We start from the raw sequence: 72,089 nt of genomic DNA, 5'->3' as shown, positions 1-72,089 counted from the left end.
CCATACTTGGACAATTTGTCATTGAAGCCAGAAGTCCTCAAAGTTGGTGGTTGAGGGCTGATCATCATGGTTGCTTGGGTTTAAGGGCTGACTCATCTCTCCAGCCTGATGTATTATTGAAAAGTTGCACGTTTTTCACTAGGCTACTCTTTCAGTCTGTTGGCCACCAAACTCTTCAAGAGTACTCTTCAGCTGATTTGAAATCACTTTTAAATACTCTGGGTTTTCTAGTACCACCTATTTTGGCTACATTCACCTAAGCCTTACTTCAAATTCTTTTTCTCTAAGGGAGTTTTGAGTACAACAGCAAAATTGAAGGTACTGGACTTCTAATTTTATCAAGGATGTATTCATAGAGACAATGTCACCACTAGTGTCAAGCCATGAAAACTAACACTTACCTGGAACTTGAAATAGTTCAAGGAAACTTACCTAGGTATGTTTTCTGCTTGATCTTTGTTTTAAATTTTGTTTGGGCTCCATAATGCTCCTAGAGCCCCAAGGGATCTTGCTATGTAAACAAAGCTGGCTTCCAATTTATGATGGTCCCACCTCTGCCTCCTAACTGCTAAGCTTTACAAATGTGCACAACTGAGTCATTTCTTTCAGATGGCATTCCCAAAATGTTTTACAAAATTGTCAAGTTTGTAATTATTTGTTCTACTAATAAAAAGTAGTCTATGCTGTGATTTCATCTGCAGTACTCTAGAGCTGAGACTCAAACTGAGTCAAAATCCCCCAAGTAAGTATGGGGGTTACAAACAAGATCAACAGTAAACATTTACAAAAATACAGCAACCAAAAGCAAGCAATCCAGAGCCAGTCTGCAAATCTGGGTGTTTTGGGCAGTGCTCTCCCAAGTCACTTTGTACTTCACACTGGTTCTGTGTAACATGCACTGCACATAGAAGCAGGCCACACAACCAGCAAATACTTGTTTTATAAACTTTGATCTACTGTTGAGTTTTCTACTCTTACAGGTTACCCTAGACCACTTCTCAAACAGCATCATAGAAAAACAGTAACTCGTAATTTTCCTACCACTACTTAGCAAGTAATCATCAGTTTGTGTTATAAAGTTTGATTTTTTTTTTTTAAAAAAATTGGCTTTACTTGCCAACTTATTTAAAAACTGCTGAGGAAATTCGGCTCGACATTAGGGCAAACTTTCCAAAAAGTTGTGAAATGAATCTAAATATACTTATGCTGTTATTTATCTTGTATTTATGGGGGGCATCTCACAATGATCTGAAATTAAAAGCTTCAAGTCTAAGAAACACTGAAGATGCTTTATATCTTGTAACAATACCCAAGCAACACTCATGCAAAATAAAGACAACCACCCACTTCAATGTTTTATCTTCCAAGAACATTTAAAACGAAGTTATGTTTGGTTTGCACACATATATACTCAGAATAAAAAAACTTGGGATGAGAATAAGCCCTGTGGTAGACAGTAAAGGTTAGAGGTTATCTTCTACATTGTAGTGTAGAAATTAAAAGATTCTAACCACAAACTGTCATCTGTGTATAAAACTACCTAAAAATATCCAAAGCATTCAATACAAGGGTAAGACAAAACCTGCCCTCACAGTTTACATTCCAGGATGGATCCAAACCAACATCAAGTATGCATTACACACAGGGCAGTAACCCCAATGCATTCTACAGTTGATAAAATGCTCAAGAAATGCCACTCTGACATTAGATATACCATAAGGGAAAAAAAGCCACATAGCATGTAGTGCAAAACTATCTTCTGTCTACACATAGAGGAAGCCAATTATGTGTCTTGCAGGCACCAAGGTGAACTCAACCAGAATAGTGATGGAGGTGGGACAGAGAAATACCCGTTACAATCTGAGATATCATAGATGCTACTGAGAAACCACAACTAGAATGAGCACGGTGTATACTTTTAAGCACAGGAAGAGGCAGGTACGTCACAGAGTTTGAGGTCAGACTGGTCTACATTAAGTGAGCTCTAGGCTGTCTCAAATCAACAAAAACCACGGCATGGCACACCATTAGTCAAAACTATGCATGTGAGACAACTCAAAATTTTAAAATGGCACTTTATGTCACATTGTTAGAATGGTTTATGACAGAACTTAGATTAGAAAGTCAGTCAAGATGGCCGTTTCGGTTGAGGTCTAAGAGGCAGTTTTGACTCCAGAGAATTTAAGATAGCCAGGTGTAAGAAAATAGGAAGCCAAGTGATAGACTAGCCCTTTGTTTGACCAAAGCAGCAAGGGCATAGAAAGTACTTGTTTTTATGTAACACAGTCCAATTTGGTTGTGGTAAAAAATAAATTATAACAAAAAAATGAATTAAAACCTGGCAGAAAGTGTCTGAGTTAATCATTAAAGAATGCCCTTAAAAAGAAAGCTAAAGTCCAAGTAGCAAGAAACAGGACATGTGGTGGCCAGACTCCCATTTTCCTTGTCTAAGAAACACTGCACTTTAGAACATTTGCTGCTGCCAAAAGCCATTTCCAAATGTTTACCATTGATTTTTCTCACTATACTGGGCAAACTATTTTACTATCTGCTTTACATATAACTCAGAACACTAGCATTCTTCAAACCACAACTTAAACACTGTGAGAAGTCAGATAATTGGTCTAAGAATTAGACCTCTACAGTTGCCAGTCACAAACTTTTCAATCATTTGTTGGTCTTTACAAGCTACTAGGCTCCACATTCCAGTTGTTCAGATGTTGGGGCAGGACCTACCAGCTTGTATTCTAAACGATCAAAAATGACCATTGCTCTGAGTAACTTTGAAAACCACCATACTTAATTCTCCCTACACCAGTTTATGACACCTGCCTCAATGCAATATTCACATACAGTATTAAATTCAAGTGCAGACTTCATGGTAGCTGGAATTACTGAATAAGACCAAAGTGTGTTTAAACACAGACTTTAATGGTAACAATTCCTTTAAGCTTAATTAACTTTAGCTATTACAAGTCTTATGCAGATGTCACTATTAAGACAACATTTAGTGACTTGCACTGGGTTCCTCATAAAATAGAAGACAAATTCACTTAAAAGTGTAACCAACAGTCATTGAACAGTTTTGTTATGTGAACACAAAGCATGACTAATTTTATTGCCCACCCCCCAAATCACGAACACAGCATGATCAGCGTCTGAGGAATACTTCAACTAACCCAGTAAATAAAAAGTGAGTGTTTCACTACCCCTGAGACCACTAGTTAACCGTGGTTCATACTTTTAAATGTGAGTACACCCACACAAGGAAATAAAATCAGTTAAAAAAAAATCTGATTATCACATTGCAAACCTGCCCAATAAAAAAGTCAAAAGGAAATTCACCATTGACAGGCCAACTGGACTCTAAAGACATATTTAAAGAATTTATGCATTAAGAGGTATAGGACACACAAATACTCTACATCAATATTCAACCTAATACTCACTTTAGTCCTATACCCAGCACTAGTGATGCCACACACTACTGGGAAGGGTAGAGAGCAAATTCTTGGATTCTTTTGCAAACCTCATCATGGGTGACCTCAAGTCCAGTCCAGTGTCTATACATTCAGAATGTTGGTTTTCCAGGTACTCTGTTCTCTTAAACCTGGAGAAGCCTCTATGGCTTATTCCCTTAGAAGCGACATATGAAATGTTGTATAAAGCATCAAGTCAAAGATAAAGAGAACTGGACATACCCATTAATTCTGACAATGGTTTAAGGACGTCATTTCTGTAAATACCAAAGGTGGTGGATGGGAGGAATTTGAAAGCCAATTAGAGATCCACTGCTTTGTAAAAAATGTTTGTCATATCTGGCTTTCAAGACACAGGCCTAATAAAGCTGTTTTGAGTACAAGTCTCAGAAAGGATTTTTTTTTTTTAAAGAGTCAAAGAATACTGTTCTTACCCTTGTGGGAACACTTGATTTGAACCCAAAAGTTTTATTAGCGTGACATTAACCCTGAAGAACCCACAATTTAAGCAAAAGGTAGAATGGGTGTGTGGAGAAAAATTGTATAGCGAAATTGGTATTTTTCAATGTAAATACTTATTACAGAATAAAGCCAGAACATCTTCAGAAGGCATGCACTTCACTTCCAGTTTAAAGAACCTTAAGTAACAAATCGTGTCCAAATTACATATTTAAATGTTTATAAAAAAATTAAGCTTTTACATTTATTTCTAGCTTTCCACATCTGTGTGCAGACAAGGAATAAGATTGCACGTAAATATAAGCAGTGCAAAATATGGAAGTGAACATCGTATGTGCTAGAAATCAAATACAAGACTAAGAAAGCAATGGATAAATCAAAGCTAGAAAAAGGTGAAACTACAGGTTCAGAACTTGGGTGAAAAATGGTAATGCCCTTATTACTACAGAAGATTTAGTGGCACAGATAGCACTTGTCAAACAAACAATCCAATAGCATTGACTTTATTCATTCATGTTAAGTCACCCGAAATGATCTGTTGCATTTAAATGCTCATTAATGTAAATGGCTGAACAAATCCATCTCAATGGATAGTCAATATCCCACAGTTAAGTCACTTCAACACAGCCTCATGACAACTCCCACACCAAAACAGTACTTTATTTTGTAAATTTTGACCCATTATTACTCCCAAGTTATATATATATATATATCTTTTTCAGCTGTTAAGTGTACAAGATGAAAATTTTAGTTAGAAGGGGATGCACCTGGAAAATAAATTTCTTAAACTCCATATACACGTTTCAAAACTGCTGAGTCCCAAGTCCATTTATGAACTCTAGGGCTGCCAGAATTATGTGCAGCGTATTAAAGCTACACTATTTGAATAGCTTATTAATTCTGCATAAATCAGGTCAAGCAATGTGTCAACCTGTAACAGACTGTGCATTTTAACTGAACATGGCAATATATTCACTCTTTTGAACTTTACATCATCATTTGATGTCAAACAATGAAGCAAATCCCAACAGTATATACAAAAACAGCTTTGCATTTACAAAGGATTGTTTCCCATACTGATTAATCCAGGCAGCTAACTCATTGGTTTATGCAACTTTATTGAAGAAAAATAAATCAATTACTAGGAGAGCTATTAGTTGATCACTCATCCATTGACAACTCGCATCATTTATTCAGTGCTACATTAAACAGTATTGGAAGATAGATTAACTAATAGCTCCAAGCCTCCTAACAATTTAAATGAAAATTACAAAATGTTTTGAGACCCTATTTTGGAATACAAAGGGTGTTTGACTTCCAATTTCCATTCTCTGTAGAACAAGAACAGGTCATTCCTTTATTGACATGCATAAAATACATCACATTTTCTGTTCTGCTGATGCTATAATTCAATACCAATTCTCCAGCCACATCAGTTATGAGCATAAAGTATATCATGTAACCTCAAATCTCTAACAGTGGAAGGTTTAAACAAGAACGGATGCTGCTAGAATAATGCTGCTTCCTTTGATGTGACAGCTGAGCATCCATCTCCCTCCCCCTCAGATGGCTTCTTCAGCATGTTAGAGCAGTGAGGATTGGTTTAGTCTCATAACCAAGTTAGAGTGAAGACATTGGCCACATAATACACATGCTCCAGTTTTTAAAAAAATTTCTGAATCTTGGGCAACTGTTCTCGTGTAACTACTTTACAGTTTCTAAAAGCAGTTATTGTCCAAAGCTGGAAGAACTTAAGTCTTCTCAGATGAGCATGTGAATGAATGGAGGGAGGTAAACAAAAAATAAAATTAAAAAAGATGAGGTCTGATAGGGGAGCAGCCGGATAAGAAAAATCAAAAAAGGAACAGTAATTTAAAGTTTATTCCAGCTATAATGCAGGTTATTCTGACTTTAAGGTAGCATCACATGGCATACTTCTGAGTCCATTCCCGAGATATTCTGTTGTACCTGTAAATAAACAAATAAGCTATTTAAAAAATAAAATTAAAGAATTATTAATATCATAAAGGCAAGGAAAATATTTCTATTTTACCTGTGGATTCATCTTACATCACCTGTAATGGCTATGGTTAGAAAAAAAGTTAACAATTGACAGAAATAGCAACATTGGCATTCAAAGCAATGGGGGAAATGAGAGCCATGGAAGTGTTATCTTAGTAAACACAAGTGGTGCCTAGATTGGGAGGCTTAACAAAGACCTCTCCACCATCACTAAGGTAGTATTCTATCAAGCTTTCAAGTGGGTTGTACCATGCTGACACAGTTTTTACATTAAAAAAAACCCTATTGTACAGTTTAATGATGGTCAGAATAATATATATATGCATGTTAAATATCAATAGAAATTCTGGTCAATGAATGCTAGAACTATGCAACTGAAAAATTAGTTGGGTATTGAGAAAAAATGCCTTTGAAACCCAGGCAGAAGAATACATTATAAAAGATGATAAAAAATCATTAATTTTTAAATAAAAGTTTAGTAGCAGTGATTGCCACTAATCCTCACTGAGACCTGCTGAAGAACAGGAGTCTCTAGGAGTGCAACCACATTTTTGTTAAAAAAAAAGATTAATAGATAACTCACCCGTGACCCAGGTGATTACTGAGGAAGACCCAGTACTGACCTCACCATTCCCCCCACCTCATTATAGTGTGCTGTCACACAGGCTACTTTACCCCAACCAAAAAAGTGACAATATCTTAAGAAATGAATACATAATAAAGAACAGGGGAAAACTTTTAGAAGAAATAATATCACTAAGTTTCATCTCAAACCAAGTAATGGACTTCAACTATTTGAAACAGCTCAACATATAAAAAACTCTCTACCAATTCAGAATTATGGCATTTAGAAAATTCTCTTCAAACAGCCAGCATTTTAAAACAAACTTGTTTCGGTTTAGCATACAAAGAGCCACAAAGTATAGCTAACATTAATGCATGCTTGTCAGTCAGTAATGAACATTTAGTCTGTGAGGTTTAAGTGTTTCCCTTAATATTAACTACCTTCCTGGTACCCCCTCCCCCCCCAGTAAAGCCACCACATTCCATATAGTATTGACACAAAATGTTTACATTAAACACCATGGTAATTTAATGAAGGATAAAGATACTCTTACACTTCTATTTCTTACTAAAGCTATATAACTGCTTTGCCATGCAAGAATCCCAAGCAGTAGTGAAGACAGAGTATAACTTTCAAAAAAACAGATCAAGCAGTTAAGTAGTTTTCAGAAAACTGCCATATCTGTTACCTTCGGTTAGTTAATACAGTGCTTTAAAGCATGCAGCACTCAAGTGCTGGCAGTACCATAAATAAGCGCACCATAGAGTACAGATCCTCTTACCCTACAACATAGCGTATTTCTCTGTCCACTCTCTTGCTAACCTATTGTACCTAATTGAATAAGCACACTTAGCATTAATTATAACATATGAAAGTTAAATGGTTAAGCTGAACATAAAGATAAATATTTGATAAATTTAGACCAAAGTTTATTTAAAGATTTATTTTATATGTATGAGTGCACTGTAGCTGTCTTCAGATTCACTAGAAGAAGGCATCAGATCCCATTACAGATGGTTGTAAGCCAGCATGTGGCTGCTGGGAATTGAACTCAGGACCTCTGGAAGAGCAGCCAGTGCTCTTAACCACTGAGTCATCTCTCCAGTCCTAGACCAAAATTCTTACACTAGTCTTTCTTTGTTCTTTATGTTTGGAAAACAAACTCAGATTTCCCTAAACTGAATAATTAATCAAGAGTTTAACACATTAGAAAACAAACATCTCAAGGGAGCTACTCATTTTCATAAATGCTATGAGCATTTATTTGGCAGGGTGGGTCTCACTAGGCAGCCTAGACTAGCTTCAACCTTCTAATGCTGCAGCCTCAGCCATTATGCTGGTCCTTACTGCTTTTAATTGTGTTTTAGTAACTAGCTTACCAGAAACTAACATAAAAAGGTACTGTCACAAATTTCAGCAGAAATAAGCTCAACTCACTGAATAAAACTCTTTAGTCATTCATTAAACAACTGCATACTTACTTATCTCTGTCTGTTTTATAGATCCGTGCAATCTCTGGCACTAGGCGGGTCATCTGAGTTTGGGTCACACAGCAGTGAACAAATGGATAAAAGAACTACAAGGAAAAAAATCCAATTTCAGGTATTTGGACATGCAAATGATCAAACTTAAAAATGTACTCTAGACCACAGTAATGATTAGGCCAAATGTAAGACTTTAAAGGTAGTCATCACATGACATCCTACTAGTCTGGTTCTTAAAGGGAGGGGAAAAAAAAGCCTATGTCAGAGGCATCAGAATTTAAGGATTTTCTTGGTACTTTCAGGAGATACAAAACTCTTAGTATAATAGAATCAAAGGCTTGGAAAAGAAAACACCAATCCCAAGTAAGGGGAAAAAAAAACCCAGAGGCTCATTCTTTGTTCTACCTTAGGAAAGGTTCCTCACAAAAATTACAAGAGCTGCTTTATTTCCTTGAATCAGAAGTGGAAGTCGCCGGGCGTGGTGGCGCGCGCCTTTAATCCCAGCACTTGGGAGGCAGAGGCAGGCGGATTTCTGAGTTCGAGGCCAGCCTGGTCTACAAAGTGAGTTCCAGGACAACCAGAGCTATACAGAGAAACCCTGTCTCGAAAAGCCAAAAAAAAAAAAAAAAAAAAAAAAAAAAAGAAGTGGAAGTCACTGTCCCTAGAGACTGGTGCAAATGACAGTGTGTAAACAGCATAAAATCAAAGTAACTGTCAAAGCTGCAAACACAATGTTAAATTCAAATGAAGGGGCTAAGTAAAATTGTAGAATAATAACTCGGAGGTCAGTGTTTCTAATTCTGACTTGCAAGCTTATAAATTTGTCAAAAAAGGAAGTTAACTTTTAAGAACAAAACAAAATCCCCATCAATTCAGTCTGCATTTGTAAAAAATACAATTCAGAATTAAGAGTACATCACGCCAGGCAGTGGTGGTACATGCCTTTAATCCCAGCACTTGGGAGGCAGAGAAGGATTTCTGAGTTCAAGGCTAGCCTAGTCAAGAGAGTGAGTTCCAGGTCAAAAAGACCAAAAAAGAGTACATTCCAGCAGGGAATAGGAAAATAGAAACCTGGCATTTAGATTATGAAACATATGAAAAGAGATAAAAAAAAAAAAAAATCCAAAGAGGTTAAAAAATTAGTACCAAGACTGTAAGCTCTTAAAGAGTAAAAATTGGAAAATGCAGCCAAATCCATGTACACTGTAACAAGCATATGGAGAAATGCCTGTGTGGTGTGGTGCCTGTAAACAGAACATACTTGTTTCACTCTGTACCAAACTTATAAAACATTTTGGTAAAAAGTAACTATTTCAAGTTTTAAAAATGTTACACTTCATGATTGAGCCTGAAGATAATAGTTAACACAAATACCCCTAAGATTATAATTACTAGCATTAAAAACATGACTAATATAAAAGAAAATTAATTACTCAAGCCTATAAGTTACTAAAAGGCAACCTCATCCTTAAAATGTTTCGTGTACAATTTAATTTGCAGAGTGGAATGTCAAAAAAAACAAAAACAAAACAAACAAAAAAAAAACAAAAAACAAAAAACAAAAAACACTTGTCATTCAGAATCCAAAAGGGGACAAGGAGGAACTTTCCATCTGTGGTATACCTGGAGATCTAGAATGTGTTGGGCTTAACAGACTATAAAGTACAAGATCAGTCTTTACGTAACAATCCCCAAATTCCCTAAGTATTCCACATTTTATTAGATACAGAGTGACTATCATAGTTAAGTAATACCTGACTAAAGACAGGTTCAAAATCAGATACAGAAAATCTACACCAGATGCTTATTAGAGTCGAAAGCTGTAAATGCTGTAAACCATGCCTGGCTATATTTTCCTATTCTCACTAAAAAGATGGCCCAACAGTTACAGGCACATACTATTTGTATAGAGGACAGTTTTGGTTTCCCAATTCCCACTCTTGGTGTCCCCTCACAACTGTCCTTTAACTACAGCTCCTGGTGATCTAGCATTCTCTTCTGGACTCCAAGACATCTGCATTCATGTGCACAATACCACCCACAAACAGTTTAGCACCAAAGTAAATTTATTAAAATTAATTTGGGGGCTGGGGCAATAGTTTAGTCGGTAAGAGCTCAGGCTAAACAAAACAAAAAGACCTGAGTTCAAATCCCCACCGTTCACGAAAAGCTAGCTATGTGTGCTTGTACCCTAGCATTGGTGGGGAGACAGGCAGACACAGAGCTGTAAACTTCTGGTTTAATGACAGAACCTAGCCAAATGAAATAAAGGTATAGAAGAGGAAGACACCTCTGGTTTCTGATATAATACACTAAAAATAAACTGCCATTATGTGGAAAAAAAAACTAGGAAAATGCCCTAATTTTAACTTTAGACAAAAATCCCCTTAAAGTTTATTTTCACTGATGAAGTAACAACCCAAAACACCCAAACCCTAATTTTTTTTTTTTTAAAGATTTCAGTCTAGCCTCAGATTCACTCAGATTAACTAAGGATGATCTTGACTTTAGATCCCCCACCCTTATTCCCCAAAGTATCATTGTTTAGGCATGTGCCACACCTGATTTATAGAGCACTTGGGGGGGGGGGTTGAGTGGGAGAAGATTAAACAGTGGGCTTTGAGCATGCTAGGCAAGCATGTTAAACTGAGATACATCCCCAATCTTGCAAGCAACTTTTAATTAAAATGTTGGCATAATAAAAATATTATCCAAACAGAAGTCTAAGGTCCCTTAACTGTGAGAAAGTCACAGTAGCTGAAAACTATTGTATTGAAATTATCATTTTACCTTTAGAAATAGTTAAAGCAGGAGACCACTGTGATCTTAGAATATCAAGACAAATGCTGCCATTACTGTTAATATTTGGATGGTAAATTCTTGTTGTAAATGCAACCTAAAAAACAAACCACATGACACAACCTTTAGATGGCTTTTGCAAATGAAAACAAGTATTCTAGACTTTAAAAAGCAAGGCTTAAAATACTAAGTCTCACCAGTGGTCATAGTAATGAGAGAATATAAGGAGACAGGAAAAGGTGATCAAGCACACATAACCATATAAGGAAAAAAATATGAAAAATTTCAACAAAAATCAACTGTAGGTAATAAAAGCTAATTTTAAAAAGTTAACATCAAAAGGCCGGGTGTGGTGGCGCACGTCTTTAATCCCAGCACTCGGGAGGCAGAGACAGGCAGATTTCGGAGTTCAAGGCCAGCCTGGTCTACAAAGTGAGTTCCAGGACAGCCAGGGCTATAGAGAAACCCTGTCTCGAGGAAGGAACGAAGAAGAAGAAGGAGAAGAAAAACAAAACAAAACAAACAAACAAAAAAAAAAACCCACAAAAGGTAACATCAGCCTCAGCAGGGAAAAAGTAATTAACTTAGCTCTGAAGGTTACCTCTAATGCTATAGTTTAACTATCAAAAGGCAATCTGTGAAAGGGAACTTAGGATACTCAATTTAGGATACAGGTATATATTCAAATTGTATTTCCTCTGCTGACATAACAAATTGAGCATACCTAAAGGAACTTTGTTTTACTACACTGTACTTTTAACATGACTAAAGAGGGTTAAAAAAAAACACCATAATTTAACACAGATTATTTTCTAGTTATTCATATACCATGAATTTGAACTAATAGTTCTGATAGAAAAAAAAAATCAAGGACTATATGCTCTGAACTCATTACTGTACTGCTTTAGCCTACAGAATACCAGGATTAAAGGTGTTGTGTTATGGATCCAGCAACTTAGCTTTTATCACTATAGTCACCTAAGTGCATTAAAAGCAACTGGAACGTAAGGCAAGTTGACTCTACAGCTTACTTACTAGACTCCAACACTTCACATAAGCATAGAAATACTTGAGCCTTGCAACTTCAAAAAGGCAAATCTTTCCCACATTACAGAGTTAAAATCTTTGTCTAATTCTTAGAAGTTAGGTATCAGTAAAGTATGTGGTATACTGCTAAACTTAGCTCTTGGAAGATGAAAGTTCTTAGATGAAAAGGTCCAGAATAGTCTTTAACAGGCGTTATCTACATAAATGCAGCTCATTTCTTTATGTTTTACTTATTTTTATTCACCATACATACAGGGCTTAAGCCTCAATTATACAGAAACCTAAATTTGTATAAACATTTTATTCTTCTAAAACAATCCATAAACTAACAGATTTTGGAAGGACAATACTTGCCTTAGGTGGTTTGAAGGGGTAGTCTGTAGGAAAATGAATTGTCAAAAAGAATACACCACCTTGATATGGGCTGTCATTCTGTAAAGAGAAAAACAGGCTTAATATGTCAAGATAATTCCTTAAAAAAAGAGATGGCTAAAATGATAAATGCAATTTCCATACAAGCCTGGTAACCTAAGTTCGGCCCTTAAAACCCATATAAAAGGTGGCAGGAGAGAACCGACTTCAGGGTTGCCCTGTGACTTCTATTCACACGTCATAGCGTGCATACACCCCCAGAATGGATAGCTATTTCAAATAATAACTAAAGCACCTTCGAGAGGCAGAACATTCTTTCATAAAACCAAAAAACCTTTTCTTCTAAACTTAACACAATGTATCATACTCTTGAAAGTCAACAGTTAGAAAACAAAATTTCAAATTACTAGTGTCCTTTTCTCCTTTGATCATTACAATGTGCACATAAATATCCACCCATGCTAATATAAAGATTTGAAACTATCTTCTGAGTTTTAATAAAAACAAAAATTGAGAAATAGATACTATTTCCATTCTATGAAATAAAATGGACCAAAAGATACAGCCGATTACAGTGTCTACAGATCCATTCTCCACTTTTAATCTTCAGTACTGTGTCTACTTCTGAGTACATTTTCAAGCCTCCTAAATATACTTGTCTACTTTATGAGATGCATTCAAATCTCAAACTTCTATGTCAATCCCATTCTTCCTAAAAGCACAAGAGAAAACAAAAAATAGGTCTCATACATTATTTTTTTTTTCATTTGATTCACAGTCCTAAGGGACTCAAAGAATATCAGGTTTAGTGGCTTATTATGCCTGCCATATAAGAACTTTGAAGGCTGAGGCAAGAGGGTTGCAATGGGTTTGAAGGCAGCTTGAGGTTCAAGATCGTAATTTCTAGGTCAGCCTTGGCAACATGGTAAAGTGAAGTTCCGTCTCCAAATGAAACACACACATACCCCTTAAAATTTCTTGAACTAGCTGCTTTTAGCCATTGCTGCTATTTTTAACTTAAAGAGGAAAAGTCTCACACATCGCATTAACTGTTATAGTATGAAATGACATAAAAATGTGAAGTTGGATCAATAACTCTTATAAACAGTTTTATTTCAGATTTCTTCATTTATAGTTGATTATCCCCTGTCTATTACTGACAATACTGAAATGCCACAGACTAAGGTGGAAGTTATTATTTCCAAACCTTTCCCTGCCTTTCAAATTAAAGAAAAGTTAACCACACGAGACAGGGAACTTATTTCTAATGACATGCAGAATTAATGGGACTACTGTTAATATAAGGCAATGACCCTCTTTCCCACATTTAAATCAGATAACCAGCACTTCTTTACCAATTCTTTGGTGGTTCCAATTATTTTCAGAAATAAAAAAAACATCAGCATACCCCATAATAACTTCAAGCATTTATGTGTGAATTTTCAATTGATTCAGAGGTATTTGAGTATAATTTAATAAAATTCAAGTTCCCCTTTACTGAAATTTTAAGTAAAATTTAAAGAAAACCAGGAATCTCTACATACAATCTGACCTAAGGTAGTACTCCAAAGGAAAACTTATGTGATGTTATCACTTTCCCACTGTTTTAGTTTACAACTGCAATTTCAAAAAGACATGCTTACGCAAAGCACAAGTTCTTTTTATTATTAGTCACAACAGTGAAAAAGTATGAATGAAATGGGCACAGTACAGTATGTGACTGATATATAAGCCACTAAAGAGGAGACAGTAGCTGTTGTCTCATTCCCAAGTCATTACGTCTTGAGCATCTAGTCAGAGGGGCAAGTTTCCCAAGCATCAAATTCAAAATTGTCAAGTAGTCTCAGTAAACAACTCAATGCTTTAACTGTAAAGAATATATTCAACATTGACTAAAACAAAAGGGGACTTTTAAATCAAAAGACTGAAAACAAAGACCTGTGTGTGGCCTTTGTGGTTAAAGCCTGCTCCTATGATTTTAATTTTAGTCTACTTTTAATTTCCACATTTCACAATTACTCTTGAAATGCTGTCAGAATGAGTTTCTCCTACTATGTATTTTATTACATGAGTATCTCACACTCTGATATGTCAATTACCTGCCTTCCCATAGTAAAGTCCCTGAAGGCTAACAGAGATTGGTTTATTCATACCTTTATCCTCACCACACAACAGGTGCTTGCTCACTTTCATTGAGCTAGAAAATGAGTAAGGTTATTAAAACACATAAGGTGACTCATGCTTGTTAATTCTACCTTTCAGGGTCCTGAGGTGGGAGGGGAGCTGAAAATTTGAGAACACCCTGTATTACAGCATTATAACTCTGTCGAAAACAAAACAAACCCCAAATAAGCCAGTCATTTTTTTAATAATCAAGAAATCTAACTAGATGTGAATGTGCAATCCTGAAATTGGATCATCAGAAGGCTGAGGAAGGAATTCAAGACAAACCCAAGACTGTTGTCTCAAAAAAGGTCAATCCAGGGCGTCTGCAATGGCTCCATGAATAAGGAGGGGAAACTGCCACTAAGTCTGACACCAAGTTCAATCTCTGTGCTTATGTACAATAAAATAACTACACCCAGTAAGTTTAAAAAGTCAATTTAAGACTGGTAAGTATCCTTGATCGAACTCATCTAACTACTTACTAGTTCAAACTCTTCCAATAATATTTTCTTTTAGAATTATTAATATGTACCTAATAACTATTTTTTCCTACTCTGTACATTTACACTATTGCCCCGCCCCCAAAACTTAGTAAGATACACATGACTTAAGAGATCCTAAAATGCCCTTTAAAGTCATTTAAGAAAAAAAAAAAAAAAATCTGGGGCTGGAGAGATGGCTCAGTGGTTAAGAGCACCGGCTGCTCTTCCAAAAGTCCGAAGTTCAAATCCCAGCAACCACATGGTGGCTCACAACCATTTGTAATGAGATCTGATGCCCTCTTCTGATGCATCTGAAGACAGCTACAGTGTACTTAGATATAATAATAAATTTAAAAAAAAAACCTTAATCAAGATGTTTTAGATCAGTCTAATTCTCTGAAATTCTTAGATGGTTATTCACAAATCTGAATATTTAGTTATCTAGCATACAGTTTATCAACCTAGGATAGAAAGGAAGTTTGGTAATTCAAAATATAAAGTTCTGCCCTAAATATATTAAAATTTTGTAGAAATCTCTACGTCTATAAAAAACTAACCAAAAGAACACAATTATTATAGATTTGTATTTGGCAGTTATGATGCTTTGAGAACAACCCACAGGAGAATCCTTTCCTCTAGAGGAGCTCAATAACTGCTCTTCACTGCCATAAAGAAGCAAGACAAGGGATTTTGTGGATGCAGGGATGGTACCTACCCCAGGATACATAGATACACATTTAAGGAACATTTCATTTTCTTTAAAGAGCAGTGTTAATGTCATCAGAAATACAGTAACTATATATTAAAGCCAAAGACTAAAACTGTGATAGAGAATGCTGGATATTCAATGAAAAGCAAAACAAAAAATACTTACAGGTCCCATAATTGTGGCTTGCCAATGAAACACTAGAAAGAGGAGGAGAGAGAACAAAACAAAAACTTCATTATTCCAAAAATATACAACCTTCTGAAGTCAAGTCATTACAAAGAAACTAAGCTACTTACTGTCATCTCCAACTGGACCTGCAGAACATTGTGCTGGAGGGTCACGGGCCAAATCACTAAGTTCCTAAACCAAGACAGAAAACGGTAGGTTATGTCATCTAAAATTTATGAAAAGATATGCAGTTAATATCAAACTTTTAAAATCTCATTTAAAGGGACATAAAAATCACTAATGAGGACAATATATGCGAGAGGGGAGAAATCCGGCTCTTAAAATATAGAAAGATGCTAAGCATTACTTGTTCAGACACATGCTGAAACAATCACCTTGGCATGCATTTGTGTTTGTACTATTAAACTTTTTCTTTTTGGTTTTTCAAGATAGGGTTTCTCTGTATAGTTCTGGCTGTCCTGGAACTCACTCTGTAGACCAGGCTGGCTTCGAACTCGGAAATCCACCTGTCTGTGCTTCCCGAGTGCTGGGATTAAAGACATGCACTACCACTGCCCAGCTTAAACTTAAAAAACAAAACAAAAATCAAACATTTTTACCATACAAAATATTATCTCTGAACAAAATAAAGTAGTAGCAACAGGATGCTTTCAAGTTTATAAACTTAGGCAAGGCTAGATTACTTTTCAGACCATCTCATATGTTCCCTTGCCTGTCTTCTGCCCAAAAGTCTAATTTCATTTCCACGTCACTTTAAAGCTAAATGCTCTTAAGATTTTATATTCAATTTTCCTAAGTAAGATACGCTAACTCATTCCTCATTTTTTCCCTATTCTAAAAACTCAAATTTGAAAGACAACTTTTCTAGGTAGAAGATGCAATTTTCACAATTTCATACAAATGCATTTCCAACATATGCATGTATGTACCTAATCCTTTGATGATGAACAATGCATGTAACAAGTATATAATACTTTGTATAAAAGTAGTTTATCTTAGACTTAAATTTATATTTATCTCTATGGGCCATATCAGTAAAAGCCATCTCCTTTTAATACACCCCCCAATATATTTATCATACCTAAGTATGGAAATAGTCATTAAAGCAAAACAAGGCTGAATACAGTCATAATTAGAAAGCAGTGTGTAGTTTGCCTCACACAAGCCACACCAAGCAATCTACCAACTAGCTACATTTCCAACCCAAATCAATTTTACCTGGTTTGGGCTCAATCTTCCAATATTAGCTAGTTGCCCTCTTTCCTTCCAAGTAGCCCAATAGTATGTATAACATGTTTTACTTAATTCCCGATTGTAAAAGATACAATAAAGGATTCACCTTGGGCGGTATCATCAATGTATCACATCAAGTCATTGAACTGAACATATTAATCTTTCCTCAATAAATTTAATGAACAATTTTACAAAGTACAGGATACTCTGAATAAGCCCACTTTCCTCAAGCATGTATCAAGTGAATGGAAGAAAAATTTCCAATTTAAATTTCAGAAAAACGGCTATCTTGGTCAAAGAACACACAGAATCTTATAGCTCTTGTTAAAAAGCAAATAAGATCACCATTGTAAAGTAACAAATTCAAGAAACTACTAGTAAAACCAAAGCAGTTTTTAATAATGTATTTTCCAGAAAAGGGCAAAAAAATGCCTATAGTGCTGATCTGACCTAATGTTTTAAATCCCTGACACCTTTTCCCATTGCCTAGAAATTCACAATACAGCAAATCTCCATTCTATTGATTTAGGAGGCAAAGCATTACTTAAGGAGTAAGTTTTGGGCTTGAGACCATCCTGTTTCTCTCTCTCTCCTCTCTCTCTCCTCTCTCTCTCTCTCCCTCTCTCTCTCCTCTCTCCTCTCTCTCTCTCTCTCTCTCTCTCTCTCTCTCTCTCTCTCACACACACACACACACACACACACACACACACACACACACACAGACTGAAGCTGCCAAATAGGGGAGGAGTGGGTTAAAGGCCTCCTATGTAACTGATGAACTTGAAGCATACCTCATACTGAAAACGTATCCTTAACAATTTATTTCTTACATAACCAAGCTATTATGATTACAGAATAACACACTATACAGAATACACACATGAATGCCAGTCTACTGAAGTGTTCTAGAAATCCAGAGACTTTTTAAGTATTCAATTCAGTACTAATATTCATTTTGTATATTTTAGATAGGACTTATTGTATATATGTGTACATGGATAAAAAAATTCCTAGATTTCGAGTATGGATACTTTATATGTGCTCTACTGTTAAAACACTTTAAACCCAAGACCATATATAGTTTTTCTCATCCCCTTGCCTCATTTCCCAACCACTGGAATTAAAAGTATATGCTATCACTCCCACCCACCTCCCCTTTATGGAAGAAAGTAATCATATAACTTCAACTCTCACTTATGTCCTGCACCATTAAAAGAACACTTAAGCTTCAGTAAATTCAAATTTCTAAAATGACCATTGGAGCTGGGCAGTGGTAGCGCATGCATTTAATCCCAGCACTTGGGAGGCAGAGGTAGGCAGATTTCTGAGTTTGAGGCCAGCCTGGTCTACAGAGTTAGTTCCAGGACAGCCAGGCTATACAGAGAAACACTGTTTCAAAACAAAACAAAAACAAAAACACCCCCCCCCCAAACAAAAAGGACTATTGGACTGTTTGCCTATTCAACCCCTGCATATTTTCCCTATCATAATTCATGGTCAAGTTTAGGCCTCCTCCCTCTTAAGGATTTACTGAATTAAATGTGCCAGAACCAACAGGCACAATGGTGCATACTTTCCAATCCTAGCACCCAGAAGGCAGAATCAGGCAGGTCTGTGTAGCCAGCCTGGAACACATAAGAGTATGTCTCACAAAAATCAATGACAGTATAGAGGACATTTACTTTACATACTTAGCAGATGCTGCCTTGGTTTCATCTACATGCAATTTACAGAATTCTTTTTTTCTTTCCTTCCTCGAGACAGGGTTTCTCTGTATAGCCCTGGCTCTCGTGGAACTCATTCTGTAGACCAGGTTGGCCTCGAACTCAGAAATTCACCTGCCTCTGCCTCCCAAGTGCTAGGATTAAAGGTGTGAGCCACCACGCTAAGAATTCTTTAACATATGATCAACTCTCAAACTAGCAAGTCTCATTTCCTAATCCTTTTCACACAAGCCCCCCCCCCCCTCCTTAAAGGACTCAAACAAAGCTCAATGATATAGCTGGGTTCAGATGTGAGCCTTATTAGTGAAACTTATCCTCCAACCTATGTGAATGAAAGTAACACTTGCTGTTTCTGCTGGCTGTATGATATGCACCAACCAGGCTTGCTATGGCAATAGCCTTATGGACTAAGAAATGCGATGTAATAAGAAATGGAAGGCATGATGGTACAATTAATTTTAATCTCTTTTTCATAATACTAGTGGTTCTATTATTTCTCTTTAACTGTTGAGATTTTTCTGCTTATATGAAAAAAAATGGCTGATATGTCAAACATATCAGCAAATACAAATAATGCCAGACTGTACTAGCTGGAATGAAAACACGGCTGCTTCTTTTTCTCTTGTAACTCTGGAGACAGAACCCACAACTGCTTCATACATCCAAGGCAAGCTCTTTAGCAGTTTACCATGAGCTATATTTTCATCCCAAACATGAAACTGAGACCATTCAAAAGTATGAAAAATCTCATTTTATTTCTGTGCATGCATGTGTATCTGCATGAATTGACGTATATTTCATTCACCTTGGTTTCTACAGAAGCCAGAGGGCAACCAACAGATTCTCTGGAGTGGCATTTATAGGCTGTTGTGAGGCATCGGATATGGGGCCTGGGCCTTGTATAAGTGCTCTTAACACCAGTGCCATCTCTAGTCACCAACAATATCCTTTGAAATGAATGAATTTCAGAAGCACTTTTAAACTGTTGTGGTATATCTCAACAAAAGTGTAAAAAGGCTTGAGAGAAGGCTCAGCAGTAAAGAGGACTGGCTATTGTGGAGGACTCAGGTTGGATTCCAGCACCTGACACCCTCTTCTGGTCTCTATGTGCACCTACAACATGTAGTGTTCATACATAAACACATACACCTTTAAAAAAAAATACAATGGTTGTCAAATTTAAAAAAGCATATACTGAGCAATGCAGCATGAAACATGCCTTTCCCATCCTAATGCTGGGTACAATACAGAGTATCTCACCAAAAGTCCACAAGCAATGTTGTTTATTGCCTCAATTTCAAAAGCTTACATGCATAGTGACAAAGTTCCATTCAGACAGGATTTGCGTTCTTTTGTTTTTCAGTCTGTTCGAAATCTTTAAAATTGCCACTCAACTGGTACAGAAAAATATTCAGTTTTGGAAACTTTTAATAAACTGAAGTCATTTATGTGCACATATGCTTGTACACAGGCATGCAGGACCTGTGTTTGTGAGCTACCATGTAGATGCTGTGAAGCAAACAATTCCCCCGCAAGAGCAGTGTTCTTAACCACTGAGTCCCTTTCCAGCCCCCATTGTGGTAACTGTTCTTATATTGTGCTTTGGAAAATCCTGTGTTACCCAGATTGGTCTTATGTTTAATCCTCTACTTCAGGATCCTGAATAGTGACCACAGTTGCGAGCCCAATTAAAAATTAGGTTTTAAATATAGCTTTTAAATAATGCCACTAAAATGCCTCTAATTTGTTTAATATTTTTTTCTTTTTTCTCTTTCCAGACAGGGTTTCTCTGTGTAGCCCTGGCTGTCTTGGAACTCACTCTGTAGACCAGGTTGGCCTCAAACTCAGAAATCCTCCTGCATCTGCCTCCCAGGTACTGGGATTAAAGACATGCACCACCACTGCCCAGCTTGTTTAATATTAAGCAATAATTGCTTGTGGTAGAAAACATGTGATCTCAGTATTAAGGGAGTATCACTGGAAGTTGAAAGCAAGCATGCATCAAGACCTGGTTCATAAATGAATGGATCCATTCAGCAATGAACTCATGTGGGAAGTAAGTATAATGCTAAAAAGATTTTTGATGTAAAAAAATAAAGCAGGAAGTCAGATTTAAGTAAATCTTGTTAGCATATGGGCGAAACAGGCAGGAAGATCCCACCCAGTTGAGTTAATCAGGATATGAAAATCTTGGTTGGGGAGGACACCCCAAGATTAGGATTGGTTGGCATATAACTCTGATGATAAAGTCCTAAGACTGTGAAGCAAACAATTCCCCTGCAAGAGCAGTGTTCTTAACCACTGAGTCCCTCTCCAAACCAACTCTGAAATAATTCAATATTAAGAAAAGACTGGGTACCCTCAAAGTGACTAAGAACTTCAAGAAAAAAGCAGCAAGCAACAGATTTAGAATGCTATTACCAATTAAATAAACTTGACCATTAAATACTGTAAGAGTGAAACATCAATTGCTCAGGAATGACCAATCTAAGATTTAACTATGCTAACAAGTCTTCAACAGACAGAATTGTCCTGATATACAAAGCCAGCTGCTTATATAGTAACTAACTAAACAGTAAAAGATTCCTCAATCTACAATCTTAAATCTTCATGCACTTTGCTATGAGCATGCCATACTACTTTCAACGTATTCAGTAAGATAAAACTCACCTTAAACACTTAAAACCTTTGATTAGTTTTACTGAAATATTGTATAGGGGAAAAACACTAGGGGCTTGAGAAGTGGCCTAGTAGTTCACAGCACTCAACACTAGGCAGCTCATAACTACCTCTAACTCCAGATACAGGGAACCTAATGCGCTTTTCTGGCTTTGGAAGGCAAGGTGCATCTCTTTCCACATGCACTCACCCTAAAGCCTTAAAAAAGAAAATCATAATAGTTAAAAAAATGTTAATTATCTCAGGCAAGTGAGCTATTTTATAGGAATATTTGAGACAAGAAATGTCTCAGCCTTCATATGCACATTTCTAACAATTGCATCATACAGAATTTTCTAATTGCATATAAAGAAGATATTTTGAAGCCTAAGTCTAAAAACATAATTCAGGTGTTACTTCATACACATCAGCTATGCCAAAGGTATTTTAGTGAATCTGGTTAGAGGATGTTGGGTGTACAGCCTTCAATGTAAAGCTTTAAGGTATTTTCCTAAGAAGTCATGAAGTTTGGACAGACTCTTTTCAAGTATTTAATCTTTAAAATAAAACTGGACTCTGTTGTTTTTAAGAGTTAATCAACTATCTAGTATTAAGCAAATAACTTTTAAAAATGCATCAGGTTTCAAGCTGGGTATAGTGATAATGCCTTTAATTCCCAGCAAAGGCAAGTGGATCTCTATAAATGAATCTGAGTTTGAGGCCAGCCTGGTTCATATAGTGAAACTCAGTCAGGGCTACATAATAGAAAAACCCTATCTCAAAAAACAAAAAGTTATCAAGTCTCACAGAAAAGGCTTGCCAATCCCAGGAAAACCCAAACGTTTATTACTGCCAACAATAGCAAACTCCATTACCTCTACTAAATACTCACTGTACTTCAGACTCAAGGTGGTAAAAAAAAACAAAATTTGTACACTAACACCAAACCCCATGGTCGGTCCTGTCCCATAAAATAAGGTTCTGAATTTTCAAATACTTAAATTTTACCCGTGCAATACAAATGGCAAAAAACATTTAAAAGTAAGGCTGGGAGTATGTGCTTTCTTCAAATGTTATCAGTTTAGAATCTTTTAAACCACCTAATCTAGCTAGAATTACTATTTCCTATCTTGTTTCCTCCATTCTAAAACAGGATTATCTTTTTTAATGTGAGTTTTGAGAGATGAAAAGACTTGAAGCAACAGCAGGTACACAACATACTCTAACAGACCATTTGCAAACCACCCATTTTGAAGCCAAGCCTTGGTAAGGCTTTTTGATTCACTTTATTAAACAAAAACAAAACGGCTTCTGCTTCATATACATGCCAAATAAAATAGCCCTAGCTCATGTAAAATAAATCTTCAGACTACATAAATCTTTGTTAAGCAGTCTAAAATATCTTTTTAAGAATTTTAATCTAAATTTTGAATCAAGTGTTAAAATGTTTTAAATGTAAATGACATTTGGAATTAATGGGAAATGGTTTGGTTGATCAAGTGCCTGCCTCACAAGCACGAGGAGGACACGAATCACCATTCCTCACATCCAGGCATAGTGGTAACACTAGTGCTAAGAAAAATATTTCTAAAACTTGCTGGTCAGCCCATCTAACCTAAGCAATAAGGCTGAAGACCCGCATCAAATATAAGATGGAAAGAGAAGAGAGTAAGTTGATGTTGACCTCTGGTCTCTTTAACAGGCAGGCATACACATGTAAACTCACACAAAAAAAAATTCAGTAATGGTTGGCCTCAACAAAATATCCAATAAACTTTAAAATTATCTTACTTATAAAGATGGACAGAAAATTGTAAAGTTAACTATAATATATCAAGGTGCCATTTGACAAATCTTATGAATAAGAAAACTGGTTTTCTACATGTGATTTGTGAATCAGTAAGCCTTTATAATTTCGTAAGGTTCAGCCTTTTCTTTTCTTTTTGGTTTTTCGAGACGGTTTCTCTGATTAGCCTTGGCTGTCCTGGAACTCACTTTGTAGACCAGGCTGGCCTCGAACTCAGAAATCCGCCTGCCTCTGCCTCCCTAGTGCTGGGATTAAAGGCGTACACCACCACACCTGGCCAGCCTTTTATTTTCTTAACTTTAGGCTCTTGTTATTTAAATCATCCCCCCCCCCTTTAAAATCAGTAAGTTCATATACTAAAATCTGCTTTATAGTCAACACAAACTTTAGGTTGAGGATTTAAATAACAAAAAGCAGCAGTATGTCTCTAATTTTATCATTTGGGAGGTAAAGATGGAAGGATTATGCTCATTTTGGGATATGTGTCTCAAAATTAATTGGATGGAAATGCTATTCCAATCCTACTTGTCATAATCAGATCATGCTTTTGAGATAATAATGGCATTTGAATTCTTAATAGGTATTGATGGGTAATTAAGCAGGCATTTATCAAACTAGTAAGAGAAAGATGGGTATTAAATAGAAAAACCCAGGTAATGGTAGGGATTAACAAAGTATACACAGCTTGGAAATTTTCCTAGAAGATCAAGCACTAATATATAGTTTAATAATCAGAGATCAGTTAAGATAAATTCCCCGGGCTGGTGAGACGGCTCAGCAGGTAAGAGCACCCAACTGCTCTTCCAAAAGGTCCTGAGTTCAAATCCCAGCAACCACATGGTGGCTCACAACCATCCATAACAAGATCTGACTCCCTCTTCTGGAGTGTCTGAAGACAGCTACAGTGTACTTACATATAATAAATAAATAAAAATCATTTAAAAAAAAAAAAAAAAAAAGATAAATTCCCCTAAGTTGTTTACTGACACTGTACTGAGTGCAGTGATACATCTTTCTGAAGTTATATGGACTTGCAAAAGACTATTTTTGCATGCATGCATGTATGTCTGTGCACTACATGTGTGCCTGGTACCTATGGAGGTCAGAGGAGGGCATTGGATCCCCTGGAAATGAAATTAGAGATGGTTGTGAGCCACTATAGACACTGGAAACAGAACCAAAATCAAGAACAGATTGCCACTGCTCCAGTACCAACTTCTATGATCTCAAATGAAAGCTAACTGAGACAACGATCTATTTCACACACAGAACACTGATGTGTCTTCTTGGCCAATTATTATATAGACTGATGAAACCAGAAACAGTTGTCTGGCAGATATTAGTAATTGCTAAAGGCCCTAGCACCTCTTAGGAGCACAAAATAACCTATCGGTAAGAAGAAACTCCCTATTTGGAAAGAATTATCTTTTCCTGAACTGCTTCTTTTGAAACTTGGCAATCACATGGTTTGACAGGGAGAGCTAAGCCCATTTCCTACTGGCAAGCTATTTATTTTTCTGAGAGACCTAAGAAGCCAAGAAGGCCACTCTACCCTTTTCCAATCCAGAAAAGACCCTAAAAGTGCTCCATGGTCTAATTCACCTCCTTAGGTTAAAACATCAAAAAGTATTTAGTACTGCAACTAACACCACATATCTGAACTATTTTTTTGTACACTTTCTGCTTACCTTGTAAGCAGCACAGCAAAACTTTGTGTATACTAAACTCTGAGAAGAGCAACAGGTATAATAATTATATTCTTAAAGGTTATTTTTATTTTTTTTGTGCATGAGTGTTTGCCCAAGGAGACCAGAAGAGGAAGTTAGATGCCCTGGAACTGAGCTATCGTTGTTTACTGCCATGTGAGTGCTGGAACTGAATAATCCTGGTCTTCTATAAAGAGCAGCAAGTGCTCCTGACTGCTGAGCTATCTCTCTAACCCTCAAATTTTTGTTCAAAAGAAGTTTTTTTGAGGTATTTCTAAGAGAAAGCTCATAGAATTTAAAAGGATCCTTATTCTAACCATTATGGGACAGAGGATCTCTTTTGACAGTTTATTGTTGAAAATAGGAAATGGCTGACAGCAAGACCTATACCTACATACAATACTGTGATTCCCCCCCCCCCCACGTTTGCACCTTTATTATCTCATCATCTTAGATGGTGATGGGCTGTGCTGTCAGTAAGATAACCAACCTAAAACTACAATAACAGCTGACCATATTCTTAAAACCCCCAAAAAAACTAAAGGAAAAATACTGGAAAAAAAATGATCTGTACATTCAGAGCACTTTATAAATAGAAATATAAGATTTGTGAATGAAGCTGTACAATTATATTAGGTAAGCCTCAAGAAAGATTCCATGTCATAGTTTATCTCAGACCTATTTTTTCAATGACAAACATTACTTATGTGTCATATCAACATAGCCAAAAGGAAGGCACTTATTAAGGGGAAGAATCTATTAGTAACCCTGTTATTAAGACCTAACTCCACAAACCTATTCAACTTTGTAGAGTTCTGCTACAACCCAAAAGGCCTATCAAATTTTAAATTTTAATTCAATACAGCACCAAAGCCAAATTCATGGATTACATCCTATATATAGTGTATTATACTACTGATCCACCCCTTTCTAGTATCAGTTGTTCCAATCTGACACCACCTTGTATTTCAGCATATCAGGGTAAAAGGTAATAACAAATTTTCTATCAGAAAGTTTAATATTTTTCAAAGTTAATTTTCTGTTTTTTACTTAGTTCACTTTTACAGACGTAAACCTGACTTGACTTACAACAGAATCAAGACAACCTGTAATACCTAGTCTGAGTAACACTACTTAAATAAAGACAGGAGGCAGGAATAAAAAAAAAAAAAAAAAACCTCTAGAAAAGTTGAGATCCAAACAAACAAACAAACAAACAAAAAATCACCCTCAGCTGCTCATTACAACTGCATTACTAACTGAATTTCTCATATCAATTCTTATAAATAATTGATAACTTAGTTACTTACATATTTATTGATATCAAGTACCTATTTATTGGTATCTATTATACTTGGTATTTACTTATAACTCAGAAATTGATTTCTGACAAAAGTCTCAGAAATGTGTGGTTTCTAGCAATAAACTTCAGGAGATACTTGGCAAAAGATTCTGATCTGAACAAACTTTACAGAATTGTAGACAAAGATTCAAAAGGAATTATCATTTAGTTGGCACAGTCTAGACGGGGGGGATGAAGTTTGAGCAAGCCCAGAAAATGACTCCACTGCAAGAAGCCAAAACACAAACCACAACAACTCACCCCCCTTTAAACCCAGTTTGTTTGTAACCTTTCCAGAGGAAACCTGAGTTTCTTTTACTGTATGGATTAAAAGATAGGTTTTCTGTGCACTATGCTGCCTTACATCACAGACAAGGCATTAGCTTCCTGTTTAGTTCTAATTATAGGTGAGACAAGTATGTTTGTTTATTAGACAAGGTTCTAAGAATGGCCTGAGTGAATAATACTACAGTTTTCTTTCTTTAGATCACCCTTGAAGGTAAGTCACTTAAGATAATTCAAAACTAGGCCTCGTGACATGTAAACTTAGCTCTACTAAAGTTTCATCTCAGAAAAATCTTTTTGTAAGCAGCATTGAATAAACCACGAAGAAAGCTTTAATCCATGGAATCAAGTCAGGCATTTAGTAGATATGAAAAATAAAAACTTAGCAGCTGTTTACTGGTAGTTAATATCCATTTGTTAGGATTAATGTGAATAAGCATTTCCATCCTAAAACATCTAAACAAGAAATACTAAGTCACAGTTGAGAGAAATCAAAACACTTTAGGACAAATGTAGCTATGAAAAGTTATCTGAAAAGTCCCTAGATAATAAACTCACATGTCTAAACAAGGTATAAAATATAAACTTTTGCCTCTTCTACCCTACATTAACAAGCTTGAGGATGTTTTGTTTTGTGTTGAAGACAGTACATTCCCAAAGTGACCTCCAATGTATATTGCTATACCTAAGTGTGTGCATATACTACCCTAGTTGCCTGAATAGTTTTAAGAATAGAATATAAGGCAGACTTGGCTGGATACCTGAAGAGATTAAATGCACTCTAAGATCATGATAACAAGCTCACATACAGGGTAACAGAATTTTGATAAACCTTTGAAAATAAGTTGTACAAAGTAATAAACACACTGTGATTGATGTTTGTATTTCCAAAGCATAGATTCTTGATTTTTTTTTTTTTTTTTTGGTTTTTCAAGACAGGGTTTCTCTGTGTAGCCCTGGCTGTCCTCACTCTGTAGACCAGGCTGACCTCGAACTCAGAAATTCCCCTGCATGCGCCGCCACCACTACCGCCTGGCTCTTTTATTTTTTAATGCAATTATAACCCCAGTGAAATACCTATTAAGTTAACCCCAAAGAGGTTTCTTTCTTTCTTTTTTTTTCTTTTTTTTTTTTTTGGTTTTTCGAGACAGGGTTTNTNTGTGTAGCCCTGGCTGNCCTNGAACTCAGAAATCCGCCTGCCTCTGCCTCCCAAGCGCTGGGACTGGGATTAAAGGCTTGCACCACCACCGCCCGGCCAGGTTTTTGTTTTGTTTTGTTTTGTTTGTTTTTTGAGACAGAGTTTCTTCTGTTGTTTTGGAACTCACTCTGAGGACTAGGCTAGTCTTGAATTTACAGAGAGATATATGTGCCTCTGTCACCCTGGAATTAAAGGTGTGCATCACTGCCCAGCTCCACCAGAAGTTTCTAAGTGCAAGTTCAGGATTCTCTAATGAACAATTTCATGATTATGTTTCTAGAGATGAAGACCAAACATTGTTGTAATCCTTAAAATTCTAGAATCTTCTGAAATACAAATGTAGTAATGTCAAAAACCTATCTAAGCAATAGCTACTGCATTCAGCAATAGAAGAAATTTTTATTAAAAACCACAAAGCAGCTGGATTTGGTGGCATCCTATAATCCCAGATGGAAGGCAGAGGCAGGACTGCTCTAAATCCAAGGCCAATGCTTTGACTACGTAGTCAAAGCCATCTCAGAAAACAAAGTACAAAATTAAATTAAACTAATAGATAAAGGCTGAGACAGGAGTTCCAGGCCAGCCTTTGTGTGACACTCTGCCTCAACATTTAATCTGGTAATTTTCTTCTCTTTTAGAAAGCTATGGCTGATGAGATGGCTCTTAGTTTGTAAAGATGCTTACCCAGATGAAATGACAATCTGAGCTCAATCTCCAGAAGCCATGGTAAAAGTAGGGATCTGACTACACAGATGTCCTCTGAACTCCACAACCATGCAAAGCGCTCCCTGCCAACTAATAGCACACCCCTCATGAATCCAATAAAGAAAAATTCTTTTGAGAATTGATTTGGACTTTAAGAGACACCAATTTGACAATACAGTTAAATTTATACAAGTAGCTTTCACCAATGCTATGCAGTGTATTCAACTTAACCTTTATCTGCATAACAAACACTGGATTTAACAGAGCAGATAAGCATGATGATGAAAGATAAGGATAGTGTGTCACAACTTTTTATCAAACTCAACACTGGGATCACTGATCGTCAGCAGCCCTCACTCATCTAAGCATTCTTTACAGTATAAATAAACCTCGGGAACCAAATAAACAAAAACAAAAAACAAAATCAGGACCACAGGAGGAGCCTGTTAGTTTACAAAACCTGAAATACTATTTTGTTTACTTTAAAAGAATCCCAGCACTTAACTAACACAGCAGTTTCTAGTCCTTAAAGAAACTACACAAGAACACATTTCATTTGTCTTCATTTATAAATTAATTGTAACATAAAAACCAGCCTCATATTTATATAAGGTAGAAGACCGTATATTTCACAAAAACAAAAATCCATATTCATCTACTAGGAATTTTAATGGTCCAAAATTCATCTCAAAATAACAAAAAAACCAAAAAACAAAACAAAAAAACCCTGATCTTATTAGAAATCTACTACTAGTAGTATGACTGAACAAGTCAAAAGTCAACTTCTGTGTCTGTTACTTCAGGGAATATCTCATATGGCTGTCTTGAGGCCTATTACACATGAGAACCTATGCTAGGTCTTAACTATCACAAAAACCCTAAGAATAGTATAAAAATGCAGTTGTCATCAGAACAACTTGGAATTAGATAGAAGGCCTGGGTCTTAATCCCAACTCGGATACATCAACACCTGGGCAGGTTTTTTTTTTTTTTTAAAACAGTCAATTTCCTTTATAGTAATGATGTCAACTGTACCTACGTTTTTGCATAAGAAAAACTACTTAAAGAGTTATGAAACATTACAAATACTTAACATAAATTTTTGTTTGTTTCATGCTTGATTTCCAAAGTTCTCAAAGTGCCCCAAATATGTAACAGTCATTTTGCTTTGTAGCAGAAAATTTTGTTAATGCTTGAAAAACACAGGTTTGGAATTCAGCTTCTAAAACACCTATTTAATAACAGCACCATACAACAATTTGGTCCAAGTAACAAATAGTCAAACAAATACACAAAAGGAAAAAAAACATATCTATATATCTAGAAGATAGTAAGTTTCAACTTACACCAGTTTATCACTAAAGTTCAGTTTTATATATAAGCACTTTAAGAAAATACTAATGGCTTGTTAATTTGTTGATACTTGTTTAGGGGGAACCAGAATAAAATCTCAACAGAGAATACAAAAAAACTTCATGACAGTCTCTAATTGGCCCCTTATTTTTAAATAAATAGCCTTACAATGAAAAGGCATCCTCTTTCTAAATTTTCAAAAACTATGCCCGCATTTGGGTGCTTTTTAAAAAAAAGTAGCCTCATGAGTCTAACAATATCTGAAGGAAAAAAAAAAACTGATATGGTTGAATCAGTCATTGGCATATCAACAGTTTTCGACTATAACAAAATTTACCTGTGAAGTGTCAATACATAGTTCTTTAAACTTATAAAATCTGTTTTCCCTTGCCATCCCAGTATCTAGAAAAATTCCTGGTATAGATTAGGCAAATGGATAAACTTGCTTAGTCTGATTCTATCTCATGTTATTTTACCACAAATGTTTACACTTAACCATTACTGCCTTGCTAGAGCTTTTAAGTCATTAAAATGGTGCCAGAGCAGCTGGGTACCACCTGTAAAAGGAAAAAAATCAGTAAGACCTCCCTTTAAAATGTTGTTTTACACTTATAAGAAGCCATGGATCTGAATTTTGATTAGCACTGAATGTTATAGTCTACGTATTAGTTATGCTGCAAAGCACAATAATGCATCTCTAATGTGAGGTTCACCCTCAAAATTGTCACACTAAGTGATAATTTTAATGTTATCTTCTATTATCTATTTGAAGTATTGAATACTAAGGTTTTCTTTCTCTGCATTATCATCAAGAATACAAACAGTTCAGTTAAGTTTTGCATAAAACCACAAAGACTACCCAGAGACATCCTAAGAATTCCAGATTTCAACATCTATATCTATCTATATATACACAGATTAAGACTTAACTTTCATGAAACAACATCTTTTTCAAACTGATCCATAGTCATTCTAAGTCCTTGCCTTTCTTTCCACAGAACTCTTTAAAAACTATTACTAAGTCAAAGTTTCTAGCACCGAACCTTCCCATTTTGTTGTTTCTATTAAGACAGTTTATTCCACAACATTTTTTTCAAGTTAGCTGTAAATACTCCACCCTCTCGATTGTGAAAGAACCAAGTACAAAACACACACATACACGGCACAGAAACTTAGTCTGAGAGTTTGAATTTTGGTTAAGTCTTGGGGGCACAGGTTGTGAGAGCTCCCTATATAACAGGATAAAAAAAATGTTTAACGCTAACAGAGAACATTATCTTATATTGTTAGAAAAGGAGATGCCGGAAAGAACCAGAGCCAGTTAAAGCAGCCGCCATCTTAAAATGCGGGATAGAAGTTAGAGCAAGAAAACTAAACCACCGGAGAGGTGGTTCCACTAGAATAATATTTCTGCGAAAATCCTAGTTCTTGCCAACTTAAATTGACAACTTATCAAACTATATTAACTTGCTTTGTCAAACAAGCCTCCTTAAAGAAGGGTTTTAAGCAAAAACAGCCCCTCCATCCAGTTTCCCTGCACGGTCAGACCCCCCACCCCCGGGATCTTTCAGAAGGCTTTGACACGGGTTCCGGGTGCCTCGGATAAATAGCTTCGGGTGAGAGCAGCGACCACACAACACAGGAAGTGGCAACAGTGTCGGTCCACCTCCTCCCAACCCCACTTACTCTTGTGTAACTGCCCAGATTTGGTTAAGCTTCTGAACAGACTTCGTCACCACATTTTAGCAAACTGAGGCATGTTTGTCATACCCGGATTCTCAGTCAAGTTCGGAACAAAACGTTTTTCATCTGTTACATTCCTTTCTTTAGAATGCCTATAAGCCTTAGTAGCTGTAATAAGTTTTGAAGAACCAAGAATAGGAAGCAGTACCATGACATTTGCCGAGGGCCTGCACACAATTCTACTCCCCAAACCTGACTCTTAGGCAAAAAACTGAGGAGCCTAAAAGCCAGGCTCCCTCACCCATACTTACAGATTCTAGTGAAACAAGCTAACATTTCGCTTACCCAAACCATTCAGTTCCCTATCTTGCAGCTCATTTCAAAATGCACCTGCCTTCTCTTAACCCAAGAAAAGGTATTTTCAGAATTGTATTCACCACCACCCCCATGCTTTTTTCCTCTGGGCTCCAAGCCTCCCCTTTCTTCCCACGACCCCGTCGGCACCATTTAGTCCAAACAACTCACCTTATTAATCCGTTTCAGCGCCATAGTCTGTGCTTTTCGCCGGGCTCCTCACTATCCCGAGGTGTACCTCAAAGGTCCGGCCAAAACTCTTGACGATCCCGGCGGCGGGGGAAGGGTTGTCTCGTCTTCTCACACCGGCTTTGCCAGACACAGGCGCCTTTTGCAAAAACGGAGCTGATCAGCCACTCGCCAGGGCCTCGGAGAAACCCTGCTGACTCCAGAACCCTGAAAACCGCCGCGATCCGGGCAGGGCAGGGCGGGGTGGCCGAGCCACCAGCTACCGAGAGCCGCGCTTCGCCCAGAGAGGGCGAGGGTGACGGGAAGCGCCGAGAGAGGTGGTTACAAGTTTAACTTCCCGGCCTCTGGGAAGGAAGACGAGCCCCGGGTGGGAGAGGAAGAGGCGGAGGAGAAAGGGGTGGGTGCGGGGCAGGGTCCAGAGCCGGGCAGAGGAGGAGCCGGGGCCTAGTCGGCGCTAGGCCGGCGTCACTCGGGCAGAGAAAGGCAAGGGGGAGGGGAGCGGGCGGCTCCGGGCCGACGCCGGACTCCTTTCGGTTTCGGCTCCAAGGGCCGGCGGGCCGGCAGAAGGCCACGGGCCCCGGGTGCGCTCCCGTCCCCACGGCGAGGGCTGTTCTCGGTCGCCCCTGACACCACCGTACTCTCCGCCTCGCAGCGCGCTCCTGCGTGCGCGCGCCCGCCCGCCCGCCCGGCCACCTCGCCACCACGCGCCCGGCGGCCGCGGAGCTCCGGCGCGAGGACGCGCCCATGCCCCCTCCCCCTGCGGCCGGGCCCCGGCCCCGCCGCCGGCCTCTCCCCACCCTACCCCACCCAGCCCCGAGGGCCGCCCGCTCGGGCCGCCCACAGCCCCCGGGGCGCCGCGCCGGCCCCAGCCCCAGCCCCGGCCCGTCTCCCTCCCCTTTCCCGAGCTGTCCACACCCACGCGTACAGAGGGCCGGGGCCTCCCTCGAGCTGCGGCCTCGGCCTCCTCCCCGCGCGGCAGCTGGTGCCTCCCCGGCCCTACGGGGCTCACGCGCACGGCACAGCCACAAGATGTCCGCTCTGACGGAACTACTGCCAGCTGCCACGCTCCGCCCCTCCCCCCGCCTATTCACCGCCGCGTATCCGTCCGCCAACGCCGCCGTCGCGAGCGCGGGGCGAGCCGAGGGGTTCAAGGGGAGCGGTTTGCCTCCCTCGCCCGGGCCGAGTGGACGTGCCGCCCGCTCGCCGTCTCCCTGTCGGAACAGCACCTTCTCACTAAAGCGATCGGAGGTCGGGCCGGGAGGGCGGGGGACGGAGGCGGGTCATGGGCTGAGGGGGAGGGTAGACGAGTGGCGGAAACCCTTAAACTCAGAGAAGCATCGAGAACCGGAAGGAGACCTTAGGAGGAAGGTAATGGAAGCGGCAGCTGCGCGGTCGAGGCCCCACGCCCCTCCCTGAGTGGCCCCCCGTTTCCTCACTTGGGATGGAGGTGGCGGATCTCGCGAGAACCTCGTGGCAGGCTCGCCGGAGCGCCGGGGCTGCAATGACTTAAGGGCAGTTTTGTGCTCTCTTCCTGGCTCGGGACCCGCCCCCTAATCCGCAAGTTATCGCGAGATGCGCCGGCTTTCTCCCCCAACCCCCCATGGGCTCTCACTGGGCGGGTCTTGCGCGGGAAGCACCGCCCCTGAGTGCTTATGCTAGTGGGCGGGAAAGGAAATGGAATTCCCCCGGCCGGCCGGCGCGCGCTGGCACGGCCCTCCCTCCGGCGTCCAATCGGGAGGTGCTGTGGGCGGGGCCGCGGGGGGACTAGATGCCTTAGTCAAGGTGGAGCCGGTTGACGGCTTCTGCTGGCCCAGGTGATGGGCATTTCTCCCCGTGCTCCTCAGAGAGGGCTGAGCAGCGCGAGGAGGCTCCCCTCAAATTAGGAAGGGCAATTTAAAACAGATCCAGGCTGAGTGCTGAGAGCACCGCCAAGTGCGGACACATGCGCGTTGTTAACCCCCAGGGGCCAATCTGAGAGCAGCGGCCTGCTGGGTTCTGCGTTTTGCATAGCCTTAACAATACAGCTTTATTGTGATCGCATTGGGTAGAGCCTTGGAAAGGCAAAGTAGGGATGGAACCGCAAGAGGAATACCCTAGAATCGTCTTTTCCTTCTGCTGTTTCAGTTTTTTAGCCCCAAAGTGACAAAATAATAGGGAATCGGTCTGGATTAAATCCTGTGGGTGAGATCTGTTAAGTGTACCACTTGCCCTGTTTTAGTCTGCCCTGCATAAAATGGAGAGGGCCGTTTGTCGTCGAGAGTACTCTTTGGGTAAAAAATAAGACTTTAACTTTTGAAAGGCATTCAAAAAGGTAAACATGTTTAGAGTTTTTTCTAGCATCCTTAAATGACCCCTCCTAAAGTGGAGATCCTTCAGGACTGCATGGAAGTAATTTGAATTTTGAGAACCTGTTGCAGGCAGTATTCCGCAACTAAAATGACAAAAGTCCCTGTATAGACTAAGACTGACGGTGTGTACCATATGTAATATCACTAGAGCAATTAACGGATGCAGCTGCCTCAACTGTCCATAGGAACCACTTGGAGTTTTGTTTAAAATGCTGATTTTTATTTAGTAGGCCCGAGTAGAGGCCTGAGATTATACTACAACAAGCACCCAAGTGATAGAGATTATTTCATCAGAACTACTTGAGTCAGTAAAACCCTCAGTACTTACCTCAAGCCCTATTGGACACCTCTGACACGTTCTCCTTCCTGAACAACCCATTGTTCTCTCCTGGCTAACCAGTTAGAAGTAGAGAAAGAATTAAGCACGGAGGTGGGAGGAGAACCCCAGATCTGAGTTCTTGCTTGCTGCTTTCTGTTTATGATACTGGTCTGGCTCCACATATTATAGGTTTGTTTCTTCACCAAGTTAGATGTAATAATGCCTGCCCTTTGTCACAGAGTCACTGTGTTTTACATGTCATAATGTGAAAGGACACTGTAGGCTGTTACTGGTTATATCAATGCCTGCTGTTTTAAGATAGCAGACAAATAATGGGTTTCCCTGTGACAGTGCCATGTATGTCACACTTTGTTCTTGTTACCCCCTACACGCACTGCTGCTCCTTGCTATCAGTCACAACTCAGATATTTAACTGGCCAGTATGAATGTGAAACATTTTGAAACATATATTATAAAATAGATTCTATCTATGAAAATTATGTGCCAGGCATGACACTTGTTCTCTTTTACAAACGAAGAAACTGGACACAGATTGCTGTTACACCAGGGGACAGAGCTCTTAAGTGGCAGAAGTGGAATTTGAATTCAAGTATTCAATTTCAGAGTACTTACTGGACCGAGTTTTATAGAACACGAAGTTTTATATTTGTGTTTTAAATTGACAGCTGAATTAATCTGTTTGACTTCTTTCCCCTTTGTTTTGTACTTTCAGAAACTGATTAGTGAGGAACACTCGGACCTACCAAAACCTCTCAACATACAGGGAGGACAATGAAGCAAACTTGAAAGAAACCAGTTCCTGTTGCCCTAATCTAATGAGTTTCAACAAAGTAGTACACTGAAACTTTATGCAATAAAGCACAGAAAACTGGGAAAAATTTGTGGCCAGAGTTCTTATATCTAAAAGTATGTGGGCAGTTCAGTAAATCTGTTGACCCTGCTCAAAATAATGTTTCATACGTGACTACACAGTCACACACATTGAAATTCATGCTCTAGATTAAGACATTTGAAGTAATCAGTTTTAAAGAAAAGCAAACACGGTATGAGTAATTTTTATAGATACTATATTAGGACTAGGAATATAGGTCAATTGGTACAATGTCTGTTTCAGTTCCTAGCACCTATAAACAGGTATGGTAGCAGCATATCTATAATCCCAGTACTTGGAGTTGAGAGGGGGTGGGGTAGGGAGGGTGGGATGGGGGTGTGTGGAGTTTCTCCTTACCTTGTATCTAGATCAAGGTCTGCTTGAGATATGTAAGACCCTAACTGAAGAAATAAAACACAGTAGGGTCTAGTTGGTTAATAAAGACCCAAACTTTGAATTGATGATAAAGTAAATGGTATTTCTAGTATTTATTAGAATTGTAATGTGGTGATACAAACTTACACATATTGAAAAGTAGGTTTGGCTAATACTCTGTGTTTATCTCCTACATCATTAGTTGAAGACATGCAAAGTGATTAGGAAAAGATAAGATACATAATTTTAACTGGGCATAGAATTGAAGGCTTATAATCCCAACCTTTGGAGGTAGAGGCAGAACCTAAGAGTTTGATGACAGGAGCTGGAGAGATGGATCAGGAGTTAAGAACTCTTGTTGCTTTTCCAGAGAACCAGGTTCAGTACCCAGCATCTTCATGGTGGCTCACAATCATCAGTAACTCCAGTTCCAGTGGATCTGATGCCTTCTGGCCTCCATGAGCAACAGGTATGCATGTAAGATAGAAATACATATAAAAGGCCGGGCGTGGTGGCACATGCCTTTAATCCCAGCACTTGGGAGGCAGAGGCAGGCGGATTTCTGAGTTCGAGGCCAGCCTGGTCTACAAAGTGAGTTCCAGGTCAGCCAGGGCTATACAGAGAAACCCTGTCTCGAAAAACCAAAAAAAAAAAAAAAAAAAAAAAAAAAAAAGAAATACATATAAAAAATACATACACACACACGTAGGCAAAACATTCATACCATAAAAATTTGAGACCAGCATATATGACTAGACTGTCTCAAAAAAAAGTGTGCCCTTACTTAATATATACCATATACAGAATCAAGTATTTACAAAAATTTCTATTCAAGCTTATTTGCATATTCTTCAAAAAGGTGATTTGAAGCCTAAGAGAAACAAATATGTGGTTTTCATAAAATACAACTAATTTTATATTCTCTAATTTACCATATCATTTTGTAAGGTTGAGTGAATTTCTTTTAGGAAGTTGTGTTTGGCTGGGCGTGGTGTCATTCCTCTAATTTTGGCACTGAGGAGCCAGAGGAAGGAGTGCTCCAGCTAGAGGCCAACCTGGGCTATAGAATGACATTGCTTTAAAATGGAAGCCGTGCTTTCATGTTGAGGACAGTATTTTGACATTAAATTGGTAGGGTTCAGGCTGTAATGAGCCATGCACAAATCTTTGTGATAAAAGTGTCTTCTTCTCCACACAGAACATATCTACACATGTTCATTGTAGTGAAACATGACATTCAAAATCAAGCAACCCAGGTCCTTTCCAGTTGATTTAGGTGATACAGCAATGAAACAGAGTTGCACTGCACAGAACAGGATACTGGCATCTAGTAGTACACACTTGTGACCTAGAACAAAGGAGGATCGTGAGTTTTCAGGTTGGCCTGGGCTACTACTGAGGTCTAGGCCAGGCTAGATGAGGTATGCAGAAAGAAGTAAGTGGGAAGGAAAACATTACAAGTCCATTCAAACTATTCTTGAAGGAATTCCAGCAAACTAAAAGTAAGCAAGAAACCTTTTTTTTTTCTTCTTTGGCATGAATATACTTTCTTATGCATGTGTGTAAACAATTGTTAAGCAATCACCTTTCTTACTCTGTCATTTTATACAATACTTTTTGGCACTGGGGAGCCAGAGGGCCTTGTCTCAATTACTCAAGGGCCTTGTCTGGGGAAAGGACAGTGCCGCCAAAGTGATATGAAAAATACTATTATGCCCAACTTTGATGGAGCACTGAGACGTGTCAGCTTGACTGGGTAGAGGGATGCCCAGATGGTTGGTAAAACATTATTTCTGGTGTATCCATGGTGTGTTCTTGGAAGAGATTATCCTTTGAATCAATGAACTGAGACCAAAGACTGCCCTGAACACAAACAAGAAAATTTCAATCCATTTAGATTCTTAATAATATAAAATGGCAGAGGAAGGGAAATTTGTTTCTTATATTCACCTTCTCTGGCCCTCAGATGGACACCAATACTTGTGGATTTCTGACCTTCGGATTCACTAGGAAGCTTATATTGCATTCTCCCTTCTCCCCCCAGGCCTTCAGACTAGGGCTGAATTCTACCACTTGCTCATCATTTAAGCAGCATATTTTCTTTCAGACTTTGTGATCTCCATGATAGTGTCAGAGCCATTTCCACTGTTTCTTTAGAAAACTCTAATTAATGTGTTCCTCTTTTCTCAAGCATGACAGGACTATTGCCTTAGAACACAGGATTCAGTCTTACATTATTATACTCACTTTGTTTCATAAAACTTAATTATTTTGTATTTGTTAGCTTGCAATACTGTCACTATAACATTGTTCCTATATTTGAAAGTCATTCTGCCCTTCAAACATTTATTTACAAGTACAGTTTTTAAAGACAAGCTCAGAGGTTGTTTTAAAAATAACCATTGTGAGATGGTTCAGTAGTTTAAAGCACTGGACTCTCTTTCAAAGGACCTGGGTTTTATTCCCAGCACCCACTTTGTGGTTCAAAACCATCTGTAACTGCAGACCTACGGGATCACATGCCCTCTTTTGGCGACCACAGGCACCAGAATGCATGTAGTGCACAGACATATATAAGCAAAATACCCATACCCATAAAACAAAAAACGAAAGACAAAACACCAAATCCACTTATAATCCAAGACAGCTTTTGATGTGGGATCCAATAGGTTAAGTGCCTATCCATAACTGTCACCCAATACATTTCAATAGGTTGCATGGGGTTCTTGAAAGAAATGTTATGTTGTGGTTCTATGTTTTTGTTTCCTGTAAGATTAGGTCTTACTGTGTTGCTCAAGATGACCTCAAAGTCATTATCTTACGAACTGGCCTTAAAGTTATGAACTTTCTGCATCAGCTTCTGGAGTGCTGATTTTACAAGGATGTATCACCATGCCTGACTTAGACCAAATGTTTCTAACCAAAGACAGGGCTTTTACAAAGCCCTGGCTATCAGTAGAACTATGTAGAGTAGACCAGCCTGGTCTCAAATCACAAAGATCTGCTTACCTTCATCTCCCTAGCACAGGGATTGAAGGTGTTCACTACTATCCTGGGCTTAACCCAAGGGAGTTAATCAGAGAATATGTCTGTGAGAAAAAAAAAAGTTGTTATTAAGTGAAAAAGTAGGACAAAGCTGGAAACAAAAACAGGAAAGTTCATAGAAGATAAAAAAACATTGAAAGTATCAAGATAACTTAGTAAATTTGGGAAGCAGTATTTTGCTGTGTGTGCCTATATATGCAATCATGTACATGCACCCTTGAGACAAGACTGAAATATGTGATTAAATCTTGAGATCCTTTTCTGAAGTGGATGAGATGGAACTTTTTTTTTAAGGAAAAAAGGCTTGATTGGGTTTTATTCATAAAATATGTCTATGATAGCCATGTAAAGAATATGGAACTGTGATGGGAGAGTCTTTGAGACGCCCACACTCATGCTTTCAGGTACATCTTTCTTATAAGTACATTTCTTTTAACCTGTACGTTTACAGTGTTAAATATAACCTGGACTTGTAAGCCAAATAAACTCTTTCTTCTTTAAGTTGCCTTTTGTCAAGGTATTGGAACTTTGATAGTTCTAGATGGGGGGGGGGGGCAGTAGTTAGTTTAGAATAAAGGAATTGCTTTTTCCCTTTTCTTTCCAAATATGCCACAGCATTTTTTTTTTTTTACAGCTTTATGGAACCATAAATGGCACGTAACAAATTATTGTGTGCTTAAAGCATACAACTTAGCAACTTGCATTTGTATGTACCAGTGAAAGTACCATTCAAAATAAAGGATGTTACTTTGTGCCTTTTTTTAAAGATTTTTTTTTCTACTTGTCTTTTAAGGTTTATTTATTTTATGTATGTGAGTCACCATCGCTGTCTTCAGACACACCAGAAAAGGGCATGGGATCCCATTACAGATGGTTGTGAGCCACCGTGTGGTTGCTAGGAATTGAACTCAGGACCTCTGGAAGAGCAGTCATTGCTTTTAACTACTGAGCCATCTCTCCAGGTCCTACTTTGTGCTTTTTTTTCCCTCATCTTCCTTTTCAAAGGACAACATTTACCTGTTTTCTTCTTTTATAGATTAGTTTGCATTTTCTTTTTTGTTTGTTTGGTTTTTTTTTGTTGTTGTTTTTTTTTCGAGACAGGGTTTCTCTGTGTAGCCCTGGCTGTCCTGAACTCACTCTGTAGACCAGGCTGGCCTCGAACTCAGAAATCCGCCTGCCTCTGTCTCCCAAGTACTGGGATTAAAGGCGCACACCACCACTGCCTGGCCTTTTTAAAGTTTTTTTTTTCATGTCTTAAAATATTTGTTTTGTGTTTTTTTCTGTGTGGGCATGTGTGCCAGAAGGCAATCGTCAAATATCAGTTCTCTCTTTCCCATGGTAGGTCCTGGAGATTGAGTTTAGATTGTCAGAATTTGTGGCAGTCACTTTTACCTGATGAGTCATCTTGTCAGCCCTACTTGGCATTTTCTAGCACTTAGAATTACACAGTAGGCCCTCTTTTCTGTTTTTCTTTCACATAGCAAAATTTTCAGATTTATCTATGATGACAGAGCTCTCCAAACTTCACTGATTTACAGAAACAACTAAAGCTGCAATTACTGGAGAACTCAACTTCATAAAACTTTTTGCTATAGAATAAAGTTTACAGTATTGACTTTTGTTTCTCAAGGTTCCCTAAGGTTGAGAAACTCAAGTCTTACTACTAAATAAGAGGAAATGCTAACTCATTTCTGGGAACTCGGCTACAGCGTAAAATATATGTATTTAGGGCAGAACTCAAAAAGATGCTATTCATAAACTTGTGCTGGGTGTGAAAACAAAATAGAAAAATAAAACATTTATGGAAAACCAAAATTCTGTACAACCAGAGTTGTATTCATTTAAAGGAAATTAAAATAAAATGACAAGGGCAAAGCTGGGCCTGCTAATTCCAGCACTTGGGAGGTAAAGGAGGATCAGGAATTCAAAGCTGGTTTGGCACAGTTTGAAGATTGCCTGGACTCCAAGAGATTCTGTTTCAAATTAACATTTAAGAAGAGTGAAAAAATACAGTAGGAGAAAGTTTTTTTTTTTGAGATTTTGTTTTTAATGTATTAAGTGCTGCTACCCAAAGTTACCACCAGCCAGTTAGTGAAATGCTATGGCAGCCTACACATAACCACAAAGACAGGTAGAGTTAAGGTGCCTTGTCCACTACCAAGAGAAACTTCAATTTTTTAAAGAACAGAACTATCTTACATTTTGTGTCTAAATGTATACACATTTAAAAGAAACATCATACATTTTATTTTTTAAATTATAAACAAGTTTATTCAAGTTCATGTTTCTCAAAGATAGGAAATCTAAGATCTCAGGGCCATGTCTTGTGAAGGTCTTCCTTCTTTATCTTAACATGGTTGAAAGACCAGCAAACACATGTAAGACCAGGAGAAAAGGTAGACTATAAACTTCATCGTTTGAGAACCAACCCACTCACTGGATGCCTTTAATCCATTCCTGAAGACAAAGGCCTCATCACCTAATCACCACCCATTACACACTATCCTTCAGTGACTGCTGAATTGAGGATTGCTTTCAACACAAGAATTTTGGAGGACATATTCAAATGTGTAGGCATAAGAAGTGCAATGCTAAGCAATAAGGCAGGCAACATGCAGGTAAGCGGTGTCTACCTTTTCGGAGATTCTCCATGCATGCAAACCAAGAGGAAACTGATGATACAAGTTGAAAAATGATTCTCTGAAGCAAGTTTGTTTTTGTTTTTTTTTCTATTTTTCATGGGGTCTGTTTTTTCCCCTTGAGTTGAGATTGTTTTTGTAATGACTATGACCAGCAGAAAACAGTAAAAATGATGCTTTTCTATGTCTACAACCAGACCTTAAATAATTACAAGCCCTTACTTCCTGCCCCTTAGCCAGGGAGGCCAGGACAGTCTGACCATGCTCAAGAAACTACTCTGCTGACATATCAGACAGGTGAATGAAGGGTCTCAAGCCAAAGTTATCACTGAGTGCTCCTGAGAGCCTCAAAACAATGGCACAAGGAACAGATGTCATCTGTGTGAGTCAGATCTGAATTCCAGACCCAGCTTCTGAGATGTAAGTACCCTAAGTTATTACTGGTGACAACTAACATGATATCATGAATAGCAGCCTAGTATTGAATGGAAAGAACCTAGAAAGTATTTTTTTTCAAAACGCTTTTGACAACTCATACATGTATTCAATGTATGTTGATATATACACTCCCTCTCAGACCATTCAACACATCCCCTTCTCACCCTCATCTTTTCCTAGCAAATGTTTATTAGTTAATGCCCTATATAATCACTTTGCCAATCAATTTTACAAAACAGATGGATCACAGTAGTCTGTGAATTTTTGTTTTTCAATGAGACTATAGATCCTCTTAGAGGTAACAACTTTTTAAGAACTTAAAAGTTTCTGAAGATTAAAAAATCTCATTAAAATTATTATATCAATGTGTTATCAATTGCCTGCTGGAATTTCTTCAATTAAAATCAAATCTTAATTTGTTCTTTAACCCTAGTCTTGGTTTTCAAAAATCAGTTCCTATCCTAGCTGGCCTGTCTGGGGTGAATACATATTTCTAGTCACTAAGGCTCAATATATTCATCTCTGTCTTTCATATTTTTTCCTTCACCAATCTCTAGTATACACTGCATTTTAAATTTTATTATGCACTTTTATCACTAATATGACAATTCCATAGGTTAACTAGAATTGATTAATATTTCATCCAAATACTTACTGAGGACCTATGAGGTGACTAGTTATAAATAAGGAAGCAGCATCAGATAGGCTAAATGACTTACCAGAGGTGACAGATCTGTATAATTATCAGCCCTGTGACTCTAACATCAGCATTCTTCTCATTCTCTATGATGACTCTCATCAACTCATATTTGGTCTATTATTATAGATAAAAATAGACCAGAGCTTATAGGGCCTGAATCATCTTAGGCCCCAACTAAAACCTGGTGAGCATAGTGTGCTAATGGCCTTAGTCTAGCCTCACATATGGTAAAAATAACAAAATAATCTCACTTTTGTTTTGGGAGACAGGGTTTCTCTGTGTAGACCAGGCTGCCCTCTTAATTCAAAGAGATCCGACTGCCTCTGCTTTTTTTTAAAATTTATTTATTTTTATTTATATGACTACACTGTAGCTGTCTTCAGACACACACCAGAAGAGTGCACTGGATCACATTACAGATGGTTATGAGCCACCATATGGTTGCTGGGAATTGAACTCAGGACCTCTGGAAGAGCAAGCAATCAGTGCTCTTAACCTCTAAGCCATCTCTCCAGCCCTGCCTCTGCTTTTTGAGTGCTGGTACTAAAGGTATGTGCCATCATACCAGCCAAGCTCGGTTTTCAAGCAGCTGATCGTACTGTCTAAATTTGTATGCCTCGTTGCTTTTGTTTACTGCATTTACTGCATATACCAGTATTCTCTCACTCTGCCAACTAAGTTGAATAGAATTCTTTACTAAGGTAGGATGACTGAAACATACATTGCTGTATGATCTAGGTCATAGTCCAGGCCCTTAAGAGATTACTCCATCCCCCCCCCTTCTCTATATATTAGTGGACTAGTGGACTAGTTCTCTGGGTCAGAGAACATAAAGAGGAACCTTGGTGAAAAATCCTCCATTCCATATATTATTCATTCCATTGAATAGTAGCAATTTAGATTTCTTCTGTTAATTGGGATTTCCCACTCCTGCCAGTCGAGTGTTCCCTTTTTCTACCTTTTGGTTTCATACTGTAAGAAGCCCAAACTTGGAGCTCAAGAGATGGCTCTGCTGGTAAGTACAAGGACCCATGTGCTGGTTATGTATCTGTGACCCAATGCTGAGAGCCACAGATTCCTAAAGCTCATTGCCCAGCCACCCTATCCAAACCCATGAGGCCCTGGGTTCAGGGAAAGACTGTCTGAAAAATAAGATGAAGAGGGATCAGGAGACACCCAGAGTATATACAGCACACATAGAGCCCTAAGTTGCCAGTAAATAACATGGTTCATTCATTAAAGCCATGCTTCTGGGGAAGCAGTCCTCACTTTCACACTTGACCTACTTTTCAAAGTGACCTCCAAAGTCATAGGAATCTAAAAACACTACCATTGAGTTATTAGGTCTAAGAGAACCACCAACAAAATGCAAATGGGGCACTCTAAAAAAAAATATGTGCAAGAATTTCTTATTCCTATCAGTATGCTCTCAGCCAAATAGTAGAAACTTATCCAATATGCAGTAAGAGTAACATGGATAAATTGTGGTATACTGATAGAATAGTATAAAAAAGTGAAACAAATGTACAGCTGCTACAAGTACCAACATGAATAAATCTCACAGTTACATAAAGCCAGACACAAAATATACTCTGTATAATTTAATATACATAAAGGTTAAGTACTAGTAAATCCAATATTTTGTCTTAAAATTCAGAATATAGTAACTTACAGACAGATGAGTAATAATTAGGAGACAGTAATATAGTTGTGTACGTGGTGGCTATATAATTATCTTTATGATGCCATTTGTGCAGAGTAATTGTGTATTTTTCTGTATGTATGCCATGCTTCTATTAAATGTTTATTTAAAATAAATTCATCTAAGGGCTGGAGAAATGGTAGACACAAATGTTTCTTGATATCTACATGGATATCCTTTAAGAATTTTATACTTACCGGGCTGGAGAGATGGCTCAGTGGGTAAGAGCACTGACTGCTCTTCCAAAGGTCCTGAGTTCAAATCCCAGCAACCACATGGTGGTTCACAACCATCCATAATGAGATCTGATGCCCTCTTCTGGGGTGTCTGAAGTCAGCTACAGTGTACTTACATATAATAAATAAATAAATCTTTAAAAAAAAAAAAAGAATTTTATACTTACCAAAATCTTGAATGTGCAATAGACATACCAAGTATTGACATTTGGATTATAATAATCAGGCTGCCATATTATCTATGTAAAAATCAAAAGAGAAGCTGATATATGCATATAATTCTAGCACTTGGGAGCAAAGGCAGGAGGAGTGTGATTTTGAAGTTAGCTTGGCTACATAAGACTCAGTCTTGGTGGTTTCTTTTTTTGTTTGTTTTGTTTTTTAAGATTTATTTTATATATGTGAATACACTGTCACTGTCTTCATACACACCAGAAGAGGGCATTGGATCCCATTACAGATGGTTGTGGTTGCTGGGAATTGAACTCAGGACCTCTGGAAGAGCAGTCGTGCTCTTAACCACTGAGCCATCTCTCCAGCCCGTTCTTGGGTTTTGTTTTGTTTTGTTTTTAAAGGTGACATTTCAGAGCCAATAAAACCAGAATTGTTTGAATACTGGGTCATAACATGGTCACATAAGCATGCCAGTTCTCTTTAGGACATATTATTTTCAAGTGTGTGTCTTATGAATACCCAAAAGTTTAGCTTCCACATTTATTTCCTGCTAAACCTGGTTTGAAAGAAGAATAAGACTAAGTTTAATAAAGCACTGCTAAATTAAAAAAAAAAAGAATACCCAATGTTTTATTAGAGCTCTAGAGGAACAGACTTAAAGAATGAATGTCTATTCATCTGTCCGTCAGTCCATCTATATGACTATCATCCATCTTTCTCCTGTCTGTCTCTGTCTCTAACTAGGGTATTATTTTAGAATGGCTGACAAGCTATGGTCCAGCTAGTCCAACATGGCTACTACCAATGGCTGGTCCTGGAATCCAGTAGCTATTCAGTCTATGAAACTGGATGTCTCAGCTGGGCTTCAATATATACCTGAATCCCAACGAAGTGGGCTCTAATGCCAGTGAAGGAACAGACTTGCCAGAAAAAGGGAGAGCAAGGAGACAAAAAAGCTTCCTTCTTCCATGCCTTTATATAGGCTACCAGCAGAAGGTGTGGCCCAGGTTAAATCCAGATCTTCCTAGTTCAAAAGATCTGGGTTAAAGTTGGGTCTTTCCACTTCACGTTATTTAAGAAAAAATTCCTCACAGGTGTACCCAGTTGCTTGGGTTTCAGTTAATATCAGATATAGTCCAGCTAACAACTAAGAAATAGCCATCACAACCAATAAAGTAGGACTGTTAAAATGAAAAATATTGGAAATGTACCAGATATAATGGTATTTGCAAGATTATATTGGACTATCTGCATCCATTTAAAAGAAATAAAAATAAGAGGGTGAACAGATGGTCAGTGACTAAATGCACCAGCTGCTCTACAGAAGGCCTGGGTTTGATTTCCAGCATTTACATAGGGGCTCATGACAGTCTGTGACTCCAGTTCCTAGGCATCTGATGCCCTTTTCTGGTCTTCATAACTACCAGGCATGCATGTGGTACACAGACACACATGCAGGCAAAACACAGAAACACTAAAAAAAATTTTTTTAAAGAGAAAAGAAGTGAAACAGGAAATAATTTTTTTTCTTGGTTTTTTTTTTCAAGACAGGGTTTCTCTGTGTAGCCCTGGCTGTCCTGGAATTCACTCTGTAGACCAGGCTGGCCTAGAACTCAGAAATCCACCTGCCTCTGCCTCCCAAGTGCTGGGATTAAAGGCGTGCACCATCACCGCCTGGCTAGGATATAAATTTTGATGGGACTCTTAAGACTATCCTTTAACATAGCTCTTGCCATTCAACAGAAACAGCTAATATATGATCTATACTTTTCTAAATTTCAGGGCAAAAAACTTTTAGGCATATAACCTTCCATCAAAAATATCAAGCCAGTATCTACAAATACTGCTAAGAGGAAGCTAATGACATACCCCTGTAATTCTTTTTACATGGAATTCAAAAACATACAAAGGAAAACAACAATTGCAGTGGTGGAACTGCCAAGTGTGACTCTAAAGACACTGAGTCTCTCTGGATATTAGACATACCCTATATGGTGACAAGGGTGTCTGAGTACACTGAATTGTAATGTCACTTGAATATCTGTGTTTCTAAGATAGGTCTCTACTTTTTATCCCAAATGAAAAACTGTAGAGGTCTTAAGAATGTCATTCAACATAGCCTATTTTGTCCTTGTCAGGATGAATTAAAAGACATGTCCAGTGTCCTTTCTCAGACATTCTTTAACGTACCCTACATTCAACTTACCTTCTACTTCAGCCATTTCCACAAGGACGGTATACCTGATTAACAGAGGTAGTACAGTCCAGAGGGCAAGAATGCTTTAATTTCACTCCTTTTAAGACAAACAACTTCAGGTCCTTTTTTCCTTCAGACAAAAATAAACAAAACAAAAACAAGAAAACTAACCTCCCAAAAGGAATGGAAATATGGAAATCCTAATGGAAACACTAATCTTTTAAATCACCACTTTTTGGTGTATAATTTGCTATACCATAGCTCATAAACATGTTCTATATCCAAAAACCTTCAATTATCCAATTGTACTTGGTCAATCTGATCAGGTTAAAAATGATAATATTTTTTAAAACTTTTCATCACCTGCCACTTTTCTTTTTAGTGTTTTAGTGAAAAAATGATTAGAGTTAAATTTAAACAGTTCAAAGGACAGTTTACTTTTCAAACTTTAAATGTTACATGGGCATACCAAGTGCTGTGTGGTACAGAGCACTGGTGTGAAGCTCAGATATTGTACCAGGCACTTGCTCTGGCCTTCCCTTAGCTCTGGTACTTGTGATCCGTAGAAAGAATTTAAACGAGACACAGGAGAGTGAAGACAACAAGATTTTATTAAATGGTAAAGTAGGGTACTCACAAAGGGGGAAAGTGACCAAAGAGCACTACAGAGGCGAACAATTTCATGAGGTGACAGTGGATAACAGCTAAACTATGGTGATGTGACATGGTTTTGTACTATTTAAGTCTCTTAAATAGACAGTTTTCCTATTTCCTTGATAGGTCCATTTGGGTGAACTCATAAAGGAGGGAGAGCAAAGGTTATGCCTTTATTCTTACCAGAAAGCCCTCCTCCCCAGCACCAGATAGCAAACTTAAGATCTTTGGCTCAGTTTAGAATGTCATGTTTTCACCAAGGCCAGAGATGTGATTCAGATCACTTTGTGTGTGTGTGACCAGTAATCAGAGTTGCAGTTTCAGTTCCTAGGACTGTAAGCTGCAGACTGAACCGGGGGGTCGGTCCATCCTCGGTGACCTTCAAGCCTGCTCATCTGACTAGCTAGGTACTCAACAGGAGCCTTCTTGGTCTAAAGCCCTTAAGCCCACGGCGAGTGCGTTACCCTGGTTATTCTAACCTCAGCTAAGTTAGAGAAGTAAAACCACTCCAATACCTTTACATTTTACAAGACGTAAGCCCTGTGTCAGGACAAGCGTGGTTAGCCCAGCATTTGGAAGATGAACACACTCATAGTTCTCAGTCTCCTGAACGTCAGCTCAGCCTGGGTTACATGACTGTCTAAAAAAGGGGGTGGGGGGCAAACACATTTTCCCTTAAAAAAGAAAAGCCTTCGAATGCTTGAGCAGAACTGACTAAAGTTGCGGAGGAAAAAAACCATCAGTGGGGAAGCTTTGGGTTTCTTTTAAAAAACCGGCCACCCGTTTCGGCAGACGTCAGGGGCAGAAAGCGGGCGCCCACCTCCGCAGCAGCCGCGCCGAGGGCAGGCCGGGCTCCGCACTCCGGCCGCAGCGCTCCGCTCCGCAGCGCGCACGTCACTCGCCGCGCGCCAATCGCGGCCTAGCGGGCCACCTCCCGCCCGAGCCCGCGAGCCCGCCGGCCGCTTCCGCTCTCACGCAAGCGCAGCAGTGGGGCAGCGGACACCGCCACCGCCGCCGGCAGGATGGTCCTGGACAGCGTGGCCCGCATCGTGAAGGTGCAGCTGCCCGCCTACCTCAAGCAGCTCCCGGTCCCCGACAGCATCACCGGGTTCGCCCGCCTCACAGGTAACCCTCCCGCCGCCGTCCCATCCTCGCGCGCCGCCCCCGTGGGGGGAGCGGTGGAGAGCGGCGCGGGGCGGGCCGGGGCGGGGCGCCAGGCCTCGGCACGTGACCCGCGGCCGGCGTGCGCCTGCGCGGCGCGGGGGGCGGCCTCGGGAAGGGTTCCTCTCTGGGGGACCCGACGGGTTAATGCCCGGGGAGAAGGTGCTGAGTTAGGAGCAGCGAGGCTCGTTCCTAAACTCACTGCCGCGAGCATCTTGTAAAGCACTTTCCCAGTCCTCGCTGTGTGAGTCGCCCAGCGCGTGGGGAAGAAGTACTGCTTCCACGCCGGGCGTGTGTGATGCGTGTATTAACGAAATCGCCAGTGACCTCCCTTCCCGACAGCACTTGGAGGCTTGAAGTCACCTATCATGGAGGCATTTGAGGTCACCTCCATAACTACAGTTCCTGGAGCAAGTTGAGGTGGAGAAAAAGAAGCCAGATGTATGCCAAGGCTGCTATGATCTTGGCGCATGAAATCTATTGTGAATTAAGGTTCTGCCTGTATGAAAAGGTTCCCACAGCTCAGTAATAAATACCTTGACTATAAAAGTCGACAGAATGTAGTCAGTACTTGAAAGATTGTGTTGGGTTCGGATCGTGACGGTGTGGGTTACGTTTTTTTCTAAACCGTATCCCCAGACTGTATGAAATGGTGACAAAATCAGCAGCGCCTGAGGTCCCTAGTATCAGCGAATACAAACATGAATTTAGATAACTCTGAGGTGAGTAGGCTTGATTGGCCCGCAGTATTCTAGAGACATCTGACTTAAAATACAATAGTTGGGAGATTTGGAAGAAAAAGTAATTCTGTGTACCAGAAAATGGAATGCCTACCAAATTCATGAGGAGTATTTGGAGATGGGTATCAGATCCATTCCAAGGCAATTATTTTGTTTGCAGTTTGGCTTTTCTTGAGTGAGTTCTCCAAACAGATGTGCATTTCATACTAGTCCCCTCCCAGGGATAAAAAGCAAAAACAAAGAAGACTCATGAATTTATATGGATACACTTATACAGACTTTAACAAACTTAGAGATTTTTTTATTGTCAGTGACAACTGCTCTGTTAGCAAGTAGGTTTTAAGCTTTTAACATGTTTAAACATTAGTTCCAGTAGAGTGCGTGAAATAGATTAGAAAGTACTGTAGCTCACTGATCCACACCAAGGAAACATGTAGACACCCAAAGGAAGAAAGTAACAAGAAAAAAAAAATGCCAAATCTTCTGTTCTCTATAAATATCAAAATCTCTTGGTCCTGGGCCCTTGTTTCTAAAAACCGTAGCAAGTACATGAGGACTTGACTTTCCTCCTCTGTCATTCCTTTACCTCTGCACTGTTGTCATGTAACCCTCCTGCAGGTATTCTGATAGGCACTGATCTTGTCCTCTGCCTTCATGTCCCTTTATAGCTTGAAATTTAGCTTTATTTCAGATAAGTGAATTGTAGTAGTTTAATATTAAGTATGCATAAACCAATTGTTTTTTCTCTTCGGAATGGTATAGTCTTGAATGTAATTCACTAAACTGGGAATTCAAAGCCAAAGGGGCATTGTTCTGCTTTGCCAATTTATCCTAATAATACACATTAATTAGGAGTTTAAGCCTTTTTTTTTTCTCACCCTACTGAAGGGCATCTTGCATGTGTTGGTTATGACTGTGGCTGCATTTATGTTAGCTTGAGTTTTTTGTGGATGAAATGAAGCAGGATAGCCGGTATGACTCTTTGTTTAGTGGCTAGGAAGCCTTATAAGCTTATCTCCTTACAGGTCTATTCGTTCTGTCAGAAAATAGTTCTTATTAAAGCCACTCAGGAAATTCAGCCATACCTCTCCCCCTCCTAAACCAACAGTGTGCAGTAGCTTTCTCTCTAGAATTATGAAGTATTTGATGTTAGCACTGTTTCTTAAACATAACAACCACTCCGCTGTCCTCTTTGTTTTCAGTCAGGGTCTCCTGCAATGCAGGCTGGCTTCAGACTGTCACTGAGGATAATCTCGAACTCCTGATCCTTCTGCCCTTGCCTCACTATTATTAAATGTGGATGGCAGTTTAGTAGTAGCTATTTAAGCCCCAACACAGTGTCTACAAATCTAGTTATAATCTGAATAGCTAACTTGTCCAAAACCATGAGCTTGCTTGCAATAATGGCTTTCTGCAAACATCCTGTTTAGAATCTGACAGTAACAGTTACAGAGTCTGTTTTGGAGGATTAGTAAAAACCTGCAAGCTACTTTGCACCCGGTCTCCCCTTCAGAGTATATTGTGATATTGGTTTTCTTAAGGGAGCTACTTGAAGAATCTTTCTTATAGATTTTCACTGAAATAAAAACTTAGAAGACAGCTTTTAAGAGATTCATTTACATCTTTAGAAAACCAAAAGTGTCATCATTTTCTTCTGTGAGAATCAGCCAAAAAGGGTTGTGGTTCACATTACCTCTTTCCCTATTTAGATTTAGTTAGCTCCCCACCCCACAGTCCCCTCATGATGAGTCTGCATTCTTAGAAAACCTGCCAGTTCTAAATTACCACAGGATTTAAATACGGACAGTTTGGATCTGTCAGAAAGCATTTTTCTTTCTGTTAGATTCTCCAGAACAGTGCCTGTAAGGTAAGCTGGTATAATTCTGATCTTTGGGAACATAATACACTGATCTTAAAAACCATTTTCTATCATCTTAGGAAGCTTTAAAAATAAAAATGCAGGAAGAAAAATGTTCCTGTTCAAAAGTCAGAAGGCAGTTTATCCCTAGATTCATAAACTACCTAGGATATCAGCTCAGAGGGATTTGTTCAGATCCTTGAACTTGACAAAAAAGTTAATTTAAAACCCAGCAAGTGTGAGACTTAATGCTTTTTTCACTGGTGTGGTGGTATATACCTTTGATCCCAGCACTTGGGAGGCCAAGGCAGATGGATCTGCGTTCATGGCCAGCCTTGTCTATATAGTGAGTTCCAGGATAGACAGGACTACACAGAGAAATCCTGTCTCAAAGTATTTTCCAGGGTAACACAAGCACACCAGCCTGAGATAGTTCATTCCTTTATTTTTGCCCTAAGGGATAAGTTTTAAGCCCATAATTTAGCAGGAAGATAGGCTGAAAATATACATCCACATAAGGTCTTGCTCATGTATGTTTGCATCACTTTTATAAATGTTCTTTCAAACTGGAAGCAACCCAAATATCTACCTATCAACAGGAAACCAATTTTATTCATGAAGTAGTACATTGGTCAGCAATAAAAAGAAATGAGTTACCAATCCACTGGATGAATCATAACAACTTTATGTTGAATAAAAGAACATTTGATAACAGAGGTCTGTAGCAGAGGAATGGTCTTGAGAGATTCGGAAAAGGACTTCCCTAGGCAAACAAATATTTACAGAAAAGTTGACTGTAGGGGTACCAATACTTGTCACAAGACAGAACTAACTGCTTAATATGTTTATTTTACTCTAAATTACACCTCAATTTTTAAAGAGTGGGACAAAAGTGAGTTTTTCTCAATTAAAAAACATGAGTAAAGACAAAAGATAGTTGTTTTTATTAACATGTAAATAATTTCTAAAAGATAAGAATTTAACTTTAGAAAGTTTTGAGAATTTGGGGAAATATATAGGTATTTTTAGATTATACATTTTTCTTTCTCCTAGTAAGCCCAACTATTCTTAAAAGCCAGTGTGATTAAGAATTAACTTGGGTTGGAGAGATGGCTCAGTAGTTAAGAGCACTGAGTGCTCTTCCAGAGGACCTGGATTCAATTCCTAGCACCCATATGGTACCTCACAACTGTCTGTAACTCCAAGATCTGCAACACACTCACACAGACATACAGGCAGGCAAAACATTAATGCACATATAAGTAAGATAAATCATATATACATGTATGTATATAAGAATTAACTTGGTCTCTGTGGACAGTGTTTGGGGCTCAGACATTTTCTGCCAGATAGCTATTTCAAAAGTTAAATTTCCTTAAGCCATCACATTTTTGTTGAGACCCATGATAGGCCATGTAACTTTCCAGGTATTAGGATATTGCTGTATTCATCATAGAATGGGGAAAAATTTTGAAAGTTTATTAAATTTATTGGCCCTTTACTAATTAATATCAGGCTTTAAGTAGTAACAGTAAAACTATTCAATTATGTTAATAACTTTCCCCACACTAGAGAGATGGAGCAGGAGGAGCTGCTGAGACAGGATTGGCACTTTAACACTAGATTGGGTTATATAAATTGAGTTCTAGGACTTCGTCATAGGAACCTCTGTTATAGCCCGCACTGTGGCCTTTCCCCCTTTCCCTCCTTTCGTTTCTTCTCTCCCTCTCTCTCTTTAAAAACAAGAAAAGTTCATGTGTGTGAGTGTTTTGCCTACATGTGTATCTGTGAACCACATGTACCAGGTGTGTGTGGAGGGCACTGGATCCCCTGAAACTGGAACTACATGCAGCTGTGAGCCACCATGTGGGTGCTGGGAACTGAATTCAGACCCTCTGGAAGAGCAGTTCTTCCAGCCTCTGAGCCGGCTCTCCAGCCCTCTTTCTTTCGTCTTGTTGTGGTCACTGTAGCTCAGATTGACTTGGAACTGGGGGCCCAGGCTGTTGTCACATTCACAAGCTGTCCTCTTGCCTCACGTCTAGGCCCACCATGCCCAGCATCAGAAGGTTTTCAGTGTTGGAGAAATAGAAATAATGTTTTGTGTCTTAGTGTAAATAATGCATTAAAAATTCATCAAGAAAACAGTAAGCAAGGTTTTTATGGCATTATATGTGAACTTGAAAAGGATCCTAGTTGCTTATTTCTTTTTAATAATAGCAAATGATTTATTGGTTGAATTATCAATCATGGAACTCCTCAATAACAATATAAGTAGGTAATTCACCAGAATCTGGATTGGAGGTACTAATTTTAACTACTTTGATAACAAAATTTAGTCACAAACCCCCAACAAGTTCCCATTATAACGGCTAGTCAGTGGAATCACCATCAGCTGTCCAAAGCTCATTCGTTTTTCTTTTGACAACAGGTTGTAGAAGGTACTGAGGAAAGGCTGTGTTTGCTAGTCCAGCACCATAGCACCAGTCTCAGGGCCCCCGATAGCTGGACAGAAGATACAGGAGGAGGGAAGGCTGCTGGGGATGTGTAGTGTGAGTCTTCCGGCAACACATGGTGTCTGAGACTACAGGGGAACACAAAGCTTTGGGGTGTGGCTGTAAAGGATGTGGCTTTGGGGTGTGGCTTCTAGAGGGAGTCAGGGGGTCAGAGTTAGGTGCTGGCTAGGGCATCAGGAACAGGGGGTTCCTTTTTACTTCTAAGTCCTTTTTAATCTCCTCAGGTTTTTTAGCCAGGTTTAGCAGATGATAATTCTAAGCCAGATACATTCCAACCACATTGCCCAAAGTAAATCTAGGCAGGAATCGGGTAATGATGTCAGTGGGGAGGGGGAGAGGGAGAGTGTGAAAGGGGCCTGTCCTAGTTTCTTAGGATATTCCATCTTGGGCTGGAGATGTAGCTCAGTAGGTAATGTATAATATCACAAAGCCCTGGTTAAATCTTCACTACCACATAAACCTGGCATGGTGACATATACCTGTGGTCTCAGCATTCACACTGTACAGACAGGAGGATTAGAAGTTCAAGGCCAGCCTGAGATACAAAGCTGCCCTTTCTGCATATACAGATACATACACCCACACATGCATATATTCCTTCCTGAGATCCGTGTGTACTCTATACTTGAAATGGCTGTACAGTGGTTGGTTAGGGTTGAAGGTGTAACTCAGTGATAGAGTATGTGCTTACTGTGTGTGAGATCTAGAGTTCAAACTCCAGCACTACAAGGAAAAGAGTAGTTTTTCTGTATTGTGATCAGCAACATCCTAGGAACCTAGTTCTTCTTCCTTGAGGAGCTACTTCGACCTTGTTTCTCTCTCTCTCTTTTTCATTGTACTATTACTTGCTTCCCGTGTTTTATTTCCTCCTTTTCTCTGGTGATGCCAGTTCTTCTGTCTTCTTAATCTTACTGCATATCATAATTGCTGGTTATAAAAGTCATATAACTTTTAGGACCCTGCTCAGTAACAATGTAATTATGTCTGAGTGTATTTTTTTTTTATTATTAGAAACAGGTAATTTTTCTTTTCCTTAACTTAGAAACAGCAAGAAAAAATTGTCTAAGTTCTTTTAATTAAGATAAAATTTTAAGAAAATTCAACCATTTTACCCTAAAGTACAAAGCGAAGTGTTCCCTGTTTGTTTGTTTGTTGTTTTTAAAGATTTATTTATTTATTATATGTAAGTACACTGTAGCTGTCTTCAGACACTCCAGAAGAGGGTGTCAGATCGTGTTACGGATGGTTATGAGCCACCATGTAGTTGCTGGGATTTGAACTCCGGACCTTTGGAAGAGCAGTCGGGTGCTCTTACCCACTGAGCCATCTCACCAGCCCTGTTTGTTTGTTTTTAATAGAACACGTGCAGCTTGTTAGCCAGTGCTGTCTGGGAGGGCAACTTCTAGCCGAAAGGCATTCTCTCCCACCTCCAGTCCACTTGAGACTTCCATCTTCAATCCTGGCTTGCTTCCTAGCCAGTAATATTTCTTACAAAGGTGCCTCCAACCCATAAAAGAAACACAGCTTCCTCTGAAGACAGCACCTCACTGTAGCGTTCCTGAGTGACAGGTCCCTTTTTACCCATCCTTGTCCATCTGGGATGGAGGAAACAGAGAGAACTGGATATTTCTGGCCTGCACAGCTCCTTCCATTCAGACCCTATCAGAGGACGCTCTGTCTTCCTCTAAAGCCTGTGCTGTGCGTTTCTAAGGTCTAACCAGTGCTCCTGCTATGACCTCACTCTGCTACGTTCTGTAACAATGCTGACCTGCTATTCAGCTGCCTCTTACAGTAGAGAAGATGGACTGTTTCATGTTATCAGAGACCTCCTTCCATATATAAAAAAACTAGAAGTCTAAAATCCAGAAAAATTATCCTTCTTGCAGGATGCTCAATAACTAATCAACCACTAAAACCTGTTGGCTTCACTCTCTAAGCTACTGGTTGTTACAGTTCCAGAGAATCAGTCAGGTGTGGTGCATGCCTGTGTCACAGCCACTCGAGAGGCCGAGGCAGGAAGGTCTTGATACCAGCCTGAACTACGTAGCCAGGTTTCAGCCTGGCATGGCTTTCATAGTCAGTCCCTGGGTCAGTTCACAGGTTTTTTGTTTGTTTGTTTGTTTGTTTTGTTTTTAAAAGGTTGGGAGTTATTCACAGACCTCAGAAAATGTCCACAGGCTGTTTATCAAGTTTTACAGAACATCGATTCAGACGATTTCTCACAATTTTCTCTTTCTCTGCCTCAATTAGTCTACTTCTTCTGGACTAGTCTTTGTGGGTTCATTTTATTTTTTGAGATGTGGTAGGTAGCATATGCTGGTCAGATGCTGCCTCAGTCCCCTGCGTGCTGGGTTATGAGCATGCACCACCACAGCAGTTCATTATATTTCCAGTAGGATTCGAGAACCCTCGTCTTCTCCTCTAACTCATGGCCCTCCTCTAATCCATCTTCCATCAGATTCCGGCTTGTCTTTGTAAATAGGTCATTTTCTAAGTACGTTTATATGCTTCAGTGTTTCCCTATCATGCCCAGGGCAGATTCCTACCTACCTGTTGTATATCAGAACGTCTCATCATGTGATACCTGCTCACATCTTTAATACTTCTTCCGCTGTATTCCAAAGATACCATGGCACTGAGTGTCCCAGGCATTCTTAAGTGTCCCGTGTGCATCGTGCCTGCAGTTAACAATGCCTTTGTCATCTGGGAACAGTTTTCTTACTCATCATTTAGAAAGATCCATACAAGTGTCAGAGCTGAAGTTTTTGTTCATCTCAGCAACGAATTGTCACTTCTCTTGCACACGACTGATCTATAGTTGCCCACAGTTTACAGTATTGTAATCCTTTTTTAATATGTCTCTATTCTGTACAGATGGAAAGCCCTTTTGTGGCAGTTTGTCTATAAATTTGGTATCTTAAATCCATCACTTCACTAACATGTTGATGAGGGTTTTGTAAGGTTTAGAAGTACTAGAAGCTTATTTCTGAGGCATCTGAAAGCCTTTCTCTGTCTTCATGTTATAAGCTGTGGAAGAAAGGTAAACATAAACCATAGGGTTCTATGGGAACAATCTAAATGTCCGTTTGATGAAGAATATACTCAGTTTAACTAAACTTCACTGTGGAGTTAGCTTATGCATGTGAAGGACTGGGGACTGGACTCTCTTGGAGAGGTGAGGGTCATTCATATCACTGGAGCTTTACGGTAGAATGTGTCAGTAGATTTCAAGTAGTGCTGTGCAGTGCTTGCTGAATGACAGGCAGGCTGGGAGGTTTTAAGTGTTCTCTGCCGACTCCTGCCTTGCCTCTTCCTTTCGGAAACCTTCCTGACTCTTTTGTTTGTTTGTTTGTTTTTTGTTTTTTTGTTTTTTTGTTTTTTCGAGACAGGGTTTCTCTGTGTAGCCCTGGCTGTCCTGGAACTCACTCTGTAGACCAGGCTGGCCTCGAACTCAGAAATGCGCCTGCCTCTGCCTGGGATTGAAGGCGTGCGTGCGCCACCGCGCCCGGATGCTGACTCTTACCTACGCTCGCAGTCAACTCCCTGCTGTGCCACCAGGCTGTCGACTTGCTTGCTCGGGTTTTGTTTTGTTAATTTTATGTCACCTTGTTTGTTTGCTCTTTCTTTGTCCAGCCATGACGACATGGTTTGTGTTTGCTTCCTTATTGCCTGCCTCTCCCCCCAATTCTCCATCAGTGGTCATCCCCATTCCTAACGCAGCAACTAGAATATAAGCTACTTAGGAAATGGTGTTGATTAAAGGAATGAGTGGTTGTTATTCCTGTTTTACAGACAAATGAAACCTGGACTTAGACTAAAGATAAACAGTGATTAAGGTGTTTGCTGCATTCCTGGTCTGCCCCAGGCACTGCACCGTGCACCCCGTGCGTAGAAACAGCAAGCAGCTACTGTTTTTATACTGAACAGTTTCTACACCAAGTGGGTGCTACTTATACAGTAAAAAACTGCAATGTAGCGATTTACAAGAGGAAGTCCATGAGATTTCATTTGGAAGCATCTATTATGCACTTACATTTTAATGCATGTGTTTGCATGGTCACATGCATGTGTGTTGATGCACAGTATGCACATGCATGTGGAAGCCAGACAACAACTTTGAGTGTCATCCTCAGAATGCGGTCTGCCTACTCTGAGACACACTGTCTCATTGGTTTGGAACTCACCACTTAGGCTAGACTGCTGGCCATTGAGCCTTGGGGATTCTCGTGGCTGCCTAATTACAAGTACATGTCACCAGGCCTGGCTTTTTTTTTTTTTTTTTTTTTTGTGGGTCTGGGGATTGGACTTGGGTTTTCACGATTATAGGGCCATCCCCTAAACCTTCTGCCCTTAAATCAGTAACCTAAACCATAAAGGGACTGGTGAAATGGCTCACTGGGTAAAAAACGCTTGCTGTACAGGCCTGACAACCTGAATTAGGTCTGCTTATTTCACAGTGGGAGAGGAGGACTAAGTCCAAACAGTCTGTTCCCTGACTACACGTGTCCAGTGGCAAATTCCCAAACATCATATACCATAATAATAATAGTAAATGAGAAAGGGGTGGTTGTAAGGTCTAAAAGCAAATGTCCAGGAATAGAAGAAGTCACCTGTAAGAAGAAACAGCATACTTTGTTTTAGGTGATGTTCTCAGATCCATAATTTTAAAACTTAATTGTTCTGAACCTTAAATACAATGCTAAAGAAATGAAGGTATAAATTATGTATGTCTTAGTAAAAAGTAAACTAGCAGATTGAGCCAAGCAGTGTTTAGGTCCTGAGAATACAGTGGTGACCCAGATGTATGACCATAGTGACCTCATGCTCTTGTAAACCTTTATTGTAAGTTGGACACTTGGGCAGTTGAAAGAAGCCATTAACACACATGTTTCCAGGGCCTGGAGAGATGGCTCAGCACTTAAGACTCAGCACTGGTTGCTCTTCCAGAAGACCCAGGTTTGACTCCCACATTGGGCTCACAACCGTCGGTGACTAGAGATCTGGCACCCTCTTCTGGCTTTCATAGGTGCCAGACATGCAGGTGGTAAACAAACATACATGTAGACAAAACAGCCATACACATAATTTTTTATAAGTTCTTTGTTGTTGTTGTTGTTTTTGTTTTTGTTTTTGTTTTTCGAGACAGGGTTTCTCTGTGTAGCCCTGGCTGTCTTGGAACTCACTCTGTAGACCAGGCTGGCCTCAAATTCAGGAATCCACCTGCTTCTGCCTCCTGAGTGCTGGGATTAAAGGTGTGCGCCACCACGCCTGCATGGTGTGTGCCACCACTGCCTTTTTTTAAGTTCTTAACAGAAACTTTTCGAAAATGTTATTATGGAGTTGGAAAAATGAAAAAAGTAATCTTACATATTGTAGGGTCCAGACTGTATAGCTAATAAAAACAGAAATATAACAGTGTTACCAGTTCTTACTAGTATGATTTTTGAATAACTTTATTTTTTATTTTTCTCTGAATTAAATTTTCATGCTATTCATGTTTTATAATTCTAAAACAATAAAATTTAAAATGTGCATTGTAAAGAGTACATTTCTTCGAATTAGTTTGTGTGCTGTTTCTGTGATGGTACCCTCCCCCCTCCCAGAGTATATATAAAAATGTCCAAGGCAGGTAGCTTATCTTACAAGACTTTTATTTGTTTGAGTCTTTTGCACTTTATATTCTTTAAGAAATATCATTTTAGCAAGGTTGTGGTGGGAGGCAGACACAACTGAATCTGTGAGTTAGTAGCCAACCTTGTCTACAAAGCCTGGCTAGGACACCCAGGGCCACACAGAGAAACCCTGTCTCAAAAAATTTTTAAAAAGGAAAAAAAGAAAGACCATCTTATTAAATATATTTAAAGCAATTTAAATTGAGCTTGATTTTACTTTATAAAAAATTTGACTTAAAACAACTTAAAAAATGTATCCAGTGTGTTTATATGTTGTTACTTTTTATAGGAGTTAGCAATAACTTATATTATTGTAGAGCAATAGGTAACCAAGGGATTAATTGACCATAAGGTCAGTTTCTGAAGGACTGAAGATATAGCTCACTTTGAAAGGTACTTGACTGGCATACAGTGTCCAGGATTGCATAAATCAGCTTGGTGCTGTACACCTATAATCCTATCAGCAGAAGGTAGAGGCATTTGGTTTCCTTGATAAAGTTACTTTACAAAACAATAACAATAATAAAAATAAGCAATATATATTCTTAAGTGTACTAAGTCACCCAGGTGGCTGAGTGACGAAGGGTGCTTCCTCTGCACTGTGAGAACCACAGCTTGAGGCCCAGCATCCATCTGAAAGCCTTACTGTGGGGGCCAGAAACAGCAGAGCCTCTGCTTGCAGGCAGTCAGCCTAGCAAAAGGTGAGTTTGTAAGCCAGTGAGAGACCCTCTCACGGCAGTAACTCAGAAAGCAATAGAAGAAGACACCCAGTTCCTTATTTTGGCTTTGAGTGCACAACATACACATATACCACAGAAATACTAAGAGCCGGGATTATAGGAGGGTGCTTCCGTATCTCTCTAGTGATACTTAATATTTTTCTATATTTGGTGATTTTTTTGCTTACATAAATAAGTTATTTCTGTCTGGCACTGTTGAGTCAAAACAATTTTGTTGCATTTTGGTAGGCCCTCACTCTACCACCGAGGTACTCGCTGGAAGAGTAACTGGTGGGATGCAGTGGTTAGGTAGTAGCATCTCTTTAGAATAGTTCTGGTAAGAGAAAAACATTTCTTTGTAGATCTGTGGAATTTGGCATGTGGTGCTGTAGAACAGGCTTTGGATTTAGGCTGGTAAACCAATTCTGCTTAATCTACACATAATAATGTGCAGTTCTCAAAGCTAACAGCGTTAGATGAGTTGGTTCCGTTGCACTCTGAAGCACAGCGCATCACTTAGCAACAGTGTTTGTTAGCATCCTTTGGCACTTAGGCTTTTCTTAGCTAGGCAGTAGTGCCAGCCGGGGGTGTTGGGCAGGTCAGCGGGTGCCCAGAGGTGACTGGGAGCGCTCTCAGACATTCCAGAGCCATTTCATTTTCATTTGTATTTCATGTGTTCAAAAGGCTGACTGGGTACTCTAAAAGGTGTTTAATAAGCAACTTAAAATGGGAATATTCAATGTGTAAAGGTTTCAATTAATTAAAATAGACCTTTTTAAAAGGGTTGTCCTTTTTACTTAAAGAGTAGGTTGACTGATCAGAATGTATTGTATGAGAGAAGAATCTATTTTCAATAAAAGAAAAGTAAGTTGAAACATTTGTGGCAATGGTTTGTCTGAAATTATAAATCAGTAGTAAAATTTTTGTGGAAATCCCATTATATGGTTTTAGAGACGGCATTAAGAAGAAACAAGTGAAAATGTTTTCTAAATTTAATAAGACGTTTTTGTTCATAATTACTGATTATAGTTCCATATAAAAGTAAATATAAGCACAAATATATTTAGCAGATCTAATGAAATAGGATATTTAAAATAGTATTTGTTTCCAAGAATTTCAGTTTCACAAGTGGAGTTAGGCTACAGATAAAATTCGATAACCCTGGCAGGGCTGGGTCTGCTGTGCATATGGTTTATCGACGAGGGGATAGGTTGTGAGATGCACGGGTGAAGCACGCGGTGAGCTAGACAGGCCCTGCATTCCTCCCAGGAGAGCCGTGCATCCTGACGTCTGTGCTGTGTTCAGTTTCAGACTGGCTCCGCTTACTGCCCTTCCTCGGGGTACTTGCGCTTCTGGGCTACCTCGCAGTGCGTCCATTCTTCCCGAAGAAGAAGCAACAGAAGGATAGCTTGATCAATCTTAAGATACAAAAGGAAAATCCCAAGGTGGTGAACGAGATAAACATTGAAGATCTGTGTCTCACCAAAGCAGCTTACTGTAGGTGCTGGCGGTCCAAGACGGTAAGATAGCCATATATACATAGGATAAGACTGTGTGCGGTTACCATGGCTTTGCCCCCTCAGTCCTCGGTTTTGAAATTCTGTGAGATTAGGAATTTCTCCATACTGTTTAATATTCAGAGCTGATAGTCCCAAATTGAGGTTTGCCCTTTTTTGCTTGATCTTGCCTATAGTAGAGAGCAGAGAGCTGTGGGCTCTGCTGCTCTCCCGCTGTTCAGTGTCTGCCTAGAGCAGTGGGTTTTAAATAGTCTGGGGGGGGGGGATTTAAGAATTTAAGATTTAATGAAAAGGAGCCTAAACCTTGATGTCTAAATAATTACTTAAATTTGATGTCAGTCTTTCACTTGGCAGGTTAAGCCCATTGCCAACTTGATTTGGATTGTCCCCCTCATGTCTGTTTCTTTCCCTCCTTCCCTCCCTTTCTCACACATACCAGGGTCTCATGTCCCACACTAAATGGCCTAGAATTGGTGGTATTTACCAGGCAATGCTGGAACTCGGAGAAACTTAGGGCTCTTCCCCCTGAGTGCTGGTGTTAAAGGCATGGGGCCAGTTTGCCTACCCTGAGTTACTTAACTTTTAATCTCTGGTTATGGGGTGATGTTGTTTGTTTATTTTGTTTTTCAGTTTTCTCTATTGGTATTGCAGAAGTTTTTGAAGATTTAGTGAAAGGATAAATATAAAATATCTTACATAGACTAAGCTAGTAAATGTAGCCATAACATAAGTTCTAATGAGGGAAATGAACTGGGGGTGATACGTATTCTAGTTGATATAAATCTGTTTTCTTGTGTTTGATGACAGTTATTCGAGACCTTAAGTACGATGTTTTTGTTACATTCTTTGTAACAGGAAGATTTTAGAAACAATATAATGGGCCTCAGCTAAAGTACAGGAAACTGATGGGATATTGGGAAGTCAACAGAAATCACATTTTTAAAGAAATATTTATTGTCTCAAAAAACCAAAAGAAAGAAAGAAAGAAAGAAAGAAAGAAAGAAAGAAAGAAAGAAAGAAAGAAAGAAAGAAAGAAAGAAAGGTTGATTAATTTCCTGGGAAGATGGCTCTGTGGATGAAGTTTTGCTGCACAGGCGTAAGGACCTGAGTTCTGGTCTCAGAACCCTCTAAGAGCAGCATGGTGATGGACTCCTGGCATGAGGGATGGGGGTGTGCTTCCTGGCCAGCCAGCAGGGACATTGCAGGTTCAATGAGAAGTCCTCTCTCAAAAATTAAGGTGGAGAAGCAACTGGAGAAGGCATTGCTATGTCAGTCCCTGGCCCTCACATGTGCCTCTTCCAGTAAGCATGCATACACACACACACACACACACACACACACACACCCCTTATGCACAGGCACCCAAACACGTAACGACATGAGGTCCTGCTTTAATACAAGAAAAGCATATTACAATAGGATTGCAGTTTTGCTTTAAAAAAAATGAATGCCACAGGGCTGGAGAGACGGCTCAGTGGTTAAGAGTACTGCCTGCTTTTCCAGAAGTCATGAGTCTAATTCCCAGCAACCACATGGTGGCTCACAACCATCTGTAATGGGATCTGATGCCCTCTTCTGGTTTGTCTGAAGATGATAACAGTGAAATTACATAAATAAATCTTAGGGGAAAAAAATGAATAACTATAATCAGATAGACCGAGCATTTATATCACACCTTTTAATATTTTCACAAACTTTACTGTATGAGTTTTATAACATTGTAAAATTTACTTTGCACGTACATTTTTTTTATTTAAATGAGAAATTAGTTCAAATGTTGAGCTCCACAGAAACCAAAAGCTTATTTTGAGCCCTTTTTAAAGTCACTGAGAAGGATTGCTCTGTAGACGAGCTGGCCTCACTCTGAGAGCTGCCTGCCTCTGCCTCCTGAGAGCAGGAAAGAGTTTTCTGTTTTCCTTCATTGCTTGCTGCATGGGGTGGGGGGTGGGGTCTGTCAGGAAGCTCTCTGATGAACTTGTTTTGTAATAAGGGACATACTGGCTCCAAGAGCACCTCACAGCTGTCCCTACTTCATGAATCCTGCTGTAAAATAACATTTGCAATTCTTCTTCCTTTTAGTTTCCTGCCTGTGATGGATCCCATAATAAGCATAATGAACTGACAGGTGATAACGTGGGTCCTCTCATCCTGAAGAAGAAAGAAGTATAGCAGTAGCCACTTAAGATGAAACTCTGACATAGTATTTCTACGTTTGTTGTGCATAGACAACTCTCAGTACTGGTTGAATAATTATTTCTGCCAGTTATTTTCTTGCTACACTACTGCTTATATTTGGTACTTTATATAGTCAGTCATTTGTGTAGAAATCAGATGGTCAAGTCTCATTCTGAAATCAAGTTTAATGTGTCTTTCAACAATAAAGTCAGCATATCAGATTTTAATTAATTGGGAATTTAAAGTTTGACTGTGGGCCAAAAGTTATTTCTTTGTATATCAGTATTTCAACAGAATATATAGTTTTTAAAAAATTCTCCTTTGTTCTGTTAAATATATCTTTATATTGTCTTGTTTTGCTCATTTGAAGTCATTTGCCATTCTTTTGGCCTTTTGTGGAACTCTGCTGCTTTTAGAAGAATTATGAAAAATATTGCTATCAACATATTTTGAGGCAGTAAAACTCCTTTGTTTTATAGAGACTTTTACCTTATGACCATGATTATCCCAATTTCTAAAAAAGTAAATCAGATATAAAAATTTCCAAATAGAAACAATTATTTTCATCATAAAAATGATTCACTTTACAAAAGCCTTGTTTTGTGTGTGTCTGTGTGTGTGAGAGAGAGAGTGTGTGTGTGTGTGAGAGTGTGTGTGTGCGTGTGTGTGTGAGAGAGAGAGAGAGAGAGAGTGTGTGAGAGAGTGTGTGTGTGTATGTGAGAGAGAGTGTGTGTGTGTGTGTGTGTGAGAGAGAGTGTGTGTGAGAGAGAGTGTGTGAGAGAGAGAGTGTATGTGTGTGTGTGTGTGAGAGAGAGAGAGTGTGTGTGTGTGTGTGTGAGAGAGAGAGTGTGTGTTGCTTAACTTGGTGACTGCTGCGTGGCAAGAGCACTTATGAACTACAGTTTGAAGGTCAATTAGATATAAAGTATCTGAATTTGCATTAAAATGATGCATAGTTCATTGCTCAAAATTATGTTTTATCTTTTCTGTTGTAAATTATAGAGAAACGGCAACAGGATATTAAGTTCTTGTACTCTAATGGATTGAATTTGTACATACTGAGAGAAAATATTTTGATCTTTTTAAAAAGAGATAACTCTTTTATTGTATTTTTTTAACTTCACAAAATATAGATCAAACACTTGTGTGTGCATAATGACAGAATAAAGTCTGGAAGGACCAAGGACTATGACACAGCATGGTGTGCTTGCACGGATAAGTACGAGGACTTAGCAAAGGTTACTGCTATTACTTTCCATTTCTCTCCTTGCCCTCCCCCACAACAAACCTTTATATGCTTTTAATTGATTTTTTTTTAAATCGAGGCTTTGAATAGAATTGTCATAGCACAGTTAAGCTCTTTAGGCCCATGTGATAAGACCTTTGATTGATTGTCTAAGGATAAGGTGGAGCCAGCAGGGCAGGAAGTGTAATCGCAAGTGGACTAGACAAGAGGCTGTGCGAGGGAAGTACACATGTTAGGGCAAATACTGAGAAACCAAAAAAAAAACAACACTCCTTTCACTTCTGGCTCCTAAGTGAAATGACAGGTCAAGGCGAAGATAGGCTAAATAAAGAAGGTGGGATTTAAGTACGTACTTCAGCTACCCCAGAAGCAGGTGAAAGCAAGACAGTTAAATTTGGGGACACTCATCCGTCAAGCCTGCTGGATTAGGTGGACCTTCTCTAGGATTTCTTCTTTATTAAATGAGCACATAGTAAGCCTGGTGCCACATGTATTCTGCTTGTTCTCTTTCTTTAGCTATCCTATCTAGCAGTTTGAGGAAGATTAGTGATGGCAAGCTAAAAAGGAAAATGATTTCCAGTCAACTTGTCACAAAATTAAGTTACACTGACACAGTTTGTAGTCTTAGTTTGTGTATTGTGAAGTGTAAATAATGTTAAAACAAACACATGTTTTAGAAAGACTTATTTCATGTGTATGAGTGCTTGTCTGTCTGTCTGTCTGTGCACCATGCACATGCCTGGTGAAGCCAGAGAGAATGTTGGATCCCCTGGAACTGGAATTAACAGATAGTTGTGAGCTACCGTGTGGATACTGGGAACTGAACCCTGGTCTCCTACGAGAACATCCAGTGCTATTAACAACTGAGCCATCTCTCCAACCCTATAAAACTTCTAATAAAAGAGGTTATGATTGGTTTGAAGTAGCAACTGAAATGTGGAAGGAAATATTCCGAAAGTCAGAAGTGTCACAAAGCTGTGTCTGCTCACAGCTCTCATGGCACTGAGGTGGACCCCAGGGCCTCCCACACTCACACTGAGCTCCATCCACACTCTGGCAAGAGCCCTTCACACCGAGCTCCGTCTTGAGTTGTGTCTTTTCAGTAGCATAAACCATTGAAACAAAATACAAGAAACTTTCCCATATAGGTTTAGTGGAATTTTTGAATTATTTGTAATTTTAGCCTACTATCAGAAGTCTCTTTAGTTTTATTTTACAAGTCTCATGTAAGAGCTATTCTTAAACTATTAAAGATACAACCTACTCGTTCATGATGTTTTCTTTTTTATTATGTATGTGTGTATACACATGGGTCTGCAGATGGGAGCATGGAGGCCCAGAGGTCAGTGGGCAGTGTCTTCCTCAATTGTTCTCTCGGTGTCTTAGGGTTTTACTGCTGTGAACGGACATCATGACCAAGGCAACTCTTATCAGGACAACATTTAATTGGGGCTGGCTTACAGTTTCAGAGGTTCAGTCCATTATCATAAAGTGAGAGCATGGCAGCATCCAGGCAGGCATGGAGCAGGAGAAGCTGAGAGTTCTACATCTTCATCTGAAGTCAGCTAGTGGAAGACTGACTTCCAGACAGCTAGGGTGAGGGTCTTAAAGCCCATACTCACAGTGACACACCTACCCCAACAAGGCCACACCTACTCCAGCCGGGCCATACCTTCTAATAGTGCCACTCCCTGGGCCAAGCATATACAAACCATCTCACTCACTGAATTTGGAGCTCATAGCTTGAACTAGGCTGAGCAGCCTAGTGAGCCCCGGAACTGCTCGTATCTCCTCCTCCTCCTCCTCCTCCTCCTCCTCCTCCTCCTCCTCCTCCTCCTCAGCAGTGCGCCTCAGTGAGGGAGGGCTGTCCATCTCCAGAACCTGTAGTCTTCCCATGTAGGTATAAGAAACATTCGATCTTTGTGGTAATAAGACTAAGAATTATTTATGGGTACCAGACATTACATCAAGCATGGACAGGGACCACAAATGTATTTCATAATAATGTCAGTGAATTCCACTATGTGATTTTACCTTTCTTGTGACTAACAGCAAGATCCAAAATTAGAGTTGGAAAATATCTGTGCTGAGGGAGCTTTACAAGGTCTGCACTCCAAGCTCATAACTCTTCCTCCTGCCTGACAGGAGGGAGAGGTCGAGCCATGCTCACCTGTGGCAGTGGGGAGCTCAGAGTCTTTTGATTCGGTGCCCCAAGCGCCTGCCTTCACCGTCACATTAACCAGGTACCTTTCCACAGATGGTCAAGTTCCCAGCATGAGTTCGGATCCCTTGTTTGCAGCCATTCTGCTTTTCTGTAAAACCATTGCTGCAGTTCACAGCAATGGTCATTGAAAAAATGTTCCAGTTTGTGCCATCCTTCCTGGCCTTCACAGAAGGCACATTTATTGGCGATTGGTGGTCTAGAATGAAATGGTCAACCTTTAATTTTGTCAAATAAGAACAGTGAGAAAAGTGAAAACTGTCCCAGAATGTAATCCTGTGCCCTGAGAAGAAAATAGTTCCCTCCCCTTCACACTCTCAACTTTAAAACATACTGTTACTCTACCCAGAATGCCAAGTCTGGGCGCAGGCTGGGGTTTTAATAAGTTCTCACATGAGCATAATTGCTATCATCTGTAAATTCCCAGAGTTCTATCATGTGTACTGTACACAGGCAGTGAATAACCACACACACATGAATTGATAAACCACTTGAGTGTTGTAGAGCCTTGGAGAAACAGCTCTCTTAGATTCCTCGCGGTTGTTACGAGGGCCACCTAAGCTGCTGACGTAGAGCATTACTCACCCCTTACTCAGCAGACAAGCACCAGCCTTACGAATACCAGGTACCCCGGGAGCATTAGCAGGGTGATGGACTAATGACTCACTGGTGTGGATAATTAAGCAAGATGTGTTGTGGGAAGCATGTCACAACTCAGCTGTGAGTTTGCTGCCTCCTGGTGATTCACTCAAGTGCTTTTGTGTTTTGTAACCTAATTTGTTAATAAGTTTATAGGAAGCCAATTAAGCTAGCTGCTGATCTGTATAAATTTTTTTCAGTCTTTGATTAGAAATGTCAGGCTGTATTCCTAAACTATTTTAAAGCTCCACTCTAAAAACAAAACAAAACCCGATGATTGTTGTATTTGATACCTGCCCAACAAGTTTAACTAATTGGATTTCACTCCTTTAGATTCATCAGGGCCTGAATCACCAATCTGAAAAGGCCCAAGGATGTGGAACTGCTCATGTGGTCCAAAGCCAGGGCCTGAGCCCCTTCCATCTTCAGTCTACTAATTTTTCCTTCAGAGCAAAATCCAGTACGTTTGGTTTTCTGTTTTCTATTCCTAAACATAACACTTGTATTAAGAACTTTCTACAGCAACCACATGGTGGCTCACAACCATCTGTAATGCTATCCAATGCCCTCTTCTGGTGTGTCTGAGGACAGCAACAGTGTACTCATATATAAAAGTAAACAAATAAACCTTTAAAAAAAATTACATTTAAAAGGGGGAGTGGTGGCTGGAGAGATGGCTCAGTGGTTAAGAGCACTGACTGCTCTTCCAAACGTCCTGACTTCAAATCCCAGCAACCACGTGGTGGCTCACAACCATCCGTAATGAGATCGGATGCCCTCTTCTAGTGTGTCTGAAGACAGCTACAGTGTACTTAAATAGAACAAATAAATATTAAAAAAAAATCTATCCAGAGGCAGGTAAACAATAAAATGTGACTGCTGACCAGAGAAATAACCAAAAAAAAAAAAAAAAAGTGAGAATTGAAAATGAAAGGCGAGTAGCTGGAGAAGATGTAATAGAGAACCCTGCACCTTAGCTCCTGAGGACATCCCTGGGATCAAATGATACAAGTCATATTTCATGATAAATTTGCATCAGGTAGTGTGATAGTTGAGGAGGTAGGATGTTACGTTCACTGATACAGTATCCACTTTTGAAAGCTTAGTGCTAAATGTGGTATATCCAGGTGGGAAAGGTACCCAGGATGTTCTTGGTATGTGAGGCCATTGTAAGAAGTTTCCCCATTGGGCTGAAACATTTCCAAACTTAATTGCTAAATGACTGCATAATCTAATTTCCTAAAATATGGCAGGTGGTATTTGAATCGCATAGATTGTGTTAGAGAATTTGCCCACTACAAGGGCAGTTGAAAGCCACGTGCACAGCTGTGCCCTGACTGCCTCCGAGTCTCTGGTGCACACAGACTGGATGAGGGCGGACACCTCTAGCTGCATTCTGTGTTTAACTGCTGCATTTGGCCCCAGGATTCTGTTCATAGTGGGTTTTGACTGGAAGCCCTATTTTTCATTTTACTCAACAAGTTAACTAGTCTATCTTTTGCAGAAGTCGTGAAGCAGTCTTTTTTTTTTTTTTAATTTATTTATTATATGTAAGTACACTGTAGCTGTCTTCAGACACACCAGAAGAGGGAGTCATATCTCGTTGTGGATGGTTATGAGCCACCATGTGGTTGCTGGAATTTGAACTCAGGACCTTCGGAAGAGCAGTCGGGTGCTCTTACCCGCTGAGCCATCTCACCAGCCCGTGAAGCAGTCTTTAATCACAGTAGAATTACTAGCAGGTACTCACTGTTTGGTAAGGACATTGCTCAGAGAGGCAGTAATAGGGCTTTTCAGCTCAGGGTGAAGCTCTCCCTTAGCAGGGAGTTAAATGCTCAGATGCACTGCACATTAAGAAAAAGATGCTTTAAGCTGGGTGTGGTGGCGCACACCTTTAATCTCAGTATTCGGGAGGCAGAGGCAGGTGGATTTCTGAGTTCAAGGCCAGCCTGGTCTACAGAGTGAGTTCCAGGACAGCCAGGATTACACAGAGAAACCCTGTCTCGAAAAACCAACCAACCAACCAAACAAACAAACAAAAAAAAACCCACTGCTTTAAACAGTCTGGGTGAAACAGACTGCAGAGCCTGCTGCTTCTTTCCACCTTGAGGGTCCTGGGAATTGGACTCAGGTTCTCAGACTTGGCAGCAAGCACCTGTTGAGGTCTGCTCCTCTGATACGTTTTGTAATAATAACTACCGGCCCCCAAGTCTGGTTGCTCCCCGGAGAAGATCTGCATGTGCAATGTGACCTTGCTACTTGATTAAAAGTATTGGTTAAATAAAGATGCCAACAGCCAATGGCTGGGCAAGAAGAGACATCGGCAGGGTTTGAGGTTCCCAGGCTTGGAGTTGGAGGAGACCCTGAGGAGGGAGAAGAGGATGAAGTGAAAAAAGGAGAGGACGCCAGGGGTGAGAATCCTAACATAGTGGCCACGTGGGCTGGCTGATTGGAGTTAAGAGCAGTCCAGACAAACGAAATATGGCACATTATATAATGGAATTACGGGCTGGGAAATAGACATAAACAGCATAGAGGATAGATCTCTTGTGCTGACTGAAGTTTATAAATATTAAGGTTGTGTGTGTGTTTTGTCTGGAAACTAAATAATCTAGGGCAGGGTAGAAACCCCGGATTGGGATTAAAAATATTCAACAACAAGCACCTCTACACACTAAGCCATTTTAGCAGTCCTAAAATTATTTTTTAATGATGTAATTGGAACGAGTAAGGGAGAGGGAAAACGAGATTGGAAGTGGGAAACCTTTGTAGCAAATGATAACATAATAAAATAAAGCCAGTAATTCATAATAATATGTGAGAAATTGCAACATGAAAAAACAGTAAGCAGACATATATTTTTAAGGTTTATTTTTATTTTTTTTATTTGTTTATTTATTATATGTAAGTACACTGTAGCTGTCTTCAGACACTCCAGAAGAGGGAGTCAGATCTCGTTATGGATGGTTGTGAGCCACCATGTGGTTGCTGGGATTTGAACTCAAGACCTTTGGAAGAGCAGTCGGGTGCTCTTACCCACTGAGCCATCTCACCAGCCCTATTTTTATTTTATATGTTAGGGTATTTGCCTCCATGTATGTCTGTTTACCATGTAAATGCTTGGTATGGAAGAGGGCATTGTGTCTCCTGGAACTGGAGTTACTGAAAAGAAAATAAGTTCTGCTACAAAATCCCATTGTGAAATTTTACAAATATGTGCATACAATAAATTTAAAACACGAAATAACTCAATAGCTTCAAACTATTGAGTCTGCTTTATGTATGGGTATCTCTTTAACGTGCTAATTCCATTTCTTTTGAATGCATACTCATAACTATACAAACATAAGAATAGCTGGGTATACAGTAAAAATAGTTTTTTAAAAAAAGAATCTTGATATTGTTCATCATAGTGGCTATATCAAGTAACTTCCCAACATAAGTGCACAGGAGTGCCCCTTTCTCTAGTTTGTCTTTTTTTTAAATTTTATTTTAATAATAGCCATTCAGACTGGAGAGAGATAATAGAGTTTATTGTGGTTTTGATTAGATAGAGGGGTCTGTGACGTGGGAGAAAGGGAGATAGAGGGAGTTTACATAATAGGTATCAAACCAGTATTAGAAGGAGTAAGTTCTGGTGTTCTGTAGCCCAGTTGGGCAGCTACAGTTCACAGTAACCTATTACCTACTTTATGAATAGCTAGGGGACAAAACAGGTCAGAGGCTTCACACAAAGTGATGACAAGAAGGTAGAACTGTTCATTAACTTGACTTCATCAGTACACATTGCACACAGTGAACTATCCACATTCTGTAAGCCCTACCCGAAGCTTTTGCTGCCATCTGGTGTTCTCTGACCCAAAGATGTCACGTTAGGATGCTGGGTGACATCACTAAGC

General features: G+C 39.4%; 2 protein-coding genes across 2 annotated transcripts; one reads left to right on the top strand and one right to left on the bottom strand.

The window, feature by feature from the left end:
* Positions 1 to 4,148: 4,148 nt before the first annotated feature.
* On the bottom strand, positions 4,149 to 33,041 carry Ube2d3 (ubiquitin conjugating enzyme E2 D3). Its single transcript, XM_021195362.2, is given in 9 exon segments — positions 4,149 to 5,906; positions 8,007 to 8,050; positions 8,052 to 8,101; positions 10,800 to 10,905; positions 12,210 to 12,287; positions 15,750 to 15,781; positions 15,881 to 15,944; positions 31,993 to 32,149; positions 32,936 to 33,041. Coding segments are annotated over 8 exon segments (444 nt in total). The 5' UTR covers positions 32,017 to 32,149; positions 32,936 to 33,041; the 3' UTR covers positions 4,149 to 5,860.
* Positions 33,042 to 48,670: 15,629 nt separating this feature from the next.
* Positions 48,671 to 64,753, top strand: Cisd2 (CDGSH iron sulfur domain 2). The gene is made up of 3 exons (XM_021196140.2): positions 48,671 to 48,854; positions 61,698 to 61,912; positions 63,989 to 64,753. Exons 1-3 carry the CDS (start codon positions 48,752 to 48,754, stop codon positions 64,076 to 64,078), a joined length of 408 nt encoding a protein of 135 aa, XP_021051799.1. The 5' UTR covers positions 48,671 to 48,751; the 3' UTR covers positions 64,079 to 64,753.
* Positions 64,754 to 72,089: the final 7,336 nt, after the last annotated feature.

The sequence above is a fragment of the Mus pahari genome, chromosome 4 (genome assembly GCF_900095145.1).
Source record: "Mus pahari chromosome 4, PAHARI_EIJ_v1.1, whole genome shotgun sequence".
Lineage (NCBI taxonomy): Eukaryota > Metazoa > Chordata > Mammalia > Rodentia > Muridae > Mus > Mus pahari.
This window is presented reverse-complemented; position numbering and strand designations above follow the sequence as displayed.

Bases quoted from the DNA above. Each gene is read 5' to 3' on its own strand.
- Cisd2 (XM_021196140.2), top strand. From the start codon at position 48,752: ATGGTCCTGGACAGCGTGGCCCGCATCGTGAAGGTGCAGCTGCCCGCC. The intron at 48,855-61,697 runs GTAACCCTCCCG...TGCTGTGTTCAG, and splicing joins CGGGTTCGCCCGCCTCACAG to TTTCAGACTGGCTCCGCTTA. The intron at 61,913-63,988 runs GTAAGATAGCCA...TCTTCCTTTTAG, and splicing joins GGTGCTGGCGGTCCAAGACG to TTTCCTGCCTGTGATGGATC.